Genomic DNA, 52537 nt, shown 5'->3' with positions numbered 1-52537 from the left:
AGGAAGCTTCCATTAAACTTTTTTTTTTTTAACAAAATCTGAGAAATGGACAAAACTTAACATGGAAAATCATTTTGGTACGGTTCTTTGATTATTTGACACACCCTCCTCCTTCCAGTGATTCGGTACATAGGAGGAGGGAGGTGGGCCCAATACAATTTTGTTAGCATAAGTTCTCAATTTATGCTAACGAAGCCAACAGATGGAAACAAATATGGCATGGATAGGTACTCGGTTACGAGATGTGTTTCTACGATTGTTATAGACCCGTACGCTTTACAGTGTAGAGAAGGGAGGAAAGGAGGGGGCTCCATATAAATTTTGTTGTAAAGCTTAAAAACTTATCAATCATGGATTTTTGGGAACGAAAAAAAATAGGTATGATTATTAAAAATCACGACCTCCATTCAGCAGGGAGTGAAGGGAAAAACTGGGGGGGGGGTGGGGGGGGCTCTCTTATCAGTTTTTAGCATAAATCCAGAACATATCAAGCAAAAACAATCATATTGTATAAGTTAGATGGTTTGCGTACGATAAATTTGAGACCCTCCTTTTTAGGGCGAAGCTTAAAGAAACAGATTAAAATTATCAGATCTTAAACACAATTTTATAGAACAAGATTCAGAATATTAGTTTAAGTTAACTTTATGTTGCAATTCGAAACTCCAGCTGTAGCTCTCATTTTATAGCGGTTGCTTATGAATAATGATATATTTTGATTTAAAATAATGCCAACAAAACAATTGAAATTTGAATAATTTCTGAGAATATCATTTGATTTTGAAAGGTGTAGCAAAGCACACCGGGTCAGCTAGTTTCATATAAAACTTATATCACTAAAACCCTTGTAATGTCAGTAATGTATGTTTAGAACATTATATATAGCTAATGTTTCTAGTTTTCTCGTTATCCAGCATGAAAGAAAAAAAAATCCGAATAAACATGCCTTAGGAAAACTGCTGTGGTTCATATATCACACGTCCAAAAAAATATTTGCACTATGCATATGAAAGCTGAAGTTATTGTCTACATCATGAAGCCAAGAAATATTTTTTTTTTTAACGAAAAGGTCACAAAAAGTTCAAAAAAGTAGTCTAAAAAACCTTCTTTTCATTCGATTGCTAGTAAATACTGTTTTAGCGATGGTAGAGTATTTTAAAAAATATGACTACAAAATTTATTAAAATTCTAACATTTTGCTGTCTTTAGATTTTCGATACAACAACAATTGAATTGTATGGAATTTTTCAAATTTCACTACTTTGCGCGATTTTTTTACAAATTGAAATTTCATTTGTTTTTGTGGTTCACCGTGAGGTTGTAACCGGATTTTCAGTGCTTTTACTTTGTTTGGACCAATCAAAAGTATATTCATTGGAAAGAAAATTTAATCTACATTCTAGTGAGGTGCAACAATTTACGCTGTGAGCTTTCAGAAAAATATGAAAATTATAAACCACAAGCAGCACGTCCAGCAGAACGTGTTTGTTTGCTCTCCGAGTAGGTACGGTGGGTGATGATTTGGTCAGAGAGCCAAGCCGAGAGAAGAAATAGTGATAATGATAATAATGATTATTTTATGGAAATTACTAGCTGATCCCATACGAACTCCGTTTCGCTCTCAACTTGGAATATGTCATGAACAGTTTGTACTAAAGTCAATTGACAACCATTTTCCAGATGCACTTAAGAATTCATTGTTAAGTAATAATTGCAAAAATATTGGACATTCACTTTTTGGTCGTCTGCTACAAAATTTGAAATCAGGAATCAATTGACTGTGCCAAAAAACCTCGTATGTCAATTTCGACTCGATCGTTGCATAAAAACGTAATTATTGCCAAAAAGTTGAACCGCTTTCGATGGCCTCTTATACAATCTTTGATACCTGAAATTGATTGCCCTTCCCTCAAACTCCCGTGTGCTAATTTGCAAAGCTATTCATTGCATAATCACGTTAATTTTTCTAAAAAAAGTGGAAAATTAGTTAATATGGACAACCCCTTTCGCCGACCCCCGCAGAACATTTGACATCTGAAATCAATTGTTCGTCCCTGAAAACTATCGTGTGCAAATTTTCATCCCAATCCGATGTATGATAACGACGATATTGCAAAAACACTGAAAGGTTAATATGGACGACCCCCTTGGCTGGCCCTTTGCACTGAATTTAATATCTGAAATCGATTGCTCTTCCCTCAAAACTCTCGTGAACCTATTTTCATCTGAGTCCAACGTATAATAACGACAATATCGCATTATCAGTGAATAGTTAATATGGACGACCCCTGTGGCCGACCCTGACTTTAATTTGGATAAGTTAAATCCATTGTTTGTCCCCAATAACTCCTATGTGCAAATTTTCATCCCCATTCGATGTATGAAAATGTCAAAATCACGAAGATATTGAAAAATTAATATGGACGACCCCTTTTGCCGGCCTCTTACACTAAATTTCATACCTCAAATCGATTGCACGTCACTCAAAACTATCGTGTAACAATTTTCATCTGAATACGATGTGTAATAACGTCAATATCGCAAAAACAGCGAACAGTTTATATGGACGACCCCTTTGGCTGACCACTTACACAAAATTTGTCACCTGAAATCGATTGCTCGTTTTCCAAAACACTCATTTGCAATTTTTCAACACAATCCGACGAAAAGTAACGACAATATCGCGAAAACAATATTTGTCTTGTATGGACGACCCTCTTCAGAAGGGGTCATCCGAAAATCTGAAAACATTTTTCATCATTCCTGGTCCTAATGAACACACATGCCAAATTTCAGCTCTCCAGCTTAAGACGGCTGAGTCTATAGAGGACAAACAAACAAACAAACAAACAAACAAACAAAAAAACAAACAAACAAACATACAGAAATTGCTTTTTATATACATATATATAGATAGATAACTGAAATTTTAAACTTCGACCACAGACTTCAAAATTTAAAAATTGAAATACTGATAAGAACTTAGAATAATGGAAGCATATTACAATTTGTCATTCTGAATTCAGATTGACATGTAACTTGAATAAACACGCATCAAAGTTTCTAACAATAGTTTAAGTTATATTCGATCAAAATCTGATGAAAAAAATAATTGAATGTCTGTAGTCTGCGCTTAGTAAAAGTACCCATTTAAAGAAAACGTGAATAACTAAAATAAATGATTTCGGCAAAATACCCACTGATTTCACTCATGAATACTGATTTCGATGATAATCAAGAAAAACTCTATCCAAAACCCAGGGATCATAATGACGTGAAGAGTGTTAAAAGCCAAAAAATTTTTGTGTGAATCAAAAAAAAAACTCAGGAACACATTCTTGGAAATCAAATAGAGTAGAAGCACTAGTTATTGAACTGGTACCAGATATTGAACACTAGTAAAACACTAACCAATAAAAACAATAATATACAGTAGAAAAATTATTGAAAAATTGTTGTGCCACTGTTGAAGCATTTTCTGCCTCTGTTCAAGTTTTATCAAGAATTTCGGACTCCTTAAGCCACGATCCCTGAAACTAAAATATGTTACCAAATTTTGGCTTGGTTTTTCGACTGGATGAAGCCTTTTTTTTGAGTGGATGAAACTTTTTTTTTGATTGGGAGGAAAATTGGGTTATAGACAAATAAACGTCTAAGATAATAATATGAGTGTTTTCAACTAAGTCTTTTTGAATGATTTCCCAAAGAGTGGCAGTCTTTATTATTCCTATTTTCTTAAAATTTAACTAATTAAAGTCTTCAATCATTAGATCACAGAAAACGCCAATGTTGCAAGAATTGAACGTTCAATCTCAGTACCTACTCGTTTCGCATGGACCATTTATTGAACATGCATCGGTTGGTTTTTGGAAATATAAACAAACCGTTTCTTGGTTGTTAGCACAACCAAAATCGCTCCTGCAAGGCATACTATCAAGCGAAATACCCCTAAATATATACAATGATATTCTGATATTCAATGTTTACGTGTTCAATGAGCATTGCCTGTTCAATATTTGAATCATTGTGTTCAATCATTGGGACAAAAGTAATTTTGAATTAAACGACTTTAATGATTATTCCAAAACATATTTCCGCGAAAAAAAAATATATCAATTCGAAGCTGAGAATCATGCTTAAGCTACACTTTAAAAATTTCATCCGAAAAACCTTTCGTTATTATTTACTGGCCACAAATGCGTTGAATCCCAACGACGGTGTTCAATATATAGTGTTCTTCCCCTAGTACATTGGATTCCATCATTTTAACCTTAATTGGAAATCTCGAACTAATATTGCAAAAAAGATAGAAAAAAAGACCTCGTTCAGATTATGGGCCTTATTATATAAGGCGAGTCACGAGTTATTTTACTCGAGTGAGCCATTTTGGTATTACAGTAGTCGAGTCGAGTCGAATTTCAGTCGAGTAGCTCGACTGAGTCTAGCGCTTAAAGGTTCGTGACTCAGCTGTTTTACTCGATTTTTAAATTAAAATTAGAATTGAATATGTAAATTTGTTGAAATGTATACTATTTTATGATAAAGCACCCTTAACTAAGGTTACCAGATTTTTTTCAGCACGTATCCGAGCAATTTTATTTAAAAACCTGGCATTTGATTTCAAAATTTATGACCAAAAATCCGGGCAATATCCATGCAAATTTTACCCATAAAATAATGAACAAAAATCCAGAAAGAAATATGAAAAATATTTTTTTTTTCATTTAAACTTTTAAGAAATATTTTATATCGTATTTTAGGCTTTCAAAAAACATTTTATGGTTGTTTTTAAAAACTTGTTCAAAAAATTTCGTTTTGGAGGCATTAATGTAAAAAATTTATAGTACAATTTGTTTTTTGTTGTTGTTTGATTTGCCAATAATCCGGGCAAAATCCTGGAATTTTTTAAGGAAATCCGGACAACCGGGCCGGGCCGGACTGTTCATAAATTTTGTATTAAATATCCTGGCAAACCCGGATAAAACCGAGCAATCTGGCAACCTCACCCTAAACTTATAACTTTTTCGAAAGCAAAAGAATTAAGCTAAACTTAGCTTGGCTTAGCTTGATTGACTACTTACATCCCCCTTGAATTATTCAACCCGAAATGGATTTATTGAATGCTACCTTAATGAATTTTGATGTCATTTCAAGGTTCAGGGTTCAGCTTAACCCTCATCCGTCCCTGAAATTTTTACTCCTTACTGCCCCTGGAGTGCCAATTTGACACCCTGACTAAAACCAATATATCTTTCTTGTTTCCCAACCGATTTTTACAAAGCTTATAGTTTTGGAAACCTCGTAATGTAACTCAAATATGTTTTTCAGACAATATCCAGCTACAACAGCTACAGTTTTCCGTTATCCAATGTCTAAGAAAACAAAATCCGAAAAGCATGCTTCGGAAAAAAGACCGTAGATCAGCTCAAAAAAAAAGTTACTTAGTTTCCAAGAACGCTGAATCTAGAAGCTATACGTTGCACATAAGGGATTTTCTTTTATTTTTTCAAGACAAGAAATCTAAAAAAGTTATGTAAAAATCGTACTTTTCAATCAATGAACCCTTAAAATTTTTTTAAGTAATATCAGATAAATTTTTAAAAGAGTATTGAAAAGTTGACGTAATTCTGCACATTTTTGCATTTTTAGATTTTCAAAATACGAGACACAGAATTTTTGACGAATTTCCAAAAGTAGCTGTTTTCAAACTTTTTATCAATTTGCAATTTTAGACTTTGGATAACGGAAAACTGAAGTTTTGTAGCTAAATATTGTCTGAATAATATATTTGAGATTCATTACGAGGTTTCCAAAGCTATAAATTTTGTAGAAATCGGTTGAGATATAACGGTTTCAAGCGAGGAGTGTCATATAGACACTCAAGGTCTGATCAGGAAGTTTTTTTCCTGGGCTTTCCGAGTGCGTCTATAAAAAAGTAATGTTGGAAAATTAAAGATTTTAAGAATTCACTGAGGGTCCCAGAGGATTTTTTACTTGGATGCACTCGAATAAAGCTACAAGCCGTCAAACTTCCAATAGTGTCATATTGACACTCAAAAGCGGATTATGGTTAACAACCTTTTTTTTTATTAATTAAAGTTAAATAATTCCTTGAGTTTTAAAATCCATGAACCAAAAAAGGTACCTTAAACTTCAACAATATTTCTGACTTCATAATTCCTGAATGGGATGAGAAATGTTTTTTTAATCATCAGTAGCTCTCTAGCTATTATCGTTTGAAAAAATCGAAAAAGCAAACGAAAAAGTGTGCACTAGAACTAATTATAGTTGCTTTCGATTGCAATAGGTTCGGTATTCTTCAATCAAGTTTCAGTTGGTGTTGACGCAACCACTTATCATTGGCTGTTGTTTTAGTAGTAATGGAGATATTATATTTATCCTATTGCAGCACTTCATAAAAACTCGTGTGAGGCATCGTGTTATCTTTAGAATACCTACTCTAAACTTATTTTTGTCATGAACGCCAAATCCAAATAATGGACTGAATTTTTGTTTTATCATTTTTAATTCAAATAAATTTTTTTTTTAAATGAAAAAAACTCAAGGCTGCCATAATGGGTTATTTGTCAAATTGATGAATATTATTGAAAATAGATCTATGGATAATGTGTGTATGAGAAGATGTTGGCAACTACATTTCAGAAAAGAATAATAGGTGAGGTTATTTGGAATGAGCATACGCAAAGTTGGATTTTTCCATATTATACAAACTCCCTCAGGACACTCAGACAAAACTCATGAATACCTGAGCCGCAACCAAAATCTTCTACGAATTTTTTGACGGTCGCCATGGAAGGAAAAAAACATATTTTTCCAAAATGTTGCACTTTTCGTACCATCACCTTTTTGACAAAGTGAAATTATCAAACTGAAAACATTCAACCGGAATGTTTCTATTTATCCGTCAAATACTGTTAATGTGTTCAGAGGCATTCCTCCATGAGTAATCGCACAGTAGTGTGTGGCCTTCCCGTAGGGGCTTACTCGGAAAGGCTTAGAATCGCTACTGAGCCGATAAAACTTTTTTTTGTCTATATTGATATCTTCCCATATATCGTGTGGCTGGTCGCTTGGTTGATATCAATTAACCATTTGATGTAGTCGTTATCAGGTGGAGCAGATAAGATTTTTTATTGTCCGAAGACGCAAAACCTATCAGAAATCGGTCCGGTCCGCGTTTGGGTGGAATTTGATATCGATGGAGCATTACTTTTCGGAACCAATTTTATCGTCAGTGCGGAACAGACCGTGGAACTACGCGACACTAGTTGATCCTTTCGATTTCCGAAGATTTTGAAATCCGATTACTGCATTTTATGAAAAAATGTAAAACTTACTGTGATATGTTTTTAATTCGGGACAAGACGTTATTTTTACTGTGCATCATTTATTAGGAGTGATATTTAAACGAAATCAGACACAACTGTAAAAATGGCATTCGAAAACTATAACGTGTTTCGAGCTTTTGCTATTGTGGCTGGAGTGTTTGGAATCGTGAGTGATGTTTTTTTATAAGTTCAAAACAAAGAATAGTTGCAACTATCTTTTTTGAATTATTTTTTTTGTGTTGTCAGTTTCAATCGCTGATATGGATTGGATTTGCCATAACAGGAATCGTTGCATTCTACTGCGACATGGATTTAACCGCCCAAACGGAAACGATGGGATCCCTGCTGACGCTGACGTTTTTCAAACAATATTTTGAGGGTGAGTTCATCGATAAGTCATTTGTCTAACAAAATCACAGTGGATGATACATCAAAGAATGAATGCATTTGAAACATGGAAGCAACATGACGAAAGTGTGTGATAGCGCAAACACAGACTGAAGAATTTCACTAATCCCTTTGGAATTGATAACGGAAGCTAACGCTTTCGGGACTTTTTTATAGGCCTCGAGTCATCGAAACTAGTGGGAACATTTTATCATCATAATCTAGATCATGGTCAAATTTCTCAACTTTGGACACACGAAGCAGTAATGGTAAAAATAAATTGAATTTTTCATATATGTATGTTCATTAGAATGCCTCAAATGACCCGACATTTGAAAAAGTTATGCGCTGCAGGTTTAAATTGATCCTAGGCCTAGTAAAAGGACTCATGAAAAATTTGGGCCTGATTGGATCACGGCAAGGAGTCGCCCAACGAGCCTAAAGTTTGTATGGAATTTTAAGACATTTGGTTCGGAAGGAACATGAAAATCCAGTTTTTCAAGAAAAACTTTGGTCCTCTTCGGGTGATTTATTTTAAAAACGAATTTTTCTCAAAGCCTAAATTATAGAAAATATTTCATCCGAAGACTGCATTTCTATCCGAGTTAAGATAAAAGAGTTAATAAGCTTCGAAAAATAGTTATCTTTTTTAAGAATGATATTCATCACTATTAATGAGAGGCACTGCTTCGAACATTTTGACGCAGCATTAACAGTGATGAATATCACCCTGAAAAAAGTTTACCCATTTTAGAAGTCTAATAACTTTTTTATCATAAGTCGAATTGAAATGTATTTTTCGGATGAAATATTTATCAAAGTTTAGGCTTTCAGAAAACCCGTTTTCAAAAGAAATCGGCAGAAGGGGACCGAAGTTATTCATGAAAAAACTGGATTTTCATGTTCCTCCAGAACAAAATGTCTCAAAATCCCATACAAACTTTGGGCTCGTTGAGCGACCCCTTCTCGTGATCCCATCTGGCCCAAATTTGACATGAGACCTTGTACTAGGCCAAGGATCAATTTAAGCCTGCAAATTTGGGGCAGTCTCATGTTCATTGTACATATAAATGTCGGTTACCTATAATCATAGTATTGCATACGTGCTTGGATTTAATGGGTTATTATTTAAATTTGATAAACCTTCAAATTTTTCAAAGCATTCATTCAGGGAAGGTCTGGCAAATTCAAAGACATATACGGTTTAAGCCGATTAAGGCTTTACAGTCTGAATAAACGTGGACAACTTAAGATTAATATTAAACACCCAGCACCGAGATGGGAATCGAGTCCACGCCATCATTGGAGCAGCAATTACCGCTTTACCACGCTAACCACTTGAACACCTAGACGTTATTATATGAATCATCTCATCGTGTCAGAACTTATAAGCATAACAAATTATCAATCATCGGGGTTGCACCCCTTAGTACAATCTATTTTCAAATAACAAAGTATCATACATTTACAATTAATTTTTTCAAAACATGAGAATTAAGCAACCAAATGGAAACAAATTTGGCATGGTAGGATATTTAGGTGCAAAAAATGATAATTTTATTCCTTTTTTTCTTCCAGTAGGAAGATAGGAAGCAGGCGGGGGGTTTCCAGACATTTTATGTTCAGTGTTCAAGCGGGGCTCTTCTTCTGGTGAGGAAATGGAAAGAATAAAGAAGATCCTATACACAGAATTTTTTTTTTTGACTATTACGTGTCACTGAAAACTGCAACCTTTAAAATAAATTAACCTGTACTTAACAAAACCTGTAATTTTAAATTGTTTTTCTTAAAAGTTAACGAAGATGCATTTATTATTACAGCAAATGTCATGTAAAAAAGTTGTACACTAGAAATTAAATGTCACGTAATCATGTTTTCGACCTAAAATTACGGTGAATGTCCTGCTCCTTTTTGTTACAGGACATTTTCGTAATTTTACAGGAAATAATTTTTGCTGTGTACAAGTTGTTTGACCTGACTCGAAAACTAATCAAGCAAATGGAACCAAATACGGAACGAAATGTTATAAGTTTATTTACAATGGTTTTTGGTGTATCGGGACACATTCCTCCAATAAAGTTTGAATTACTGATATCAAACAATCGTCGTATTCTATCTTTGTATTGACCATCGATAAACTAAAATATATACTTGAAAAAAAGCCTTTTTCTAAAGATAGCTAGAAAATTTATAAAACTTCAATACCCAAAAAAATAACTTTCAAATTGATGGTGTGTGGTCCGAGTACTTGGATTTTTAAGACAAGCATTTTTCTATCTTGGCAAAATTTCAGAAATTTGAACATAACTCAAAAACTGTTCTACTAAGATTATTTTATTAATTTCATTCTCGGATTCAGCGATCAATTTTACATTAAAAACTGATAGATGTGCTTGTTAAAAAAATTGATCTCAAGGAGCAATGTGACGAGCCCAATCACGGCAGAAAATGTTGATTAATATCTAATCCTCAATCTTTGAAAGCATTTCTATTTTTGTATTGTTTTATTTTGCTTTATATTTTTACATTTAGTTTAGTCTATATTTATCCTGTGTAATTTACCTTTATTTTTTTTATAGTATTTTTATGTATTTTTTATGATGTCATCTTGTTTTGTTCATATTATTCCGTCATGTTTAACTTGTTTCACTAGCCTTTAGCATGTTTAATTTTGCCTTGTTTTATCTAGTTCCATAAAGTTTTATCTTATTTTATCTAGTTTTGCCTTATTTCATTGTACTTGTAAAAGCGGAAGCTGCCGTCTTGGATATCGAGATGGCGTCAGGCAACAAACTTTAATTTATACTCGTTGAGCCCTTACACTGAATACCCCTACTGTAAGGGTTTTCTCGTAGCTTTCGGCATTCAAAGAGCCCTTTCAATAATTCATTTTTTTTTTATTCAAAAGGACTGTCCACTATTACTTAGAGCAAGCCGTACAAACGGGCTTATAAACTACACATCACCGAAACAAGAAGTGATAGACAAAATCTCACTAACGATTTAAAACAAAATTTTTCAAATCAATCAGCAAAAATTCGATTCCCTTGAGTTATCAATTGAATTGTATAAATAAGTTTCTAAAAGTTTCCTTCTAAAATGTTAAAAACTATGTTTTTTAATCTTCATAATTTATTTAAATTTTCAAATAAACTAGCTGACCTGGTAAACTTCGTTTTACCTTTTACTTAATAAATCGTTAGAAAATTTGAACTTCATCTACACATCTTTAACATATTCGTGCTCGTGAATTAGTTTTCATGAAAATCGTCTTAAAGTTGTTCGAGTTGTGTCATGTTGATTTTGTATGGGAGCCTCCCTTCCATAAAAAGTAAGATTTTCGAGGCTATTATACAAACCATCTCGAAAGACCCCCGGGTACCAATTTCACTTAATTCCGACCATCCGATTATACGTGAAGGTGTTACAAAGAAATCGCCTCCATGTATAAAACATTAGATTAACCGAATTTAAAAAAGAGATTTTCCATTTTTCAATGTATCGATATTTCGACGTTTTGTTTTAAGTAGGTTTGTCTTTGTTTATAAATTTTCAATTTTTTGTTCTGAAAACATAATCTTCTTGGAAGCCTATTGTTGTGTCAGATCATTTTCTGACTCTCGGATGGGAAATAGAAGAAGTTGTTTTCCAGTCGACTGTTAAAACAGAAGAAAGATTTCCTTTTATTTTTCTTCATAATAACAGTTTTTGGCGCTCAAATTATCCAAACTATTAAGTACAGAACTGACCTAAATTTATAGCTTAAGGTACAAGGGTTTTGATGAAGAATATAGGTACACAAATATCTACATATACATATATTCTCTGACAGCCAGGCCGCTCTCCGAGCACTAAAGTCTGTTTCACATAGAATCTGGTCGGATAAAATAGATCATTTCTCCATTTGTTCATCATTTTGTAGGGTTTTTATTGCACTTGAAGGAAAAAAAATACAAAAAAATCGTTCGTCAGCTTTTCGGATGAATTTTCGAACTTTTTTTGTGATACCATCCATCATTTTCTGCACAGTACTGCTGGTAACCTCATTCGCCATCTTGTTCCACCACTTTTCTATTTGAGCGGGTTTATTCATGGTTCTGCCACATTTCTTCAGTTTGCCCTTAACTATTGCCCAATATTTTTCGATGGGACGAAAATCCGGACAGTTTGGTGGATAGATCCTTTTTTCGACAAAATCGATCTTGTTCTCCTTATACCACTTAACGACATCCCGGCTGTAGTGGCAGCTTATCAGGTCCAGCCAGAACTGCACCGGACCTTTGTGGGACCGAATGAATGGCAAAACCCTCTTCTGGAGACATTCTTCTTTGTAAACATTTCCATTCATTGTGTCCCCAGTGATGAAAATCTTAGTCTTCTTCCCCAACTACAGATCCCTTGCCAAATAATCAACTGACGAGCGAATTTACATGTGAAAAAAAACTTGAATCTACCCGCAACATTCCCTTTACGCTTCGCAAGGTAAAATTTGTTACCGGGTATTTGTCCAAAATCCATTTTGACGTAGGGGAGAGGCGGGCTATATGCGCATATTAAGGAAAGCATTCATTTTCTCCCATATTCCAATAGATAGGAGTCTGAAAACTATGCGCACATGAGCGGACATCTGTTTTCTATACGTAAGAGCAATTTTTCTGTTAAAATCTCTTACAGTTTTTGTGAAAATAATAAAAGAAGTCAAAATAGCCGATTTCCGAAACCGGCGGGTTAATTGCGCATATTTATGTTTTAAGCTATATTTCATTTACACTTGCAATATTTTGAAATTATTTAATTGAAAATTGTAGAAACGGATGTTAAGGATACGTCAAGGCTGAAATTTTGGTGAAATTTTTAACATCACTAGTTTATTTGCATCAAACATAGTTAAGTATGCCATATGGCCATATTTCGTGGTAATATTTTGTTCATATTGTATTTTTATCGGATCAGTATGAAGTTCTTCTTTTTTCGCTGTAAGATCGTGATTTGAGCGTAGATTTAATGTTTAAATGATAGAAAGTAAAAAAATTATAAGAATAATCTATTTTTCTTGATATAGGCATTTAACCTGCCTTGATATAGGCATTCAGAACCTGTCTCTTATTCCAATATCTTATCATTTACAACTTTGCCAAAAGCTTCAATTTGTTGAATTTTCGATTTCTAGATGAATAAGAAAGAAAAACCATTAAAATTTTTGTTCACTGAATCTTTACGCACAATAATTAAAGTTCAATATATTATAACAAAACTGACAAAAATCTTGTTTGAATTTTTAAATTTTTTCGACTTTATATAACAATTTAATTTTTTCATGCCATGTTTTAAAAGCGTATTACCCTTAAACTGCACTGATTAGATATAATGAATCTTTAGCCATATCGTCAATCGGCTGTATGCGCATATTACCCAACATGCGCATTTAGGAACACTTCCCCCTAAGTATCGTCGCCCATCGAAATGCATCCGTTGTACTTGGTCAACACTTTCTCGTACAACTTCCTTGCCCTGGTTTTGGCAACCATGTTTTGTTTCAGCGCCCTGTTGGAGTGTTTGCTTGCATGATACAACCGCAAGCCTTCTCGCAAACAAATTCGTCGAGCTGTACTGTGGTTCGTCTTGAACTTTTTCGCCAAATAGTGTAAAAACAGCCATAACTCCATTTTCCAAAACGTGCTGTGGCTCAAACGGCCTTCATTGAATTCCTAAAAAAAATCGCATAAGATAAGTCTCATTTGGTTCGAAATTTTCAAGTCCGATCATGCCTTTTCTGAACTGTTTTAAAAATGTAAGGGAGTTAAGGATAAAATAGACAAAACTCCTATTTCCAATGTGTGCGGTGACTGAAATAGGCTTCGTTGGATTCCTCGGAAAAAAACACATAAGATCCCATTTGGTTCAAATTTTTCAAGTCCGAACACGCTTTTTTTAAATAAATGTAAAATACAGCAGAATTAAGAATAAAAACAGGCTCCATTTTCCGAAGCGTTTTTGTTCAAAATTTCCAAGTCTAAATTTGTTTTTATTCTGGATGGTTTACTAAATATAGGGAAATTAGGAGTTAAAAAGGCTTTATATCTCTGTTCTTAAGCTCGTGCGGCTTCTAAACCAACGTCCAATCGATTTTCCGGACATTTTCACTAAAGGAAAGTACTTTTTCATAGGTTTGTTTTGTGAAGGAGGGAGGATATTGAATTTTTTCGCGGTTTATACACTTTTTCCCCATTTTGCGATGTGTTTGCTTATGCAAACACGGGTTGAAGTTCGATACAAGTGGAATTAAGCCTCTAAATCTACTTCAATGTTCTTAAATTGCGAGCTTGCCTTTAAACGCCTGTTGCAACTAATTTAAAACTTTCAAGTTTACAAAAGAGTACAACAGAGATTTCTTTCGAATTATTGAGCTGTACAAAAAGACTTTTTACACTTTTATAGCTACTTGATGTTGAAGAAATGAGAAGTAGGTACCTGTGTAACAAGTAGTTTGTTTTTCTGCACACCAACTATAAAGCTCCCAAAATCGTTGGACACTTGTCGCGTGCGGTCGTGTTATTCAATCGCGGGTGCTTAATTCACATGCAATTGTGGAGAGCGGTTTGGTTAAATAAAGTTTCATTGCAATGTTCAGGACTGTTTAAGTATTGTGAAACTGTTATGGAGTGAAAGGAGGGTTTAGTGAGGATTTATCCTGAAGTTCAAGCAGCAGTTGTGCCGGGGCAACAGTTAACAGCTACGGAAAGGAGAAAATCGAGCCTCGTCCCGGAGGAGAGTCGGGCTTCGCCCCAGGGCTTACTTGCAAATGTGTGTGTGTGTGTGAACTATGAAAGCGACAGGTCAAAGCATGCTGTGTTGCTCGGGAATAAATTGCGTTGTGATGGGTGGAAGAAAGAAATTATGTGTATCGTCAAAAAAGTGTTCCTTTAGTATGAATTTAAATTTTGCAGTACGTTTTCCAAGGTTGTATCGTGAAGAAATTATTTTTATTTGACTGACAGGACTAATCAGTAAATCCTGGAAAAAAAATTTCTCAAAACCACTTTTACAATTTATTTTTGGTTCAAAAAATTAATGATTTAATTCAACTTTATAACAAACCACACAAATCAAGATAAATAATCTACAATAGAATGAAGTTAAAAATATTATGGAGTGTTATAAATCAATTTTTCAAAGGTTTATTTAAACCGGCTACATTTTATATTAACAGTTTTTAAATTTTCAGCTCAATCGGCAGGTATTTATTTGAAATTATTCCATCTATATTCTATGGTTCATATTTTGCATTTATATTTCATTTATTATATTATTATATGTTACTTTATTCTTACTATATTTCCCAGAGGAAATGCATCTGGGGATAACCTGAGGGAACTATTACAAGCGGAGTGGAGTGCCAACCATTGTAGGATTCTGAGGGTTGGATGCCTTTCCTCGACGAACCATCGGCCGTGGAAGCCCTAGAAGTCAATTCGAAGGCCAAGCCACACAGACATAGGCTGGACCTTGCTACCGATGGGGGAACCATACATACATACATACATACACCAACTATAAAGCTCCCAAAAAGTAAAAACATAAACCAAAACAGTACTGTATCGTCAGGAAATAGGTCACGGTCACAACTTAAAGAAACTTCACTCCACTTGGATTTAGTCCAATAAATAATACTTTATTTAGGAAAACTTTAGACTACAATTTTATTCTAATTCCACTTTTTAATTCAACGTGGCTAGGTGACCGGTTTGTTCGACGGTTGGTAGAGAAGAGAAAAAAGGAATCAAAAATGCTCTATCATTATAGGCAGGAAAATTGAATTTTCATGACAGGAGCTAATATTGCAGTTGAAGAGATGGATTCTAAACTTAATTCTAAAATGTGTACATTACAAGTACTTTAAATCATTTTTGAGTTTTGGCTGAACGTGATAAAGAATGAATATTCCATGAAAAAAATGTTACAACCTGTTGAATGAAATCTGTCTGTCTTTTGACATTCAAAAACAATCTATTTATTCGGTATCACTGCTCTGCCGTTCTAAGCAAGAATGTCCCATGTGACTTTTGGGTAATTTTCACTTTTTTGCTGGAAACGGTCTCTTTTAGTGTTAACTTTCGAATAAAAACACAAACAAGTATACTTTGTTCTGAACTTATACGAAATTTTCATCAAGGTGGTTGTCTCTATGTTGATAGTTCTACGCAAGAATGTCACACTAGAGAAAATTCTATGAAAAATGCAATTTTTATCAAAAAATTGTCCTAAGATGAGTTCAAACTGTTGAATTTAATGTTATTCACTGAAAAGAACACTAAAGTAGAGGGCAGAGGAGGAGCGAGAAGCCTTGAGTGTTTTATTCAGGAAAATTTTCACTAAACACTGTTCGGTAGGCACTAAGGCTATGATCATTTAGTATCCGGACAGTTACAAACGTGTGTATTTTAAAAACTACTCATTTGATCGCAAATTTTTCTATGGAGAAAATGAAGATGTTAATATGACATTTAATGTAAAAATAAAAAAAAAAATTATCAATGATTTCAAGAAATACTCTTACTTTTTCATAAAATCTCTTTTTAATCTTTGCACACTTTTTTCAGTCATGATTGATTTATTTGTTTTTACCATAGAAGCAAAACCTTTGAAAAATCAGGATATTTTACACAAACTCACCTGAAAAAAGCAATTGGAATCTGGTTGGAACCTTTTCATGAGTAGGCATCTCGAAGAATTTGGTCTCTTAAATCTGGTTCTAACATAATTTTTTTTGTCCATCAGAACACATCTGTCATACTGCGAAAATATCGGATGTACAGATTGCGATCTTTGGAACTGATCATTATTAGTTATTTACTTGGTGTCTACTAGTCAGGCAACACTTTTTGTCTGCCGGAAATGGATTTTTTGCATTATTTAAGGAGTCTGCATTCAATTATCCCCAATAACCATAGACTTTTAACCATATTTAAGATCAAGGGTAGCACTCCGATGGTTGGTTTGAACTTCGTGTGGATCCTAGAGTGGCTCCTTGTACTTCTTAACCATTTGGTCCGAAAAAAAATCAGAAAAAATCAACAGTACATGAGCTTTCAAGTCAACAATGAAGAATTTTTGAGGCGCAAAATACGTAAAAGGAGCAAATTTGTGCAAAATTATTTTTACCATGTCTTTTTGCATCGTAAGTATCTCAAACACACGTTAACTCAAAAATCTATCAAAAATAAGCAAGATAGTCCTTTTCATAACCAACACAACGCTACTAAAGTTTTGCATATCCAAGCTCTATTACCGTAGCTATCACCGAAATAAAGTGCCCGGATACTAAATGATCATAGCCTTACTTACAGGATCCATACTCAACTATACATTTTTTATAAACAAAAAGGAACGTATTTCTCAATCTACGGTTTAGCATGAGTTTTCGGGACAAAAATAAACTACGCAAGCTTTTAAAATGATAGAAAAATTGTAGCCGTGTGACAGTTTTTCGTAGAACTAGCATCGGCATGCGTTCTGATTCTACGCAAAAGTGTCACACGGAACATTTTTGGCTCTAATTTGCTGTTCTTTGTTGTAGAAAATGTAGTTTTTTTGGCAGAAAATATCGTAAACTGATTGACTTGAACTGTTCACTACGAAAAAACTGTCGGTGAATTTTTAGTTTGAGAGAAAAATTGGAAATTTAGCTGACATTTTAATCGCGTTTTTCTCGTTTGTACGTTTTTCCACATGGGACAATCGTGCTTAGAATGGCAGTGCTGGTGCTAAGCATGAAACTAGTAGCAGGCTCAGTTCCTCAGAAGAAACAATAAACGTGTTGATTTTTCGAACAAAATATTGAATTTTTCTTTACAAACATAAAAGTTTAAATTTACTCATGTAAACGTCACTTGAAAATTCTTCAAAAAATCATCGATGAGTTTTGACCAAAACGAAGCTTTCTAGAACTCAGGGTTCGAGAAATTTAAAAATTATCCCAATTTGATTCAGTCTAATATATGATTTGCTTTTCTTATTTTTAAAAAAATATATTTTCATTACAGGAACATGTTTCCAGGCAAACATTCCGTTCATCGATATGACCGCAGTCCGTGCGCTCAATCTTCTATCACCCGGTGATCTGCACGCTTGGGTATGGGTCTACCTGATCATGCACCTCTTCTGGGCCATCAGCTCTCTAACTTTACTCACAAGTTTGTACCTAATTGTTTGCAGTTTAGTTTGAATATTTCAATGCTCTTCTTGTGACAATCTTGTAGATGCTCGAAAACGTTACGTACGATACATCAACATCTTCCTCTACATCTGGATCGCATTCACGGTCACGATCAGCATTCTCGATCTTGCACTAGGGATACAATTTGCCGTTGATTATGACACCATTATTGTGAGTATAGCTAAAACTGAAAATTTCCGAAAAAAAAATCTCACAAACAATCTATTTCAGCGCGCACAATTCCTGGTTCCCTATCCGGCAGTCACGGGAGCCGATCAGGTCCTGACGGTAGCTTCGACCGTTTCCGGTATCATGCTGGTGATGGCATTCCGTGGATGGATCTTCTGGATATTCAATGTTGGCCTGGCAGTTTATATGTTCACGCAGACATTTAAAATCTACGACTACAATCAGCTCCGCAGAAAGGTAAGTTTCATCAAATGTCTTTCCGACAGTAATGATAGTGACAGTTCGAGTGATAAGAGGACGACACCCACTAAACATGTTTCGACTATCCGGTGAAACATTTTCGAGTGTGGCGCCAAAGCCTGTAATCAATCTTAATCAATCACAGCCGACACGTTTTAGTCGGGTTTTAATTTGTTTTAGACTTATATTGTGAACGTTGTGAATTGTCAATACAGTAATGTTTTATGCATTTTTTTTTTTTTGCAGAATGGAATGACCAACGGAGGCTTTGTCGGGGACAATTCCGGAACGAGACGGCAACACATTGATGCTTATGACATGAGGTAGGAGTGTCAAATATGATGTCGTTCAAATAAGAGGTTTGGTCGAAAAAAGCAACACTTTCTTTTTTTAATTAACTTAGGATAGATTTCAATACATGGAACTTTTCACATTCCTTTCCTTCGTGGAATCAATCATATTCGCTTTTATTGAAATTTATGTTTATCGGAACGTCCTCTAGGAATCCTCGAATGATTTCGCAACATGAACTTTTGTGGTCTTCCAAATTTAGTGTCCTGGATTTTTCACGATCGCGCCCAAATATTTTTTTTATCTCAAAAACCATTCTCAATACTATAACAGATAGACAAATGGTGTTTTCAGCAAAAATGCTCATCATCATCAATCCATGCGCATTGATAATCTCAAACCAAGATAAGGGCGTGACATATTTGCATGATTTTCACATAAAAACTTTTTCCAGTGATCAGAAAAAGCCAAATTGTCTCCTCACAAATTGGTAGTCAAGTCGAAAATAACAATATTTTGGCTTTTATTTTGTCGAATGATGATTTTTGCGTTGATAGCGCTAAACCGCGTGCTCAAAATATGTTCGAATTTTTAAGCAGTCAGGGTGTCTTCGATAACGTTGCTGGAAATTCACGCTCCGTTGAAAGTTCTATTGGTTTTAACGTCTAGTCTTTCTATTATGTTGTTTACGGCATATTGCTAGAACACTGTAGAACATTCATATAGAAACCGAATCGAACCAAATATCCGGAATGGTTCAAGGCCGAAACAATTCGTCTTCATAAAGATAAGAAAAAGAAATATAATAAGTATCGTAGAAGTAAAACTCAACCGGACAAAACAGCTTACCGATTGCTTTCAACACTTTGCATAGAGCCCAAAGTATCACGTATTTAAACGAACTTCAAGGAGATATTCAAACAGAACCGAAACGTTTTTGGAAGCACGTCAACTCCAAACGTAAGACGAATTTAATCCCAAAACATATTTCTTTCAACAATAAAAAGGCATATACTTTGGATGGACTTTTGTATTTACAGCGCTAACGATTTAAATACAGAACTACGATTCCAAGCCGCTACCGAAATTATTCCTGAATTGAGAGTATCGATCACCGACATTCAACGAAAAATTTTACTGCTCGATGAGTCCGAAGGAAGTGGTCCTGGTGGAATTGCTATTCTCAGCTTCAATTCGTGAAGGTCGGTTTCCAAAACTATGGAAGATCTCACATATTTTGCCGATTCATAAGAATGGTTCTAAACTGCCTGCTGAAAACTACCGTGGGGTAGCAATTCTCTCTGCGATTCCCAAACTGTTCGAAAGCATAATTTTCGATCAAATGTACCCATGGTTAGAAAGAAAAATGTCAGATTTTCAGCACGGCTTTTTGAAAAAGGGTTCAACAGTGATGAACTTGGCTGAATTCGTTTCTCGCACTACTCAATGGATGATGCAGGGATCACAAGTTGATACCATATATACCGACATATCAAAGGCTTTTGACGTGATCGACATTCATGCTCTCCTGTCAGTTCTATGTAAAAATGGAATTACCAGTACTTGCCTGCAGTGGATTGGTTCATACCTAACAGAAAGAGTACAATTCGTGAAGCTTGGGAATGCGAGATCCAGCGTATTCTCGGTTAACAGTGGTGTACCACAAGGGAGTCACTTGGGACCCCTCCTTTTCATCACTGTTATGAACGAGTTCCCCGGAGTGTTGCGTGACGTGTATGTTTTGATATACGCAGATGATTTGAAAATGTTCCTTCCAGTTCGAAATCCCAAGGATTGCTTGACTCTACAAAACGCGGTATATAGGTTTTCTGAGCGCTGCAGCGCGTTTGGATTTAAAATTATTGCCTCAAAATGTAGCACGATAACCTTTTCTCGGAAGATGAATAACATCTTGCATGAATATCGTTTCGAAAACAGCAGTATCATTGCTAGAAAATCGTCGGTGAAGGACCTAGGCGTTCAGTTAGATGCGGAACTCAGTATTTCAAAACATATTGAACAAGTCGTTGCCAAAGCAAACTCCATGTACGGTGTGGTAAGCAGGATTCGTCACGAGCTGGACAACCCTTACACCATTGTTTCGATTTATGCTGGTCTTATCCGAACTGCAATCGAATACGCCAGTATAGTGTGGCAGCTATACTACAATGTACATAAAAACAGAATAGAACGAGTCCAAAAACGATTTCTGAGATAAGTCCTAAGGAACCTTGGGTTGGCATGACGAAATGCCGGAATATCGAGCCTTATGTATGCTGGTAGGATTGGATGCACTGGAAAATCGTAGGAAATCAATCGCCGTGTTGTTTTTTAAAGATCCAAACAGTGGAAAATATTTTTCACCGTATTTGTTGTCACAAATCTCACCTAACGAAGGACGTAGCGGTTTGCGCAGCATAAGACCGTTTCAGCTAACAAACCGTATCCAGAACTACGCTCGGAATGAACCTATTTACAGAATGAAGCCACCCTATAACGCTCATGCTAATGTGATAAAGCTAGAAATGTCCAGAGAACAAATCAAAAATAGATTTAAGTTAGCGTATTCTTGAATATTTTGTTAAAATTAGAAAAGATTAAAGGCTGAAAATAAATAAATAAATAAATAAATAAATAAACTGCAAACAAACTGGTTCGTTCGTACTGCAAGTTTCCGCTTGTGGGACGAACCACGCTAGGCCTACTATTGTGTGGTGGTTGCTACAATTCTATCTGTATCAACCACTTCAAGGTAGTAGGCCCGTGAGGAACAAATCGATGAAATGTGATGAAAAGTTTTCAAATTAAAATTACCGTTCCGCTCAATTTCAATATCTTTCATCTTATTCTAATCTTCTATCCGTCTATAATCTATCAATTCTTAAATACTCTTTCTCAAAAATTATCAATTTCACCGATATAGCCGATAAAATAATTTCACAATATAAAATTTACGGTGATCAACTCTTCGTTTAAAAAATAAATAAGTAAACTTTTGTGCATGAATTCATACAAGAAGCATCCCAAGCAACCAAAAGTCCCATAAAACAGGTACAAAAGCGCTTACTCAGCTCCATCATTGATATGAAGTACGTTCTGTGCATCTAAAAATTTAAATTCTTATTGATACTTTCAAGTTCCAAAACAAGTCCTAATGACCTTCTACTTACCTTCCAGCAACCTTTTAATTCAGCTCCCGAAAAATCGTAAAATGAGCAAAAATCTCTCTCTGTATCTCAACTGCACCCTTGTCACCGGTTCCTATCACCTTCTCTCGATTATTTACTATGTTCTAAACATGGTGCAGCCACGATGCCACGCGTCGTGTTCCAAACTCGACAAATTGCTCAATTGCTTCTTTCCTACATTTTATTAGATTTTGAAAGCACCTCAATGTATTTTTTGTGACTTACCAAATCCCGTTTTGAGCACTTTTGTCCCCTTTATGTGACTTAAGTTCCGTACAACGTACGTATAAATCACTTTTGCAACTTTCAAATTTATAAATGAGTACATATAGTTCACTCATGGGAATTGGGCAAAACAAGTTACATACAACATACATTTTAATCACTTTTGCAACTTTCAAGTTCATTGATGAGTACATAAAGTTTACTAAAGGGAATTGGGCAGTTGATTCTCTTTGTCAGTCAATATGTAACTATCAATGCCTTCATTCAAGTAAATATGTGACTTTTGATTGCTTGGGATGTTTTGAATGCATTTTTATGAATTTAAATAAGCACATTTTCTCCCGGAGAGCAAACTTGTACATATCTGCAGAAGTTCGCTACCTAGTTATAGCGTAGGCAAAAACTTTCATATCTCGGATTGGTACTAACAAAAAAAATTTGTGACGGCATTGCTTAAATCAAATATCAATTGTTTGATTATGGAATTATGGACGAAAGGTTATATCTTAAACTCGAAACAAAAAAATCCAATGATTGTTAATTTCCAATACAAATTCATTTCACTCATTTTCAAAATGTAGGAAAGAAGCAATTGAGCAATTTCTCGAGTTTGGAACACGACGCGTGGCATTGTGGTGGCACCATGTACAGAACATAGTAAATAATCGAGAGAAGGTGATATGAACCGATGCCAAAGGGTGCAGTTCATTCATTTATTTAAAATTCATTTATTTTAAACCCCTTTGCACAATGGGATAAAAGTATATAAATCGCGAAGAAACTCTATTCTTCCCTCCTACACAAAACACATCTATGAAAAAGTACTTTCCATTCATGAAAATGTCCGGAAAATCGATTGGACGTTGTTTCAGATGCTGCACGAGCTTACGAACGGAGTTAAAGTACCTTTTTAACAACTAAATAATTCCCCCATTTTTGTAAACAATCCAGAAAAAAACTAATTTAGACTTGAAAATTTTGATCAAAAATAGACCTATCTTGTGTGCTTTTTTTTCTGAGAAATTCAATGGAGGCTGTTTGACCCCACCGCACGCTTCAGAAAATGTGGTTTGGCAGTGGTTACCCTCAATTCCCCAACATTTTTCATTTATTTCAGAAAAAAATCATGAACGGACTTGAACATTTTGAACCAAATAGGACGTATCTGGTTTGATTTTTTCTGAGAAATCTAACAAAGCCTATTTGAGCCACCGAACGCATTGAAAACAGGAGCAATGGCTGCATTATCCCCAATTTCCCAATATTTTTCAATTAATTTCAATTAAATTGAGGGTAAAAAAAGCACATACGATGCGTCCGATTTTGTTAAAAATTTTCATAACCGAACATGCTTTTTATGAAATAATTGAAAAAAACTTGGGGAATAGAGGGCAGCCATAATTCCATTTTCCGAAGCGTTTCGAACTCCATTCGTAAGCTCGTGCAGTATCTGAAACAACGTCTAATCGATTTTCCGGACACTTTCACCAAAGAAAACTACTTTTTCATAAATTTGTTTTGTAGGAGGGAATATATTGAATTTCTTCGCGGTTTATACACTTTTTTCCCCATTGTGCTTTGTAAGAGAACATCTCCATTTTCCGTACAAAAGTCGAATTTTCATAGTTTTTTTTATTGCCTGAGTCCATTGCGACGCTCAAGTTAATAATTTAGAACATTTTTCTCGCTTTTAGTCAGCTTTTTAAAAAATTTTAAATTACAAAAAAAAATCAGTCATTTTAATTTTTTTTTTTGTAATTTTTCAAAATGTAGGGTGAGAGCTCCTACTTTGGACCTAGAGGCTACTTTAGTCCTAAAATGCCAAAAATTGAAAATTATTCATTTTGTTAGCATAGGATAAAGAAACTCTTATGCACCCAATGAACTTTTATTCTTCCTGAATCCTACCATTCCGCCTTTTGCCATAAAATGTCTTTCTAATAAAATTTTCAACGTTTTCAAAAATGTATCTTCTAATCAGTGGTAAATCAGACAGCTCAATGAGGGGGGAGGGTTTTGAGAAACCAGAGTGAACAAGGAAAAATCACGTTTTTAATTGTCCAAGCCAAAGTTCAAATAGAAATTACTTTCACTGTGAAGAATATCAAGCATACGGCCTATGTTTCCCAAAATAAATGAAAATCAATCGAAAAATTTGTAAAGGGTCCAAAAATAGAAGACTTTTGTCTTTGATGTTCAATTTTCAGACCTTACACCACCAAAACTTTGTTTCGATACCAACAAATTAACAAAGGTGCGAATTTTTAATTGGGGCACAATTCAGAACCAATATTGACCATTTCTAACACTTTTGGACAACTTTACGCAAATAAACTACAAGTAAGTAAACACAAAAATTTTCAGCTATAATTCTGCTGTGATAGAGCTAACGAAGAGTAAAAGTGTTTGAAATGTTCATAACAGAAATTTAAGTGTTTTTGATCGTTAAAATGCTGTAATACTTTTTTATGATAATATTTTTATTAATAATATTTGATTGAAGATATTTTTGATGATAATATTTGATTAAAGATAAAAATTTTAATGAATTTTTTAATTTATTTTCGAAAAATCATACGTTTTATAGGAATTTCAGTTCTAGGTCCGATGAAAGGTATCAGTCCAATAACAAAATAGAAACAGTAGGTTCAAAGATGGAAATTTCGATCATCAATGTCTTAGCAAATCTTTCAATAATTGCAAATTCTTATTGAAACTTGCTGATTAGATTATGAACATTACAAAAATTTCCTGAAAAATATTCCGCCAATTTATAAGAAAACATGATTAATTAAAAACCAACGTTTAAAGGGTCCATAGTAAGGCAACTAACCCTACTAAATTGCTAATTTAGGCATCTCAATGAATTTAAGCAATACCAAAACATTGAAAATTTGACTTTTGCTTGAAAAATGGGGATGTTCTCATTCAAAGAGTCTTCAAATGTTTCAATTTATATTCAAATTTAACAAATTATTGAATTCATTTTTCTCGAGTTTAAAGTCTGTTTCACATAGAATCTGGTCGCATCTTTTCATTTACCGCAGCGCCTCTAGTTGTCACATCGCGAATCTTTTGAAAGTGTTTTGATCCGGATGGTTTGTTTACTTAGTGGTGAAAATTTCTTCAAGATTGAAGCAGTCAGTCAAAAGTTATCGACGATGGAACGCGAAAGGCGAGAGATAATTCTGCAGACTCACGTAGAGAAACCGATAGCGAAATTCCTCAAATATCCAAAATGGACTGTAAATTCGGTGCTGCAACGTTACCGGGAGACCCTTACGGTGGATCGAGCTAAACAAACCAGGCGTAAAAGTGGAACGTATGACCGGAAGCTGCGAGCAAAGGTAATTCGATCAGTTCACAATAATCCTGGAATCCACTTGCGTGATTTGGCGAAAAAGTTCAAGAAGAACCACAGTACAGCTCGACGAATTTGTTTGCGAGAAGGCTTGCGGTCGTATCATGCAAGCAAACGCCCATACAGGACGCTGAAACAAAACCTGGTTGCCAAAACCAGGGCAAGGAAGTTTTACGAGAATGTGTTGACCAAATATAACGGATGCATTTTGATGGACGACGAAACTTACGTCAAAATGGATTTTGGACAAATACCCGGTAACAAATTTTACCTTGCGAATCGTAAAGGGAATGTTGCGGGTAGATTCAAGTTTGTTTTCGCAGATAAATTTGCTTGTAAGTTGATGATTTGGCAAGGGATCTGTAGTTGTGGGAAGAAGTCTAAGATTTTCATCACTGGGGACACAATGAACGGAAATGGTTACAAAGAAGAATGTCTCCAGAATAGGGTTTTACCACTCATTCGGTTCCAAAAAGGTCCGATGAAGTTCTGGCCGGACCTGGCAAGCTGCCACTACAGCCGGGATGTCGTTAAATCGTATAAGGAGAACAAGATCGATTTTGTTGAAAAAAATATCAATCCACCAAACTGTCCGGATTTTCGTCCCATCTAGAAATATTGGGCAATAGTTTAGGGCAAACTGACATTTTTACTTTTGTTGTACGTTATTTATTTGCGGAAAAATGATCTATTTTATCCGACCTGATTCTATGTGAAACAGACTTTAAGGAATAATTTAATTTTTCCATAATTTCACAATCAAATATTTGATAATTGAAGTAAATAATGCCGATTTGAAATATTTTTTGGTTTGCACCAATCCAAGATATGACAGTTTAAAAGTACAAGTTTTTGCTTCTAATTCATTATTAATAACTTGCTAACTCCTAAACCTTTAAGCGGTCAAGACGGTGTATGTCTTTAACATTACTAAGCTTTGTTTCACTGAAAATTTCATCAATTTTCATCCGTGCATTCAAAAATTATTTATAAAAGAAAGTGTTGCATTTTTTCATAATACATTTTAGTTGATAAAAAGGAATAGTTTTTGTGGAAGTTCCGACTTTATACTATAACCAATAGTAAATTCGAAATTTTTTTTAAAATCAGTGACACGATGAATTATTTAAAAAAATGATTGTTCTACAGCAAAGATGTATATGCACTATTTCATACAGAATAATTTATGACAAATGGTTAACTCCATTTCCTCGTTTGTTTTAACTTAGCTGTGCCATTCATAAACATTAAATTTTTAAATCAGGTAGGAAAGTAGGATCATTAATTTTAGTCATGTATTAAATTTTGAACACCAAAGATTTTTTAACACAAAAATTTACGAATATTTTAGTTTAACGCGTTTAAACCAGTTTTAAGACCCGCATTTAGAAATCGAGGTACACTTTTTGCTGAAACTTAATTGTCGTGACGGCACTTGCTCAAATTGAAGAGCAAAGCGATTTGCGTGCGTCGTCAATAAGAATCTCCTATAAACTGAAGATCAAGGGTTTGCCGATCTATTTTCGTTACGTGAGAGATTTATCGTTTTTCTGACGTTTACCTTTTCTCTCTCAAACTCTAACGCTCTTTTTTCTACCGTTTTTACACGCTTATCAGAGATATTGTTATTAAACAATGTTTCAATCTGAATCACATGCATATATTTTAATTATTAAAATTGTCCATTTCATAACGATTATAATTAACTCACTACCGATACTATACACTACATTATCCCCCGCCTCTAATGTTACATGATCATTTCATTTGATTTTGTAGCTTGTTTCCTTTTGTTATGTTTTTTTCATTGTTCTTTTTTTTTGCATTTATTTATTTAAAAAAAAAAAAGTATAATTTAACTAGCGACACAACAAAATTATCTATAATTATTTTCCTGTGGAGTTAAAATTCCGTACAAAAAATCTAAAATTATACTATCGTCCACCATTTGGTTGATTCTTAAGAGCGTGAAATTTCCAATTGAGACAATTTTAAACGTCAAGTGCTACTGAAAAGTTAGAAAGTTTATTTGAAATGCGTCTACTACAGCATTGAACTCAATAATAATTTTTTTTGGAGTTATCTTAGAACGAGAGATACAACTTCATAATGAATTTTTAAAAAAATGAATACAACGTCCACACCATTCTTACAGACAAAGTGAGACGCATGGGAGTTAAACAATTTTTATTTATTTTAAACTTTATAATTTTAGTACAAGACAAATTTCATTTATGCTCAAGATATTCACTATACTTACATTATGTGGTATTAATATTATTGAATTTAAGGTTTTTCTTATGGTTAAGGTTTACTTAATGTTCACTTTATTATGATTTGTTACCGATATCCAAACCGAAAATACAAAAATCATTTAATTTTTTTTCAATTTTATTAAATCAATATAATCAAATGTTAACCATTTTTTATGCAGGTTTCATTTTTAACTAATGTTTCAAAACCGTTTAGTTCATCTTTCATTTGTTCGCATTTCAACTTATTTTATTTATTTTTCACTCGAAATTTTTTTTTGTTTAAATTTTTGTTAAATACAACTATTAAATGCTTTATTCGATTTATGATGAAAAATTTTCATCATGAATAATTTTCATTCATTAGTATAATTTTATTCATTTGTCTTTGGCTATTTTCGTCTAAATTCTGTTGTTGAATTGTTTGCTTAAATTTTCGACTAATTATAAAAATCTTCTTTCAAACCTTCTTTTGCTTAAATTTATGACCACTAGTACTAGTTTTTGATTTTATTCGTATTCATTTTTTTTTTTTCAATCAAAACTTTTTTTTTTAATAAAACCTTTATGTGCCTGTTTTTGTGTCGTTTTTTTTTATTTTTTTTAATTTTTCATATTTTATGTTATTTTTTTTTATGTTTACTTTCATTTATCACCATTGCCTTGGCTATAATTTTTGTTTTGATAAAACTTCTAATATGAGTGATTCTTTTCAACCTTTTATTTACCCATTTAACGAATTTAAATATTTTTTTTTTGTTTAGGTTGAATCATATATATATTCTTTAAATTTATTCAGGCTTTATTTTTCTCAAAGTCTCTTTTTTTTCAACCGTGCTACACAGAAAAAATTTTTGAATCTTACGTGTCATTGAAAATGGTTAACTTTAAAATAATACAACCTGTAATTTCGAAATCACGTAATTTTCTATTGATAGGTTGAAAAGTAAATATAGAATCATTGAACATTACAGTAAATGTCCTGTAACAAAAAGGAGCAGGACATGTACTGTAGTTTTACAGGTCGAAGCATTTATTTTTAAGTGAGAGCATTCTTTACAGGCCGGTTTAGAATTTCAGAACTGTAAAATTTCGAGCGATTGTGGCTAGTGTTTGCGAATGCATTTTACATAATGTTCGTTGCGCGGATTCTGAAAATCAATTGGTAGGTACAGTTTTTAAATTGAAATTTAGCATCAATTGTGAGCATTGCAGTGACTGGTTTGCCGATGGAATGTGGTGTGAAGTCAGCACGAGTAGACTTGTTTGTATACATGTCGATTGATTCCGTCGAGCAATGGCATTGTTGGCGCGCTTCCGGACCTCGTTTCCTTGGTCTGAAACTTCATGTTGGAGGAGAGTCGAAAACGGGACGGATCGCTGTGAAACGCCTCAAAACGAGACTGTCATCTGGTGGCTTAGAACGAGAACATCCGGCTGCATTGGGCCTTCAGCATTTTCCTGTCCAACTCCGAAATGTTGCATCAGCAGTGGTCCACCCATTTCTCAACTGCTGTACAAATGCATGTTGCAGTCATCCGTTGCACGATATCGAGGGCGTACGAGAGCAACTGAACGCGATCGATATCCACGTAGCCGCTCAACAGCCGTTTAACTACGAACGTGGAATTCCACACAACCAAGTTTGTCTAAAGAACTCCAAATTTAATATTCTTTTTGAATTCCAGAGTCTCTAGTTTTGGAAATAATTCCTCCACGCATAATGTCAGGAACACGAAAGACTTGACACTATCATGCTAGCTTACCAAAACAATTGGTCCCAAGATGAAATCCTCCAATTGCTGGTTTTATGTTTTCCGGATGAGAATAAAGATGGTAAGTATAAACTCTACGACTATAATTTAGCCGCTTCTTCAGACACCGTTTAAATTGGTCTCCCGTGCTGCATAAGTTATACTTTCTTGACCGTGGTTTCAGCATTTCCATGAACCAAAATGTTGTTCCCATCCTAGGATAATTTATTGTATATTTAGGTTACAAATTAGACTATCGCTCATGTTTCGTTTTTGCATACATACCTTTCCAGTCCTGTGGAATTGCTTGAATTTTTGGATCAATTTTGAAATACCTAATAAACTTTTATTCACCTTTTTGAGGATCTTAGGTTCTTTTATCGCCAACAAAGCAAACAATAATCTTTAACATTTAAATATGTTTTCGTTTGTTTTCAATGAACAGAATTCAGCGATTTAATTGAATTAAATTAATTTCGAAGAACATTGCTTTAAATATTTGTTCATATTTTAACAATTCGGTATCGATTTCAGTAAAGGGCGAATGTACCAATATCGCTGATTCTAAAATAATTACATTTAATGTTTGACATCTTGTCTTGCTATCTAGAATTCAAAATATTCTTCTGGTAAAACAGAATTTATTGTGATGTTGGTCTTCGAACGTAATGTTTCAGCTTATTATTCATTTTGTCTTCAATTGGCGCATTCGCCCTTCCAAAAAAATTATACCGAAATATAATTAAAGAAAACCCCAATGCACATGAATGTGTCAGGTGCTACTGATTATAAGTGCTTATGTAGGAGCACATTAATAGAGTTTGAAAACTAAATAGGTAATTTTTTTTTCATGTATACATTACCTATATTTTAATCCCAAGTTATTGAACTCCTTAAAACAAAATTTTAGATTGATTACCAGCTTATTCCCAATATGTCTTTCATTCAATGGAACGCAACAGCATATATCGTACTTCATGCATTGTTAAATATTCTGCTAAATGCTCGTATGCTGCTAATAGCTTATAATTTTCTCAAATTCGATTGCCTTTCAATGCAAATGCTTAGTTGAATTTTTTTTATATTCGGCAAGAAAAATTTCACGGCCCTATGCGCCGGAGAATCAACGCGGGACCAATAAATAAGAAATGTTCCGAACGCTGGCAAACGCCATCTCATCATCATTAGAATTTGTATTTGACCAGTTTTCCCACTAGCACTGGCAAAATCGATAGAAAGACGAACCTGCGGTGGTCCGATACATATATTGTCATTGAAGTTGAAATCCGAAGTTTTCGCGCTGGTGATCGGCAACCTTGCCAACTAGCGACGTTGTGAAATATCATTACTGGCAACGCTTTTGTAAAGTAATAACCAGCGTGCCTATACAGCTACGGGTGGTTGCATATTGAGCAACAGTAGGCAAGGAGTACCAAAAGTTTCTCATTGGTGGGGGGTGGAGACGGAGCGCTTTTTGACAGCGAATTGTTCGCCTACCATGCCTATGATTACGATTGCCTGTCACAAGATGGACGATTCCGTGTATTCACGCAGAGTAAACTTGAATTTTGGAACGAATTAAATCTGACTTTGATTCAAAACATTAATTTTTTTGAATCCAGCTCCTGTTTTCTTTGAATCAATGAATTATAGTTTTGATTGAAAAGAATAATTTTTGAAAGAAAGAATAAATTTTTTGAATTGAATAACTTTGGACTTTGATTTCAAACAAATTCTTTGATTCAAAAGAAATTTGTTCAATTGCATATTTCTTTAGAAACAAAGTAAATTTTCTTTCAACCGAAGAAAAATGTTTTAAACTGAAAAAAATAATTTTTTGAAACAAAAACTTCAAACTTAGAAGATATTTTGCATTGACTTGCAAGAAGAACAGAAAACCGAAAAATCGAATAAAGTTCGGCCGCTCGTTTTAAAAATCAAACCAGTGAATCGGAGTAAGCTATAAATAAGGAGGATTCAGGATGCAAAATGGTAAGTGTAAGTTAATAAATACTGAATATTTAAGTGAATTCAAGATTTTCTAAAACGCTTGTATAGTTACAGGACCACGGCCGACGGATAGATTTCCAAGTCTCTCGAACATGGAGAAAGCTGCGCAAAGTAACACCTCCCCAAATCCCGCGGTCGTATTTTTTCGGCCCAATCTTCAACGGCAATCACCAGTCGGACCAGCCAGCAGCTGGAGTGGCTTTCGGAAGATTATTGACCGGCCCACGGAGAATGCGAAACTTTGTCAACGATATCAAGGACCCTACTCGGTTGTAGTGAACCAGTGTTTTATGTGTTTGTGAATAAAAAAGAATTTAAGAACTAAAATTGTATCTTTTTATTATTCAAATTCCTAATAGGAACTTCGAAACAACAGGGTAAAAATCTTCCAATTGGAATAAATGGAAAATGGTTCAATGAATAAATGCTTTTAAATCTATATCTAAATTACCTTTGAGCAAAGATAATAACTTTAAATCAAATGAAACTGGTTTTTGTATCAAAGCATTAATATTTTGAATCTAAGATTTTTCAAAAGAAAAAATCTTTGAAACAGAGGAAAATGCATTTGAACCAAAGGATTTTTTATTTATACCAAAACCAAAGGAAAAAATCCTTTGTTTTTGCGGCACTTTCCTTTGAAATAAAAAATCTTTGGTATAAGAACACACCCGAAGTTGTACACGTCCTGATAATAACTTGTCGCCAGTGAGTGTCGCCAGTAAATGTCGCCAGCGCTCATTGACGATAACTCCGGTTTAGGGATTCAGCGACAATATCTTGCGCCTTACTTTTTATGTGCTTTGCGTGTGTGCGTTATGTTCGAATTCGAACTCGGATGTCAAATTTCGACACGACACGACCAAGCCGTCATTTTCATTATTATTTTCTTTCACCTCAACTTAACTGATTTTCTTAAAATGTCATATTGAGATTCAGTATTTTGATAATTTGATTGAATACTGTCAATATTATACCGATATGATAAGAAGGTAACTACAGTTCATTTATCTTAAGTAATTTGAAATGTGTTGATACAAATGCCTTAGCACAATCAAACGATTTTAAATTAGTTTGAACAAGTCATTTTTCAAAAATTCCAATGATTTGAATCATTATTTCAACAGATCATGACGTTCCAACTAGCCAACTTAAACGCATTAGATATATTTCTTGCTTTTTGGATCAGTGCGAGTGGTAGTTTATTCGCGATAATTGAAAATATGTGTTTAAATATCCTTATCTTATTCTATTTTTTTTTAAATGTTCTTGCTCAAATGCTAACATCCTATATAACACCGTTGCTAGAGTGGTTTACTTCTTCAATTTGGATGTGTGAGATTTTGAGTGTTGCGTTAATTTTTCGGAAAGGTTAATTTTTAGTTTCGAATGACAAAGTTTGTTGTTTATATACTGCAACCTGAATTTTTATTTAGTTCTCTGTTCTCCAATTAAAACAAATGTGTTAGAATAGGTGCGTAATTATACCTTCAGTGCTTTACCTTCAGTGTTCTTTTAAATATATATATCTAATCTTGGAGATAGTTTGATTGGCAAGTTGTTCGAATATATATTAATATTTAATATCTTCTGTTTTTTTAAGGTTCATTAAAAATTAAAGAATATGTCCAATTTCGGTAATCCTGTATTAATTGAAACATACGGTGATGGAATAAGTAGTAATTTTTATAAGCTCAGGAACCAAATTCACATCACTTCAAAGCTGCTGTTCTTGTAAGTACTGTGAAATAAACTACTACCGTAAACAGCCCAAAATCTGCTTAGTTGAGACCTTAATTCTGCGCATAACAATCGATAATGATAATATTTTTTGCATAAAAAAAATTCAAGTGTAGCGTAAAACATTTTGCTTTTATCATTAATGCACTTTGCTCTAACTTAACTAATAATAAAATGTACAAAATTTGGAACTGTTTAGAACTAGGGTTGAATACGTTAATGTACAAAAGCAAACACCAGAAGAAAATTTACTTTTTGAGGGCTTAAATCCTTCTGTTTTTTAGTTTAAACCTAGAAAGTTTCTACATCTTTTGAAGATTTTTGTTAACACAACGTCTTTTCATATATAAATGACATAATTGAAAACGAGAGTGATTTGAAAACTTATTTTTGTTCACAACTAAAAATTAATATCGAGGGACAAGGGATTTGACTAAAACGACAACTCCTACTGTTAAATATGGTTAAGCAATTTGGAACATTTCAAATTGATTTTAAAATTACTCTTCAAATTATTTAACGAACGCGCGATTTTTCCTAAATTTACTGCGCTGCGTGACATGTTTAAAAAACCTCTACTATAACTTTCACCATACATTGTTTCATTTTTTGTTTTGCATTTAAAATATTAGATATTTAGTTAATAATTCGATCCGGTATTCATTTATAATTAGTTAATAGAAACAACTTTGCCTATCTACCAATGGATATCTAAACATGAACATGATTCAACAAGCAGTTATTATATTTTAAATTGATCAACTACTAAAAGGTTTTTTTTATTTCATAGATCTAGACAGAAAATGCTTGATGCCATATTGATAAACGAACTTGGTTCACCAGAGGAAGATACGATTGCTTTGAAGGCTAGAACAAGAATGAAATCATCAGTTAGAAAACGGTACTTCCCACAACGAATAGTATAGTTACTATTGAGAACTGTAATGATATTTATCTCATGAAAATTTATAATTTATAATGAATTGAAGATAAATGACATTCGAAAACTTTTTAAATTATGTTTGAAAAATATCAAATTTCTTTTTCTTCGAGCATTTCATTCCAAGTCATACTTTTACCCAACCTTACTTTAAATTTCCTAGATATTCTGCCAATAAACTTCAATCAAAAATTCAACAATTTTAAGACTCATTTGTTTTTATCCGAAAAATCCAAATACAAGACTTGAAATCAACCAAGCAATCGTAGAAATCTATCAGTGTTTTCGTTTATTTTCCACTGGCACGGTAGCAGAGCTTACTAACATGAAACAGTTTACTAATATGAAATATAAAAATGAGATTAAAAAAAAACAATTAATTAAGTAAAATCCTCCGAAATATCACAAAAAAAAAAGTAAAATCTATTATGCCGTGGGATATTTATACCATACTGCATTGTAGTAGCACGTAATAGTGTCATTTAATTCATGCCATGAATAGCATTGGAAAATACTTGCGTTTTAGTATTTATTATGTTTCATTTATTTAATTCATTAACAATATTCATAAATAAATTTGAAAATGAAGTACGAACTACAACCCTGTACACTGTACATGGCTTTAAATTACAGTCCTGTAATTTCAAACCATACTGTAAAAAAAATGTGCACTTGAAAATTACTGGCACGTAATTTTTTTTCGACCTGTAAAATTATAGTAAATGTCCTGCTCCTTTTTGTTACAGGATATTTACTGTAATATTACAGAAATTAATTTTTGCTGTGTATGGATTCATTCATTTTTGTTAGGCTTCATTTTTTTTTTCACTGACAGTTTTTTTTCGTCGAAGTTCAATTATTTTTCAATTTCATTCTTCATTTTTTTTAAATATTTTTATTTATTCAATTCTAGGCTTGGTTTTTTTTCACTGCCTTTTTTCTTTTATTATTTTTTTTTTGGCCCATTTTTTTCACTGCCATTAATTTTTCAATATTTTGTTTCAATTATAGGCTTAATTTTTTTCACTGCCTTCTCTTTTTTTTCATAGGCTTCATTTTTTTCACTGCCATTTATTTTTTTTATATATTTTTTTTTAAGTTTTAGGCTTCATTTTTTTCACTGCCTTTTCTTTTAACATTTTCTTTATAATTTTTAAGAACTTTTTTTTCCATTGCCTCTTATTTTTTAAAAGATGTTTTACCGCCATGTTTTGTTTTCATTTGAATCTTATTTTTTCTATTGCAATTAAACTCAATCGTCCATCTATTTCTCAAATATTCCTTCCTACAATATCTTTCCAGAATCGTCATAACTCGCAAGAAACTCGGCACCAGATCTCCAAAAGAATAACTTACCATTTGGGAGCGTTTTTACTACGCCATTGTCGTGACGGCACTTGCTCAAATTGAAGAGCAAAGCGATTTGCGTGCGTCGTCAATAAGAATCTCCTATAAACTGAAGATCAAGGGTTTGCCGATCTATTTTCGTTACGTGAGAGATTTATCGTTTTTCTCTCTCAAACTCTAACGCTCTTTTTTCTACCGTTTTTACACGCTTATCAGAGATATTGTTATTAAACAATGTTTCAATCTGAATCACATGCATATATTTTAATTATTAAAATTGTCCATTTCATAACGATTATAATTAACTCACTACCGATACTATACACTACATTAATGAACACTCACGAAGGCACTAAACGATTTCAACAGTTTCAACACAAAATTAGCTGACATTTTTGTATTTAATTGTAACCAAAAAATTAAATATTAATCAAGTTAATACAGAAAATTGTTGTTCCGAAATCTAATTGTATTTTTACAAATATTTATGTTTTTTAAATAAATCCTATTTTATTTAATGAATATTTTAAATTCAAGCCTGTCAAATTGGAAATTTAACAATAATAGATAGTATGACTTTGTATAAGGTAAAGTTTTGTTAGCACTGACACATTTGAAAAATATAAAGTGAGAAAATAGATAACAATTTAAGTTCAATTCAATAGTTTATTATAATTTTTATATAATGATATCTGAACAATAAAATGTGCGCGATGAAGTTTGAAATAGAAAACGTTCTGATTAATTGTTTGATGATATCCTTCAACTTTATTAGATCCCTAGTTTTATTAATGATGGTTTGAAAACATTTTATCTAATAACTTAAGCTATAAAATGTTGAAATATATATGGGCGCCCATATATTCAGTCGTATTATTGCGGAGTCGTAAAAGAGGCCTCCGATGTTTATTAAGATTCTCATAATCCATAAATTCTAATTTGTGCTTATTACCTCGAAGGATCTTACATCCTCCAGAGAATAAATAAGGGTTACATTGAGAAGCACTGAGCTTAATTGATTATCCGACGCAGTGAGCATTTCAATTTGTACTCATCTTCTGTTTTCCGTTTTCAATTCCTTAGAGCATCACCACCTGATCCGATGGAGGATACCAGAAACCCATACAACACCCAAGTAGTTGCCAACTACAGGCGCCCTCTGGATCGTATCAGTGAACAACCTAGAGACATCGAAAGACCCGTTCAATCTCCGGCCCAACAACAACTGAACTGGTCCGATCAACAGAGATCATATTCACCACAACAATCCCAACAACCCCCAACCCCACAACAACAGAATGTCCCCTCGGCCATTCGAACCTTTGAACCACTAAGTCGAGCACCTCCAGCTCCCGAACCGATCGTTGAAGTTCGTCCTGATCCACCGAAACCGATTCCACCTCCACCTCCTCCGAAGAACTTCAACATGAACACCGTGGTGCGGAGAGACGTGGCCGCAGCGAAAGTGGCCCAGGAACTCAACTACCGGAATAGTTTGAACTTCCCCAACAACAACGCCGGAAATGCCGGAAGCAATGGGCTGAGAACATTTGCGCCGGTCAATACGGCAACCGCATCCGGTGGCGATGGCGATCTTCCGACGCCCAACTACAGTCCTCCGATGCCACGAGCTAATCCCTTCGAAAACCGACCCCCACTGAGATCGGTTTTGCGGAACTCAAGATATCAGTAGCGAAAGGTTTTTCTATAAGCCCTTTCGGATTAGTACAACCCTTTAGAACGCAACAAACTCGTATATTTACCACCTATCGTTAGCAATAAATGAATGAAAAATGTAGCAGTTTTTACGACTTTTTCCTAAAGCCATGTACAGAAAAAACGTAGCCAATACTTTAATGTTTACAGGGGAGATAAGAAAGATCCTCCTCGAATGAACGTAACGATGACGAGTTAACTGTAAGACGTGATTAACCTCCCCTGCAAAGGGTCAGCCGGCATTGTAACGTTTTCGACTATCAGGGCGGAGATAACTTGTAGAGTACGTCGATGTTCTTGAAAATATTTTTCCCAAGGTAAGCCATCTGTTCGTAAAGGGGTTTTTTTTAATATAACATTTTTGGGAATTTCCATTTTTTTTTAAGTGGGTGTCTAAAATTTATTATCGTCTCGCGGCTTCTATTACGTGTAACTTTTTTGGAACAAAACGAATTAAATTTTCAGCACTGATAGAGAAAACATTTCCAAACAAAGTACTGTCAAAACATTCCAGATCCGACAACTAGGAGCGCTATGATATAATAAACAGTGCGTCCAGATTTTGGATTATCCATGCTTTAGAAGCACTTACAATTGTTTCGCCGTGCACGCTCGGCCATGTTGAACCCATGATGCATCTAGGATGATGATCTCATATGCCAAATCGCCATTCAGCCATATTGAAAAAAGTTTTGACAGCTGGCTGTAGTGTTTACGAAAAAAGGGGTCCAGGGATGCCAGGTGTTAGAGATAAAAATCAGATGGCAAAAAAGTGTGTGTATGTGCATAAGCTAATCGTAAACGAAAGATCAAAAGATTTAAAACCGTATGTTCCGAAAAAGAAAAACTTTTCATTGACCGTTATGATAGAAAGGATCTTAAAAGGTGGAACAAACAACCAAAACCCCTAAACCGGATGTTGCTTGCCCCTTTTTCTTGTTACCTTATCCAAAGAGCTATTTTGTTTCCCTCCAATCGAAAAGTGTTGGATGAAAATAAAAATAAATCGGTTCTGTTAAAAGAATGCTATAAATTCTGCTATTGATAATTTTCATGATTCGAAATTTTATTTTCAAATAACTGTTGCACCATGTAAATACTGCTTAAGCCTTTTTTAATATTAACATATTCAGTTGATCTACCTTCACCACCACCCACGAGCAGCGCTGAGCTGGAGCTTTGCTGCACTCGAGGATGACTAGCAATTGGACAGCATCACCTGCAGGAATCCTTCAGGGGCTCAATCCATTCCGGACAATCAACAGTCGGCAGTGGATCGAACTGATTCCCCAACCTACTCATCGGACTTATCGTCATGCTGCTCAGGCGCCTAATGTTGCGCATATTTTCCTATTTCAGCTCATCGGTTCCCTCGTTCAAAAGTGCCAAAAACTTCATCTGATTTTCCCAAATGCTACCTATCAGATCCGGATTACTCGATTGCATCTTCTGGAGCAGCGATGGCAACAGACGGGGGTCCTCCTGAACCAGCTTCTTCATCTCGATGAAGATCGGATGTTCCTGCAGGAGGGCCAGCCGCTTCTCGGACGATGGAATGTAACGCCTCGCCATGTTACCATCCGATTCGATGACTTTCTGCTGCTTCTAGATAGCTCTTGAAAAAAAAAAAGTTGAATAAGCATTAATTTGTCATAAGTAATGTAAAATTAATGTTACTCACCGCTACCGACAAAGCTGGCACCGTCGTTTAAAGGTCCAACCTCTTCCAGCTTTGCTTACCAGCCCGGAGCTCAGCCGGAAAATTTTGTTTCGATTCTATGAATTATATTTGCAAAAATCAAGGCGAAATCTTTGTCTAAGCAATATCTTGGTGATTGGCAAAACTTAGTGTTTTACAAAAAATCAGAGCACCTGGCATCCCAGCCAGCCGAACAGCCAGCTGTCAAATTTCGGCTGCGCTTCGCCCCCTCCTCCGCATCCAACCCTCGTCTACTTTTTGCCAAAGTGAGACCACCATATCTAGATTCCATCATGATTGAACCATTAATGTTTGAAAAATAACCATAATGGCAGTTGTGTGGATTAAGTCGTTTTATGAGTTTTCAGTGAAAACTCATAAAAATGAGATTGCGGGGAGAACTTGGATTATGGTTATTTTTCAAGCATGGTAAAAAAGTGAAAATTAGAAAAAATCAGGAAAATATTATCCGAATGAAGGTAGAACAACAAGAATCAATTAGAATTTAATAAATAGAATCTTTATTTCAAAATAAATTTATCGAAGTGATACAATTATGAACCCGATCTTAGTAATTTTATTTTCCTCCACCTCTTATGCCACCATGCATTGCCGGATGATGCACTGCGTGCTGTCTCGTCTGCGGTGACTGCGGAGCACCTAATTCTGCAGCTACACTCTCAGGAAAATTCTTATTATAATTTTCATAAGATGCATCTTATGAACTGCTTTTTAGAGTTTAAAATAATGTTTTATAAGAGTCTTATGAAATTCCTTCAATTTTCATACGATGTTCTTATGAAAAATAGAAGAAACGGCATTGTGAAAAAATGATGAACACATTCATTCATAGCATCAGTTTTTTTTCATCATCTAACAGTACGAAGCAATCGCCAGTTCATAGTTATTATAGTTTTCCTTCAATGTTAAATGTTATTGTTATCTCCGGAATGGTAAGTTCGATTTGATGTTTTTGGTGTGAACGTTTAATATATTAGTAAACTAAAATACATTATTTGTTTACTTTTCAGCAAGCTGGTCGGCAAAAAATGAAAGGTCGAAGATTAAGATGCGGCGAAAAAACACTTTGATGGAGCCGTCTGTTGATGTGCTGCTGATGGTGACCATGATGGATTTAATTTTAAACAAATTTGGCAAACAATAAAGTGAATGTTTTCAGCATGAAATATTTAGAACTTTTCTTATTAGAAAGTGATTTACTGTTTCCATAAGAATCTCTTATGAAAAGCAACAACCTCTCATTGAAGTAGGCGTTCATCTTCAGAATTCATTCGCGTCATAAGACAATCTTATGAATTTCATTATTTTTTCTTATGGCGTCACTTCATAAGAGAATCTTATGGCATACATAATAGTATTTTTCTGAGTGCAGATTTCCACTGGAAGATCCTGATCCGGATCCATATGAAGCAGCCTGTGATCCGTCCGATGTTAGAAATTTTCTTTAACCGGTTGTCCTGTTTGAGAGAGAAAAATACTATTAGTAACGCGTAGGATTTTGAGGGTGCTGTAAACTGCCGCTATTCGCAAGACTGTCCCATATGCATTTTCGTCATTTTTCAGTTTATCTCAAAAATCGTTCAAATACAGTTAGTTCTTCAATCTAGACTAAAAACTTTCATAACTTTGTTCTCAACATATGTGAAAAAAATACCAAGTCATACCTGTCCCATATTAAATATACCCGCAAAGCTGTCCCATATGTATATTTTTGCAGAATGCTTTAAATTTGCTCCTCTAATTTACGTTAATTTTACAAATATTCATACAATGTGTGCAACAAAATAAGCATTCATTGAAATTACGAAAGTTAGACTAGATAAAACAGTACAGTGAAGTCAAAAATAACCATTTCCATATTTTTTACAAGCTAAGTTTAGCCTAATGGGTAAATTCCATCAAACTGTGTTTTTTTTTTAGTTTCGCATGAGGCATATTGAATTCTTCGTTGTAAAACATGGAAAATAGTCAGCTATAAAGCTATATTTTTTTTAGGTTTTTGTCAGGCTGTTATTTGCTGCTTGGACTTTCATAAAATCTATGAACCAAAATACGCGTACCTGGTAGCACACGCGTAGGTCGTATTGTATAGATTTTTTCAACAAATATTTGCGGTCAAGATGCTTCGTTTTTTCTGATTCAGCATAAATATAATTTGTAGATATATTGTAGATTGTCTTTTTAAGAAGAATATCGACAGAAAAACTTTCCAAAAGATGAAGGTAAAGGTTGTTTTTACATGGAACGTTGTTATTCATTTTATTTTAGACCCACTGAATTCTTACGATAAACTTACTTTATCTTTATCTTAATATGTCAGAAACATGATTTCAAACCTATTTTTATCAGTAAACAACCAGTAAAGTGAATAATACACCGCAGATAGAGAGAATCAAATGATCAACTGACAAAAGAAAAGCCAAATATGGGACAGCCTTGCGGGTACATTTAACACTAGAAAGACCGCACCAGTCAAAATGACTGGTTGGACACTTTGTTTGTTGAATATCTTTTGAATACTTCGCTTTAAAAATTCGCAAAAAATACGACTTTTCATGAATTTTGATTCTCTACAAAACTGTGTATTTTTTATTTCACTATCTCTTTTAATAAGCGAGATAAATTTCGCCATGGACACTCGGACCGTGACCAGTCAAAATGACTGGTAAAATTCACAACCCTATAACTCAAACTAGATAAAAATTTTTCGCTTGCTTTTGGTTTCATTTGCAATCTACATTCAAGACAATGAGCCCTAGCTGATTTATGGTGGGCAGAAGTGTGTCATTCGTTATGAAATTATTGATTTTCGATGCAAAGTCATGAAAATTTGTAGAAAAAGTTCTCGGATTGACCGCTATGTGGCGCTTGAAGCACTCAACTCCCAATTTTTTTGGTCTGTTTTGTTGCCCAACTTTAATCAAACTTTCTGTCCAAATTTGGCGAAACTTCATCAAGATTTGTAAAAGTTATGTTAGATTGAATACATGTACTTTCGAGCAATCGAGTAGTTTTAGGTGATAAATATGTTTTATACTAAACCAGAATGAGTAAAATAATTATGAATTGTGTGCTCATTTATTCAAATTTGAAGACAACAGCTATTAAACTGAATAATTTAAATGATATTTCAACATGAGTGCACGGAATATTTTTTATATGTTGGTTATCCACCATGGGTGCACGGATTCACCGCAGTTTCTGCCCAAGTATGTATTCACATGCATTCTTAGATTATTAGGTTCGACAAATTTCTAATGCAAGTTCGCTTATAGGTATTCCGGCACTCGTGTATATACCTGGCCAGTTGGCAACTGATTGAACATTTTTATTATAAGAGGAAACACATCTTATCTGTCGCAACTTATGGGATTTGAACCCAAGAGTTTTCTTGTCGATACGGGGAATCGAACCCAGTACGCCTGGCATACCTAGACCAGACTCGCGCAAGCTTATCTGATAGACCACATCGGCGCTAAGATATTTCAACATGGGTGCACGGGATGGCTGTTAATTCACCGTTGAAAATTATATAGAAATAAATAGTTTTCAACTTGCTTCAGAACACAAAATATTTTTGAGTTAGATATGATAGGTATTTGAAATGCAATATTGGTCAATCGTGTACATTTGACAATGTTGATTCATTATTTTCATTTTCACTGTTTTCCGTCACACGACATAACTTGATGCATATAATTCTCAAATTCACTCGGTCCATGGTAACCGTTTTTCCAATTTCTTGGATGTTGATCAGATCTTATCAGATAAATATACGATTGCGAAAACCTTTTTTTAGTAATAAATAAATAAATTTATTATTTCAAGATATTTTTGAAATATTTCTTTTCCAGAAATGAAAAAAAAACGGAACTTAAAATAAAAATCGTTATTTAAATGATTATATCTCAACATGAAAGACATGGTTTCGACTTTGGTTTAGTTAAGATTTGTAAAAATTATTTTTTTAAATTTGCAAAAAGTCCAATATTTGATTAAAACGCGGTGAATCCGTGCACCCATAGTGAAAATTCATGTCTATAACACAGTTTTCATTTGAATCTATAAAAGTCTTGATTCTTTACATTTAACATGCAAAAAATTGATTTTAAATAAATGGCGGTGAATCCGTGCACCCATGGTAAATTGATTTGCTTATAGATAAAATATGCTTCAAAACCTACAATATCAGGTATAATATATAGGAAACGTGTTGAAAAATTTCAGAGTGATGGATGCTAGAAAATATCTACTAAAACAAAATTGAAGTGAAACCGTGCACCCATGGTCAATACTCATAGCCATCTAACATGATTTTATAATTAGATTGATAATGTGTTTTAATTTTTTGAAAATTATGTGATATATTTATGTTATGACATACACGCATTCGTCAACTATGCCAAAGTGAGGTGATTCCGTGCACCCATGGTGAAAAAATATTTCCATTTTATAACAAAAATGATATCGAATAAATAACAAAATAATGTCAAAAGAAAAAAGTTAAAAATATTGTGATATAAAGAATTTCCCCTTTACCAGTCATTTTGACTGGTCACGGTCCGAATAGGTATATTCAATTTGCCGGTCCTTCTACACTGAACCAAATCGGACTATAAAATGTATAGTTCCATTTTAATAATTTTTATGATTTTACTGTTTGATAGATACTAATGGTATATTCAGTAAAAAATATTACTAAACCCAATACTTTTTACAAGTTTGTAGATATCCGACAGTACCCAGTAAAAAGTACTAGAAAATTCAATGAATCTTATAAGCTTGTAGCGCTTTTTGAAATGTATAGGAAAATCCAGTACCTTTGTTCGTTAAGTTTCGGTACTTGTTTTGACTTGGAGGAATTAAGTCCTGCTGGTAAACATAAAATGCAACAAAATAGAACGGAAATGTGTGTTTCTAAGATAATTAGTTTGTGCATCAGATTGGTGCGTGCGTGTCAACAGAATCAGTCTAGAATGAGCCATGAGAACGGGCCGTTCTAAGACTCCACAGTGCGGAATCAAAAAAAAAATCCTTAAGCGGCGAAGAATCAAACTAGGGAGAAAAAAATTAATCCAAAATGTTTTGAGTATGTAAGTAATCATAACCTTTCAATTAAATTTAAAATATCGTTTTTATTGAATTTATTTTTTCCAGCTTTCATCTGAATTAAACGGAAGGATCATAACAATTTAAATTTGACATCTGGCCAGAGTTACTTGTGGGTGCAAAATTTTGATCAGCTGGAAGATCAAAATGTTCATCATACAACATCAGCATAAGGAGAATAATTAAGCTACAACTAAAAGAAGTTCAATACTGGAGTTCCTTCATTCAACTCCCAGCGAGATTTGGCTCTTTGATTGATATCCTTTCTGACACTGGAGTAACCCGGACCAGAAGACCTTCCGGACCTGTACCTTCGCGAATACAGAAAGCTTTTAATCGGTAAGTTTTGAAAATTAACATACATGCATTTTCAACGAGTAGTGGTGATATTACAATTATTGTCGATTTCAGATGATGAATAAAAACGGATTATGAGATGGCGAGATGAATCCTCATACTTCAACAGAACGGCTGAGAACAAAAACCGAATCCAGAAAATGCTCCAAATTACATGTTCAATTGATTTTAACGGAAAATTCGGAAAACAGAGACCAGAGATGGATGTATTTTTTTTTTAGACGGGATTAATCTTCTATCAATAAAATTTGTATAATGAATCTCAATGATGTCATTTATTTACGCTGCAATGAAAAAACAAACTTAAATTTAAGAATAAATTGAACTACGACATTTTTATTACATCTATGTACTGTTAATTTTACTTCTTTTTATAGTAAATTATATCATCATGGCGCACTTTAAAATTTATTGAAATTTCCTATAAAATTTATCACCCCTATTTCGACCGTGCATTCGTAAAAAGTATTGGATTTTCCTTTAGTGCAAAAATACTAAAATTCCCAATAAACCTTATAGCCCGATTTTGTTCAGTGTAGTGTTAATACGCATGCGGAATATACTCGCAAGGCTGTCCCATCATTATTTCCTCCTCTGCATCAGCAACTTCCAAAGCAAAAATACATTGGACTAAATTCTACAACAATTATCTTAATATCCGTGAAGAAAGAAATAGAAAAGGTAAAGTTTCAACCGAGAAATCCACGAAAGTTTTTAAAAATCTTTAAAGCCGTTTTTCTCGGTTCGTTGTTTTTGCATATGGGACAGACTTGCCGGCAGCGGCAGTAAAGTAATTTTACCATTTTTTTTTTAAGACTAGCAGATACTTACAAGCTATTTAATCGGATTAATCTACTGATACGAGCAAATTCACTTAAATGTTCAGTCTATTCGCCGCACAGCAGTTAAAAACAAACAATGGTTACCGGCGCGTCCAAAGATGGCAACTGTTTTTCTTACGCAATATGGTTGAAATTTAACCGTTTTTAACGTTTTTCCTCACTTCTTTCTTCAATTATTCAAACATTCATATAACATTCCTTGAATCATAATGTTGTCTCCATTCAAATTTTAACATTATGCAACCTGCAAAACGTGGCATCTCAAATGATTGCCTACTTACTACTACTCTATAAAAGCGCGCGCAAGCGGGGAGACTTGTATACAAGTAAGTGTGAAGAAAACTTGAATGAAAAATCTTTTATCAAATCAAATTTGTTGCATAGATATTTGAATAACTTTGCTAGCACTGTTGCGACAATTAAGTGTAATACATCAAATTAAAGGATATAAATAAGGCTATCTTTGATGAAAAGTTTATATCGAAAATATTTTTTTCTAATTACTGCTGATTTTAAGCTCTCAACTTGTAAGTAAATTTTCGGTATAAGTTGGTGGTTTATGAATTTTTAAATTTTTTCGGTTTGATTTAGTCAATTATCTAAAACAGGTCCATACAGATGCTTGTCATACCAATCACCGTGCACTATAAAACCATGATTTTATATTAAGGGGGGGGGTAGGGTCTAACGGGTATAAAAAAACACCATTTTCACTATTTTTTTCTAGAGCTATCGTTCAAACAAATGTATTCAAATTTTTTGCATTATAAAAAGCATTGTTAAAAGAACATTTAGTATTTTTTTCGTATAAAAATATTGAAAAATGAGCCGGTGACGGAGCATTTTCGAGGATGCCTTTTAGAAAACAGGATTTGCGGTGGACACTGTATCTCAGCACAGAATCATCTGAAGTCAAAAAATCAGAGCAAAATATTTTTAATAGATGTTTTTCTGGACCCCAACGTTTTTATTTAAATTAAAAATATTTTTATGAAATTTTTTGTGGCTGTTTGAAGAAAAACTACGATTTTTCACATACAAATCCGCCATTTTTCACCTCTAAAATCTCCCCAAAGTAAAAAAAATCAAAAAAGAAAAACGTTGGGGTCTGGTATTTTGTATGTAGAAAATATGTTCCAAATTTGAAAAGAATCGGATAAGTAGTTTTCAAATGACGATGTCCACGGACTTTAAAAATGTGCTTTCAAGAAAAACGCGTTTGAAGTTTCTGCTCTTGCTTTCTTGCAGTATTAGATAGGAGGAGATAAAGGCCTATAACTTCTACAGTTTTGCTTCAATTGACTTGAAAATTTGACACAACATTCTTGAAATGTTTTACAATAAGAAAATAAAAAAATAAAAAAATCGATTTTTTGAAAGTGTTAGACCCTACCCCCCCCCCCCCCCTTAACAACAGCTTGCTAGAACACATCTACGAAAATTTTCCAGAAAAATTGACTTTTTTCAATAAAACCCCTAGCGCATGCTGGAAACTTACTCAAATGAGCTCAAATTTGGCCAGAGTACTTGAAAATGAATGAGGATCAAACCCTGTAAGTGGCGTTGTGCTCAGTAAAAAACGCCGAAAAGCGAACTAGTCTAATGTTTATTTAAGGGGGGGGTAGGGTCTAACACTTTCAAAAAATCGATTTTTTTATTTTTTTATTTTTTTATTGTAAAACATTTCAAGAATGTTGTGTCAAATTTTCAAGTCAATTGAAGCAAAACTGTAGAAGTTATGGGCCTTTATCTCCTCCTATCTAATACTGCAAAAAGCAAGAGCAGAAACTTCAAACGCGTTTTTCTCGAAAGCACATTTTTAAAGTCCGTGGACATCGTCATTTGAAAACTACTTATCCGATTCTTTTCAAATTTGGAACATATTTTCTACATATAAAATACCAGACCCCAACGTTTTTCTTTTTTGATTTTTTTACTTTGGGGAGATTTTAGAGGTGAAAAATGGCGGATTTTTAAGTAAAAAATCGTAGTTTTTGCTTCAAACAGCCACAAAAATTTCATAAAAATATTTTTAAGTTAAATAAAAACGTTGGGGTCCAGAAAAACATCTATTAAAAATATTTTGCTCTGATTTTTTGACTTCAGATGATTCTGTGCTGAGATAGAGTGTCCACCGCAAATCCTGTTTTTTAAAAGGCATCCTCGAAAATGCTTCGTCACCGGCTCATTTTTCAATATTTTTCTACGAAAAAATTACTAAATGTTCTTTTAACAATGCTTTGTATAATGCAAACAATTTGAATACATTTGTTTGAACGATAGCTCTAGAAAAAAATCGTGAAAATAGTGTTTTTTTATACCCGTTAGACCCTACCCCCCCCCCTTAACAATCCATACTAATCAAAACTGTTGAAAAGTAGCTTACAAAAGCTTCAGCTAAGATAAGCTCTAAAACATTAAAATACTGAAAATGGACCTATGTTTCGAAAAATTATCTTGTTGCCTTGCAGTCTTAGAAATCCTCGGTCCCTGTGATTAGGCAATCTAAAAATGGTTGTCAGTTAAGTCAAAGAATTACCACAATTCTGGATTGGTTTTTTATATGATAGGCAGGAGAAACGAAACAACGATAACAATTTGAAAAATATGCACAAAATTTACTTTTTATATAAATTATTAACTTGTTTAGTTATTTGTGGTATAATTTTATCCAAAATTATATAAAAATATAGCAATGGTCAGTTTTAAAATATATTTTTAGAACCTAAAGCACAGATAATTCTCTGTGCCTAAAGCTACAAAGTATTGAAAGTTTAGTTCCTTAGCTCCTGTGGTTACGCATTTTTTTTTTAATTATCGAGAATTTTCCTCATCTATCAAGCTTTTATAAGATCTCAATTTGTATGTAATTTTAAAACTAAGCTTCTGTGAATTTTTTAGCAAACTATAATAAAGAATTCTGAGGGTTAAGTTTTCTGAATGAATTATGGATTTAACGTAAATTATAAAACACATGGAATTTAAGATTTGAATACTGAACGGGTGCCATTTACAGCATCTAAACTCTGAATTTCGGTTCAAAACTATTAGGTTATTTGGAATGTTGAATCTCTGAAAATTACGTTTATAATGATCAACATTCAGAAGTCCCGTTCAATCCTTTTCAAATGCGTAGTGTTGAAAGGAACGGAAATTAGCCACGAAATTTACTACCCGCAAGCTAAAGCTACTCGACCCTTATCAATTGATCGACCATCGCAGAATAAAATGTAACTTTATTTTAAACGGCTGGCAGCGGCGCTGCTAGGCAGAGGTTCAAAAGTTTTGATTGTTGTTTTAATTTGTTTTTTTTTCGTTCAACACCAAAACAAAACGCAAATCAATTGAAGCTGCTGATAGCAAGCCAGAGGATCAGAGCAGGGTTTACTGCCTTGCTTGCGTCTACAAATGATCTGAGAAATACTTACTTTTGTGTTGTATGTTCCTACACTGTAAGTTAATATTAAAATATTAAAATGTTAATAAAGATAAACAATTTTAGTTAAGGAGAAAAACTGCCTTGAGTAAATAAATCAAGCATGCAATGAGTTTTTTTTTTATATTCAGGAATGATGGTATGAATCACGCGATAGGCCCAAGAAAAGGGTACTGGCCCTAGAATACCAAAACAGAAATGAAACACGGAGAAAATGGGGTCTTATACGAGGTTCAGCCAGAGATTGGCGCGTTAGTAGCGTGCAAATACTCGGCTGGCTCGGTTTGGTTTGGTTCGTTTCTCTCGTGCTGTCTGCAGAACATAAACACAGGAAAAAAGATGGTGTTATGTCACATTCGTACGACGTCCGTTCGTCTAGCTCGGTTGGTCCAGGTGGCTGCCAAATCATCCTCGTCAACAGCACAGCAGGGACAACAGTGGCGGTTTCTCAGCACCAGCAGTTTGCTTCTGAAAGGTAAATTGGGGTTGATCTTAGGGATGTTGTGAAATTCACCTGTGCCGGCTGATTGTATCCAGCAGTCAGATGTGTGGTTTGTTTGAAAAATGCGATATCAAAACAGAACCTGAAGATTTGACATATCGTCGTGAACATGTGCTAGTGGTGTGACACCAGCTCGATAAAGTTTATGTCGCGTAGCAGGCGATGCGCGACTATGTGAGTGATAAAAAAGGTAGCAAGACCTACTTTGGACTTACTTTCGAAAACATCACTTTGATTGAAAAGCAATTGCTGTGTTATGTTCAATTATCGGACATAAACTTGATTTTAAAATAATTGACTGGTTTACAGATATATTTCAAAATATCTCACAATGTTTAGTTGATCGAACTCAGTTTTACCTGGGATTCAAGAAATTACGATTGAGAACAGGAACTTCCACGAAATTTGCTTTTGTGATTTCGACACCTTTTCTCAACGTCTAATATCAAACGGAGTTTTAAGTGAAAACATGGTTTTCATCGTTTGTAGCGAATAAATTAGGTCTTCGAGAAAGATTTAAATTCTGGAAAAAATTAAAAATACGTTTGAATAAAAAATTTAGTCAACGAATTTTAACTTAGATTCAAAATCTAACGCTTAAAAGAGAGTGATTTTGGAAAAAAAACTTTTTCTTACTGTAGCTTATCACTGTGTTTGAAGTAATTTTCTTCTTTAGAAAACGGTTCAAATTTGTTAGGTATATACATATATGTATATGTTTATTCATGTAACTTAAGACAAAATCTTTATAATTTGTTACATTTAGGGATACTATTGATTTCAATTTCAGCTACCTAACTACTACAAAAAGTTTCTGATGACTTTCATATCGACTCAACTATTTATATCAAATTGTTATGTCTTTCTTGAACTCTGATATCGTTTTTATGGACTTTAATTGGGTAGGAAGATTATTCCAAATCGAGATGCCTCTAACGAGAAACGAATTGTTATAATAAACAGACACATGCGGTGGGATAACAAAATTGATAGTTCTTGGGTTTCTCACGGGAACAAATAAGCTTTTTATATAATCTGGGCCTCCTTTAGTAAGTATTCTGCGGATTACCACGCAAGATCTATATTTATAAAAACTATCGAACGGACAACCAATTAGCATTTTTTTGAGATGGGAAACGCCTGAAAACCTCGACAAGTTGTAAACATATCGAACGCATGAATTCAGTGCTACACGAAGTCTGTTCATGGTCCTAACAGAACAATTTAAATAAGCGAAATCTCCGTATATAAACAAGGGATATATATAGGTTTTGAATAGTTTTAACTTTGTGTCAATGTCAAGGTGTCTTGTGGTAAGGTTCAACCTTTTCAATGAATCATAGATTTTGCCACATTGTCTATTAACCTGTCTGTTCCATGACAATTCACGGTCAAAAATAACGCCAAGATTTTCAGCATGATCTGTAAAAGCAATTTCAGAATTTGCCAAGAATAGTTATGGAGCTTCGATCATCCTATTTGATCTACTAAATAATAATGCTTTGGTTTTAATTGGGTTGATAGGCAAAAGATTCAAAAGGGACCATTCATCAATATTTCGTAAGTCATAATTTATTTTGTCACTAACAACGTTCGTCGGCAAAGATTTTTCAGAACAGAAGTAGATTTGCACATCATCTGCAAACATCTGAATGCTAAAGTATTTTAAGACTGACGGTAAGTCGTTAATAAAAATGGAAAAAGAATCGGACCCAGAATAGATCCTTGAGGTACGCCGGATTCAATAGGTGTCAAACTCGAAAAGCAATCATTTATATAAACTGCCTGGGAACGTCCTTGAAGGTATGATTTTATCATTTCTGCTGCAGGTCCAGAAATAGAAAAATTCGATATCAGTTTTTCAACAAGCTTTTTATGGGACAACCTATCGAAGGCTTTTGCAAAGTCTATGAGTAGAAGAGTGACTAGTCCTTTTTTATCAAGGGTTAAGGCAATGTCATTATGGACTTTCATTAGGGTGGATTCAGTACTATGATTAGCTCTAAATCCGGATTGATAACTACTTAGTAGGTTATGTTGATTGATATAGTCTGAAATTTGGTTCTTTACTAATTTTTCGAATATTTTTGAAACCGAGCTCAGTAAGCTTATTGGTCGTAAATTAGTAATACTATGGTTGTTGGACTTTTTTGGTATTGGTATAACCTTTACTTTTTTTCCATTGGAAGGGAAATTTTGATGTATTAATAATGGTATTAAATAGGTGATTTAAAACCGGGAGTAAACAAGGAAGAACTATTTTTACAAGTTTGATTGGAATGTTATCAAGCCCAGTAGCATTGGATTGGATGGAAGCCACTGCATTAACAATTTCATATTGATGAACAGGTCTGAAATGAAAACCATTTGATGTTTGGGGGATAGAGATTTCTTGATCATTATCAGATGTGAAATTAGAACAAAAATAGTGATTTACATCTGTAGCAGGAAATTCTGTGACACATGAGGACTTCTCGGTATTGCCTAAACCAAAACTCTTTAAATTATTCCTGAACATTTTGACAGGAAGATTCATGTTCAATTTCGCTTTATCACGCCTTATTTTGGCTTTATTTATCAATGTGTTCACCTTATTGCGCAATCTTTTGAATGTTGTTCTATCATCAATTGATTTCGTTCGTTTCCAGGTTTTATAAGCTAGATCTCTGTTGATAATAGCTATTTCGATATCACGATTAAACCATGTATTTTTACGACGCTTTTTAAACTTCAGAGGGAAAACAAAGGCCTATGAGCAATACAAAGGCCTCGAAAAATTTTCATGTTTGATTAAAAAACGAATCAAACGATGTTTCTTTTTGGAAGAAAAAAAATTTGAAACAAAAATAAAAATTAACTTGACAGAAGCCGCCGAAAATCAATTTATTCAAAAATTAAAATCAATAAAAAAAATGATTAATTCAATTTTTTTATAAAAACTAACAAAGAATAAGTTATGCACCAGATCAATATCGGCTGCAATTGTCCGTCTTGTGTTTTAAAAATTGTGTTTAATTTCTTCAAACTTTTCAGATAAATAATGTATGAATTCTTGTATTATTTCCTTTTTCAGTTTATATATGTCAATAATTTGTTATTATAAAAGAATGAAGTTCAATTCGAATATTTTTCGAACACTATCCAAACGGATTTTCGAATGTTTAATAAGTGATATTTTGAGTGCGGCTCGCCGCACACAGGGGTAAAACATTAAAAAGGCGATCAAAACTATTTTCTGCCGAAACTATGCGTTTTAGACCTATAAAGTCTGCTTCATTTAATATTGGAACAAATTCTTTTGCTCATTGTGGCGCTCCTAGTACACGGATTTGGAAACTTTTTTCACCCACGTGTCGGGAAATTCAT

At 33.9% G+C, this 52537-nt stretch overlaps 2 protein-coding genes across 2 annotated transcripts in view; both read left to right on the top strand.

The window, feature by feature from the left end:
• The first annotated feature begins 7128 nt into the window (after positions 1-7128).
• LOC129758686 (uncharacterized) lies at positions 7129-37270 on the top strand. Its single transcript, XM_055756262.1, has 7 exons — positions 7129-7515; positions 7596-7728; positions 17780-17929; positions 17996-18123; positions 18184-18378; positions 18628-18704; positions 36573-37270. Exons 1-7 carry the CDS (start codon positions 7453-7455, stop codon positions 37180-37182), a joined length of 1356 nt encoding a protein of 451 aa, XP_055612237.1. The 5' UTR covers positions 7129-7452; the 3' UTR covers positions 37183-37270.
• Positions 37271-48913: 11643 nt separating this feature from the next.
• LOC129758687 (glycine cleavage system H protein, mitochondrial) overlaps positions 48914-52537 on the top strand; it is an 11099-nt gene continuing 7475 nt past the window's right edge. Inside the window, exon 1 of the mRNA XM_055756264.1 lies at positions 48914-49144. Within this exon, the coding sequence (XP_055612239.1) occupies positions 49009-49144 (136 nt within the window). The 5' untranslated portion in view covers positions 48914-49008. The remainder of the gene's footprint in view (positions 49145-52537) is intronic.

Source organism: Uranotaenia lowii, chromosome 3 (genome assembly GCF_029784155.1).
Source record: "Uranotaenia lowii strain MFRU-FL chromosome 3, ASM2978415v1, whole genome shotgun sequence".
Taxonomy (NCBI): domain Eukaryota; kingdom Metazoa; phylum Arthropoda; class Insecta; order Diptera; family Culicidae; genus Uranotaenia; species Uranotaenia lowii.
The sequence above is the reverse complement of the archived record's forward strand: the minus strand, read 5'-3'. Positions and strand labels throughout refer to the sequence as shown.

Bases quoted from the DNA above. Each gene is read 5' to 3' on its own strand.
- LOC129758686 (XM_055756262.1), top strand. From the start codon at position 7,453: ATGGCATTCGAAAACTATAACGTGTTTCGAGCTTTTGCTATTGTGGCT. The intron at 7,516-7,595 runs GTGAGTGATGTT...TTGTGTTGTCAG, and splicing joins TGGCTGGAGTGTTTGGAATC to TTTCAATCGCTGATATGGAT. The intron at 7,729-17,779 runs GTGAGTTCATCG...TTTTCATTACAG, and splicing joins TTTCAAACAATATTTTGAGG to GAACATGTTTCCAGGCAAAC.